General features: G+C 47.9%; 15 protein-coding genes and 1 non-coding gene across 16 annotated transcripts; 9 read left to right on the forward strand and 7 right to left on the reverse strand.

Annotated features, from left to right (window-relative positions):
* Positions 1–10,273: 10,273 nt before the first annotated feature.
* Positions 10,274–11,604, forward strand: MYCFIDRAFT_191153 (uncharacterized protein; the record flags this gene model as incomplete). The annotated part of the gene is made up of 2 exons (XM_007933345.1): positions 10,274–11,526; positions 11,583–11,604. The coding sequence occupies 2 exons, from the start codon at positions 10,274–10,276 to the stop codon at positions 11,602–11,604; spliced, it is 1,275 nt and encodes a 424-aa protein (XP_007931536.1).
* A 51-nt stretch (positions 11,605–11,655) lies between these two features.
* On the reverse strand, positions 11,656–15,614 carry MYCFIDRAFT_179253 (uncharacterized protein; the record flags this gene model as incomplete). Its single annotated transcript, XM_007933346.1, has 12 exons — positions 11,656–11,714; positions 11,755–12,442; positions 12,468–12,580; positions 12,612–12,821; positions 12,857–13,053; positions 13,081–13,722; positions 13,778–13,955; positions 13,987–14,006; positions 14,039–14,420; positions 14,444–14,562; positions 14,619–14,684; positions 14,719–15,614. The coding sequence occupies 12 exons, from the start codon at positions 15,612–15,614 to the stop codon at positions 11,656–11,658; spliced, it is 3,570 nt and encodes a 1,189-aa protein (XP_007931537.1).
* Positions 15,615–15,869: 255 nt separating this feature from the next.
* On the forward strand, positions 15,870–17,768 carry MYCFIDRAFT_216867 (uncharacterized protein). Its single transcript, XM_007933347.1, has 2 exons — positions 15,870–16,269; positions 16,324–17,768. Exons 1-2 carry the CDS (start codon positions 15,948–15,950, stop codon positions 17,601–17,603), a joined length of 1,602 nt encoding a protein of 533 aa, XP_007931538.1. The 5' UTR covers positions 15,870–15,947; the 3' UTR covers positions 17,604–17,768.
* Positions 17,769–19,251: 1,483 nt separating this feature from the next.
* Positions 19,252–20,031, forward strand: MYCFIDRAFT_205283 (uncharacterized protein). Its single transcript, XM_007933348.1, has one exon. The coding sequence runs from the start codon at positions 19,302–19,304 to the stop codon at positions 19,488–19,490; it is 189 nt and encodes a 62-aa protein (XP_007931539.1). The 5' UTR covers positions 19,252–19,301; the 3' UTR covers positions 19,491–20,031.
* Positions 20,032–20,677: 646 nt separating this feature from the next.
* Positions 20,678–21,209, forward strand: MYCFIDRAFT_17459 (uncharacterized protein; the record flags this gene model as incomplete). Its single annotated transcript, XM_007933009.1, has 2 exons — positions 20,678–21,124; positions 21,177–21,209. Coding segments are annotated over 2 exons (480 nt in total), but the record flags the coding sequence as incomplete, so codon positions are not given.
* Positions 21,210–21,294: 85 nt separating this feature from the next.
* Positions 21,295–22,378, forward strand: MYCFIDRAFT_184060 (uncharacterized protein). The gene has a single exon (XM_007933349.1). The coding sequence runs from the start codon at positions 21,775–21,777 to the stop codon at positions 21,982–21,984; it is 210 nt and encodes a 69-aa protein (XP_007931540.1). The 5' UTR covers positions 21,295–21,774; the 3' UTR covers positions 21,985–22,378.
* On the forward strand, positions 21,295–22,385 carry MYCFIDRAFT_212549 (uncharacterized protein). Its single transcript, XM_007933350.1, has one exon. It carries the CDS (start codon positions 21,340–21,342, stop codon positions 21,634–21,636), a length of 297 nt encoding a protein of 98 aa, XP_007931541.1. The 5' UTR covers positions 21,295–21,339; the 3' UTR covers positions 21,637–22,385.
* Positions 22,386–24,579: 2,194 nt separating this feature from the next.
* MYCFIDRAFT_t73 lies at positions 24,580–24,774 on the forward strand. Its single transcript has one exon. It is a non-coding gene; the product is annotated as a tRNA-Lys (tRNA).
* A 51-nt stretch (positions 24,775–24,825) lies between these two features.
* On the reverse strand, positions 24,826–26,041 carry MYCFIDRAFT_50510 (uncharacterized protein). Its single transcript, XM_007933108.1, has 2 exons — positions 25,973–26,041; positions 24,826–25,913 (listed from the first exon to the last, which is right to left on the reverse strand). The coding sequence occupies exons 1-2, from the start codon at positions 25,993–25,995 to the stop codon at positions 25,028–25,030; spliced, it is 909 nt and encodes a 302-aa protein (XP_007931299.1). The 5' UTR covers positions 25,996–26,041; the 3' UTR covers positions 24,826–25,027.
* A 355-nt stretch (positions 26,042–26,396) lies between these two features.
* MYCFIDRAFT_79031 (uncharacterized protein) lies at positions 26,397–27,850 on the reverse strand (the record flags this gene model as incomplete). The annotated part of the gene is made up of 4 exons (XM_007933351.1): positions 26,397–26,500; positions 26,556–26,747; positions 26,804–26,995; positions 27,046–27,850. 4 exons carry the CDS (start codon positions 27,848–27,850, stop codon positions 26,397–26,399), a joined length of 1,293 nt encoding a protein of 430 aa, XP_007931542.1.
* Positions 27,851–27,923: 73 nt separating this feature from the next.
* On the forward strand, positions 27,924–28,321 carry MYCFIDRAFT_179258 (uncharacterized protein; the record flags this gene model as incomplete). Its single annotated transcript, XM_007933352.1, has 5 exons — positions 27,924–27,934; positions 27,981–28,004; positions 28,042–28,075; positions 28,132–28,235; positions 28,267–28,321. 5 exons carry the CDS (start codon positions 27,924–27,926, stop codon positions 28,319–28,321), a joined length of 228 nt encoding a protein of 75 aa, XP_007931543.1.
* Positions 28,322–28,675: 354 nt separating this feature from the next.
* Positions 28,676–33,217, reverse strand: MYCFIDRAFT_145779 (uncharacterized protein; the record flags this gene model as incomplete). Its single annotated transcript, XM_007933706.1, has 2 exons — positions 28,676–28,753; positions 28,820–33,217. The coding sequence occupies 2 exons, from the start codon at positions 33,215–33,217 to the stop codon at positions 28,676–28,678; spliced, it is 4,476 nt and encodes a 1,491-aa protein (XP_007931897.1).
* A 1,852-nt stretch (positions 33,218–35,069) lies between these two features.
* On the reverse strand, positions 35,070–38,859 carry MYCFIDRAFT_216871 (uncharacterized protein). The gene has a single exon (XM_007933353.1). It carries the CDS (start codon positions 38,700–38,702, stop codon positions 35,334–35,336), a length of 3,369 nt encoding a protein of 1,122 aa, XP_007931544.1. The 5' UTR covers positions 38,703–38,859; the 3' UTR covers positions 35,070–35,333.
* A 9,918-nt stretch (positions 38,860–48,777) lies between these two features.
* MYCFIDRAFT_209177 (uncharacterized protein) lies at positions 48,778–50,026 on the forward strand (the record flags this gene model as incomplete). The annotated part of the gene is given in 6 exon segments (XM_007933354.1): positions 48,778–48,801; positions 48,848–48,903; positions 48,929–49,130; positions 49,162–49,291; positions 49,311–49,377; positions 49,401–50,026. 6 exon segments carry the CDS (start codon positions 48,778–48,780, stop codon positions 49,408–49,410), a joined length of 489 nt encoding a protein of 162 aa, XP_007931545.1. The 3' UTR covers positions 49,411–50,026.
* On the reverse strand, positions 49,251–50,026 carry MYCFIDRAFT_205288 (uncharacterized protein). Its single transcript, XM_007933355.1, has one exon. It carries the CDS (start codon positions 49,910–49,912, stop codon positions 49,703–49,705), a length of 210 nt encoding a protein of 69 aa, XP_007931546.1. The 5' UTR covers positions 49,913–50,026; the 3' UTR covers positions 49,251–49,702.
* A 2,016-nt stretch (positions 50,027–52,042) lies between these two features.
* On the reverse strand, positions 52,043–54,460 carry MYCFIDRAFT_33481 (uncharacterized protein; the record flags this gene model as incomplete). The annotated part of the gene is made up of 1 exon (XM_007933040.1): positions 52,043–54,460. One exon carries the CDS (start codon positions 54,458–54,460, stop codon positions 52,043–52,045), a length of 2,418 nt encoding a protein of 805 aa, XP_007931231.1.
* Positions 54,461–54,728: the final 268 nt, after the last annotated feature.

Raw genomic sequence — 54,728 nt, forward strand, 5'->3', positions numbered from 1 at the left:
AGATAAGGACAAGCGATACAATGCCTTTAAGGAGCGCGACTCTATATATCGAATTATAATCGGTACTCTAGCAACCGTAATCGGTACTAATGTCCTAGACATTGCTATATTAATCCTATAGGGATTTCCGATTACTAAGGATGTCGATAATATAGTATAGAAGATCGGCCGCGCTAGGCGCTCGTTATTTTTTAGCGCGCGTACGAAGGCTATTATCTTCTTGCTATACTAGGTCGATAATATAAAGAAGAGCGTGCCTCTTAACTCGAATTATAGGTCGATAGTGCCTATAAAGGCGAGTAATAGCGATTCTACTACCCCTAGGACTAGTATAGATATCTATAAGAACGCCTTACTATATACGCCTATACGCTATAGCGGACTTAGTTAAAGCTAGGTGCCCGGAGAGATTGTGCCTAGAGAGGTCTACGGCGTTAACGAGTTTCCTAATAATATCGATCTCGATACTAATAAGGAGTAAAGAGAGGAAACCGATAAAGAGGGCCTATCCGATAATATAGATGTCTGCCTATATATAGCTACTAGATCTAAAGCTACTAGATCTAGCACTAAGAAGGCTAAGAAAAGCAAGGACGGCATTTAGACGAAGGAAGAAATAACTAAGCGCGACAAACTTAGCGATAACTAGCGACTCCTTTAGAATTAGCGGTACTATAAGACTAATCCTCGATGCTTCCGCTAGGTCCTATTATATATCTATAGCGACGAGGAGAACGACTATCTAGTGCCCTATAAAGAGCAAGTCCTTCGTACCGAGAATTGCTATAGTTACTACAATCCTACTTTACTCGAGTTCTTAGATCCGAAGCGCGATTGTCTAGCCGTCCCGAAGCTACTAAAGGCACCTACTCGTAATACCCGCCTAGGTATTACAGTGCTATATATTAAGGAGTAGTTTACGGTCTAAGCTACCGCTTTGTTCCCGGATCTAGATAGCAATCTCCTCGGTCGCATTCTATATAGCGTCCTCGTCTACGATTAGATAGTATAGGTACTAAGCTAAGTATTTAAGGACCTAAAGACCTTAGACGACTTTAAGAACATCGCTATTAGCGATATACCTTAGCAATTTAAAGACTAGTATAGAGCAGGTAGTAAGTAGCGGAGCTAGGAGATTAACTTCTCGAAGATATAGAAGGAGATCTCGAAGAACATCGCCCCGAAAGTATATAAGGAATACTAGGAGAAACACTCTACGAAGAAGAATAAAAAGACCGGAGAGGACGTCGCGCTATAGCTAGATCTAGGCGCATTAATATAGCCTACGATAGCGAACAAGCGTCGCGCCGCAAAGAAAGCGTAGCGTAAGACTAATACGCGTGCTACTATATTATTACGTATATAAGCGACTTATCGAGTATAGTCGTAGTCGTATGCTTAAGGTGCTAGTGCTAGTACTAGTGCTAGTACTAGTACTAGTGCTAGTACTAGTACTAGTGCTAGTGCTAGTGCTAGTACTAGTGTTAGTACTAGCACTAGCACTAGCACTAGCTCTAGTACTAAGGGCGGAGCTAGTTTTTCTAGTAGCAGTAGTCGTAAAGACCGTAGTAATAACGGAGATATTACGATAACTAATATAAACCTAAATAAGCGTAGTACGAGTTAGCTATTAGATACTCTACGTACCCCTCGTACTGCTACTCGTATTAGTGCTATCCGCCGCACTAGACTATCCGACAATATACTAACGCCGTAGCTACGTCGCTAGCTAGTCTAGGATATAGAAGAGGATAACTAGGAGGAGGTCGATACTATTATAACTGCTATAGAGGCTGAGACTGCTCTGCTCTAGGCTAGTAGGAAAACTATATCTAGCCGTAGCCGTGTCCGAACACTAAGCTAGCGTATAGAAGAGGGTGCCTTCTTATTTAGCACTCGCTCGCATAATAGTAGTCTAGTACGTATACCGACGCGGAGGGTTAAAGGTAAAGGCAAGGGTAGAGCTAAAGACTAATAGTATATTAAGTGGCGAGAGTTAATACGTAGATAGACAGATCTAGTATTACTTTTCTAGTATCGTATAAGCTCGCTATACTAGCTCTTTACTACTCTTCTACTATATCTTTAAAAGTACGCGTATATATATTCTAACTTCCTCGTATAGATAACTAATATACGAGCTAGGTTTGCCTTCGTAGTCGAGTATATTGCCTTAGCTGTTAACGCGCCTACGGAGCCTATCTAGTATCTGTCTTATCTTATATAGCCGATAGTCGTAGGTATCGATAATCAAATCGTATATTATTACTATTACTATAAGAGGAAGCGTGAATTCGAGGAAGCGATAAGGATACCGAGTCCCGCTAAGACCCCGGATTTAGTATAGTAGAGCGCTTAATTAGTAGGATTAAACGTTATAGCTGCTTCCTTCCTCGCGTTAATAATACCTTTATAACTTTTATAATACTAATATAGCGAGATACGTCGATTGCGCGCATTTCTAGCAAATAGCGCTAACAAAGGTGTCTAATACGATAACGACGGCCGCCTTAGGCACCTATAGCGTACCGAAGTCGAATCGAGAAGCTAATAATACTAACACTAACACTAACACTAATACTATACTTATTGCACCGCGTACTCTTATAGGTACTATAATATATATAGTAAGGATAGATACGCGAGGCGATAATATATATCGAGCGTAAGCACTCTTCGAGAAGCTACGATAGCCCTCTTACGTTAACGCCCTCCTTTGCTTAAATCCTATAGTTACGATCTATTAGAAGGACTAGCTACTATATAAGATAGTACAGATAAGTATAGTTGCGTCTAGGGATCTATTTAACTAGCGGCACTAAGCGGCTATAGAAGCATACGCCCCGAAGCATACTAGAATTATATATTGCCTATATACTACGGGTACGCATAACGAGTACGCGTATGCGTAGCAATTAGCGTATTCTATTACTAACTATAGTATGTATAACCGAAGGACAAGGTATATAGGGAGGGACTTATTAAGCGAAACGACGATAGCTTATTCGCTAAAGCGACACTTATTAGTACCTAGACAATAATAGAGTGTAACCGCGCCCTTAGTATTAGAGACACTTAGTATTAGAGACACTGCGGAAAAGGTTGTCGAGCGCGTTATAGTCGTATAGCAATGTTAATACGCTTTCGGTTCGGTACGTACTATAGTCGGATAATAGTCTTAATACGCTTTCGGTTCGGTACGCACTATAGTCGGATAATAGTCTTAATACGCTAAGCGGCGTACTTAAAGGGCTGTAGTTGTATAGCAGTAAAGATTAAGACTAAGCGCCTTCGGGCTTAAGTATATAGTATACTAGAGGCCCTTACGTAACGACTAAGGTTATTATATCTAACAGTCCTAACGAAGGCGTTACGCCGACTCGACTAGATATATGCTCTAAGCGAGCTATTATCCTATAAAGAATCCGAACGTAGGAAGCCTATAGCAATACTACGAACCTATCTACTTAGTAGGAGAGTGCTCTATTAGGTCGCTACTTTGTCGGTATACCTCGCTAAAGAGTTTCTACTTTCTAAAGTTAAACCCTTAGCTACTTTATAGGTATACCTTACTAAAGAGTTTTTACCTCCGCTAATCTACCCGAGACCCGCAGTTTGTTATACTAAGACAAGACTGCGATAATCTAACAATAACAATAACTATACTCTTTCGGTTAAATGCGTAGTCGACGCCCGCTAGAGCTATAGTATACCTACTCGCTAGGAGAGTCGCCTTCGTAACGTCTTACGTCGGCAAAGCCTATCGGAGACCTCGAAAGAAGGACTAAATAAACCACCTACCGAGGAACCTTAACTATTAGACAAGCGGCTCTATCGGTAGCAAGCCGCAGAACTAGCAAGGAATAGTGTTAATCGCTATAGAGCTACCTATATACGATAAAGAGGTATCGATACTATTATATACGCCGATAGCTAGTATATTGCTAGGGGTGTTAGTGTATTAGTATATATATGTATAGAAGAAGAAGAAGAATAAGAAGAAGTTAAGGTTAGAAAGCGGATGTCTATATAGGCGGTATAGGTAAGGTTTGCCTCTACTAATAGTATTGCGCTATTTATCGCGACAATAGTAGGCAATAATAACGGCTATACATTACCGCGCTTACTTTTAAGGTAATAGCCGCCGCCGACTGCTAGTTGAATGCCTAAGGCTATATACTAGTTAGCAGCAGCTATACTAGCACTAGAAGCTAGTACGATAGAGTCTATATATATAAGCCTAGAATCTAATAAGCCTTCGACCTCTTAAGCCTAGCTTTTAATCTCACTATAGAAGAGCGCCGCTTATAAGAGCCTCGCTATCCCTATCGACATCGGCTCCTCTAGTTATATCTAGCATATTAACGATATTAGCTAGCTCTTTAATATACATCCCGTAGATATCTTTATCTCCCTCTATATTAATCGTAGTAGTACTAGTAGCACCTCTACGATCCCCGCTAGACTCGATACGCTTAGTAGTATTAGTAGCATTAATCTTATTAATGCCCTCGATCGTAGTATTATTAGCTATACGTGTTAACTTCTTCGATCGCCGCTAGTTAGTAGTGTTCTCTCTCTCGATAGTATTAGGTATTATCTCTAAACCCTTCTCCTAGATATTATTAGAGAGAGTAGCAGCCTTTGCGAGCTTTCTACGCTCCGAGCGCGCTCCTAGCGCTCCTAGCGCTCCTAGCGCTACCTAATTCTGCTTAATTATAAGACCTTTAGCAACTATCTTATCTATATATATACGGACCTTAACTATAGTATTCTTCGTAGTATAGTAATTAGTTCCTTAGACACCGATAGACTAGAAGGCCTTACGTATCTAGAATGCCGCTTCGCGATTAAGGGATACCTTCTCGATAGTCTTCTCGATATCGTAAGTTAAGTTGCTAAAGTGCTTAATATCTAGAGACAAGTCTATATTAAACAACTCGACCTACTCGTTAGATACTACACCTTTACCGGGCTTGCTAGATATATTAATAACACCGGTACTTAGTAGTGCCTACTAGAGAACCTCGTCGCAACTAGGGCTAAGCAACTAACGTAGATAAACTATTTCCTCGCTATAGTTACGCTATCTAGCGCTAAAGAATAGGGCGATAAGCTACTAGTAGTTAACTATTCGGCGTATCTAACTAAGGTCTATCTTACGGATAGCTATTTATATAGTTATTATATTCTCGATCTCCTTTAGTATCCGATATATAGTAGTAAATCTAGGATCTTCGACAATGCTATCTGCGTTCTTGCCCTACTAGGCCTCCTTCGTAAACGCCTTCTAATAGATCTTATCGACGATCTCGAGGTACTATAATAGACGGAGTCTCTTTACTATATCCTATAGGAGTTAATCGCGAGTTTTACTACTATCGGAAGCGATAGCGATAGCGCTAGAATAATCGAGTAGCTTCCGGTCTAACATTTCCTATATAAATAGGCCGACTATACGCGACCGATAGCTCCGCTATATTAAGCTCTTCATTTAGTAGAACTTCGGCTTACTTAGGTTTAAATTAGCTATATTAAAGTACGTAGCATCCTCTTCTAGCGTGTAGGCTAGCTATTCGCTATCTTTGTTAGTATTCTAGTAAGTTCTCGTTAAGGTATAGCAATAGTTTATTAGGATATAGAACTACGCCGGGGATGCTAGAATCTAATCGCGCTTGTCGAATAGCTAGGAGGCTTTAACGCTCTCGCTCTAGGTACTTAGGATACGCTTAATTGTAAGCTAATCGCTAACTACGATCTATAAGCGCTTTGCGAAGTCTCGTATCTCGTTAAGCTTAAGGAAGTCTAGAAAGATATCCTTCGTAACTTAGTATATATCTGCAATAGACACTTCGTTATAGAATAAGACTAGCAATAAACGAATACTAGCCTCCTTACTAAGCATCTTACTCGCGATTCGAATGCTAGACTATAGTATACGAGCTTTGTTCGTACCGCCTCGAGGATAGGTAGTAAGTACCTTATCCGCTCTAGCCGACTAATAGAGACTAGTCTTATAATTATTAAAGTTAAACTCTACGAATATAGTCTCTAATTCGCTCTTAAAGGCTAGTCCGAGGGTTTAGTCGATATAGTATATCGACGTCTACTTCCGGTATAGATCTTCTTATATTAAGTTAATTATATCTCGCGTATCTAGTAGTCGATCGAGATATAGCATATCCTAGGTTAGACCGGTCTCTAGAATAAGCGGATTCTCGGCAATGTATAAAGTAGTTATATTAATCTGCTTTATAGCGTTACCGGTTATCTATTCGTTCTTCTTCTACTAGCGATTGAAGTTATTATAGTATATATAGGTGCGGAGATTCCTCGCTATCTTTCTAGAGTCCTTAATCTAAACCTACGTAGTCTTACGTATTAGAATCTGCAAAGTACGACCGGAAGGATAGAGGCCTATATTGTTTAGTACACTTAGTACCCGATGCTTAATACTACTAGTTACTAAGAAGATACTAAAGGACTTAGAGAAGGCAGAAGCCTTATATAATGCTATCGAGCGTACTACTATCTATATAATTAAATTAATACGCTTTTGTATACGACTAGATTTGTCTTTAACAACCTAACCTTTCTCTAGCTTAATACGCTAGTTTAGCAACAGCTCGCGTAGTATACGGTCCTAACTTAGACAGTTGTTCTTAATAATAGCCGACATTTTATCTAAGTCGATAGGCTAAAGGCTCTTCTCGGGTTTATATTCCTTAAAGAACTTAACCTACTTAGTAACTAGCCGCTTTAACTCGGACCGCAACCGGCGAGCACTATAGAAGCGCTCCTTAGCTAAAGGACTATCTAGCATCTTGTCTATTCGCCGACGATACGTACGAGTACTAGTCTTGCCGAGCTAGTACGCGATAAATGCGGAAGGAGGTATACGGGCGTTCTTATAGGCGTTTATAATATTAGTATACTTCTATTCTAGTGTGCGGCGTTAAGCGCGACTAGTAGGCTAATTATTATTACTATCGAGCTATTATTGTCTACGTCTAGTACTATATCTAATACTAGTCTAACGCCTAGTACGACTACCTCTACGACCGCCGCCTCTACTACCTCGAGTACTACTAGAACTACGAGTAGCCGCGCTACGAGTTCGATGCTCGAAGTCTCTAGTAAGTGTATCTTCGACGCTACTATCGAATTCGTTAGATAGATCGTAGTCGCTAGTATCGTCGGCATTTATCTCTTCCTCGATTTTATTATTACTAAGTTCCTATAGATAGTCGTCGATGTCTTCTTCTGCCTCGTCTTCTGTATATAAGTCGAGTCCTTCCTCTTCCTCTTCCTCTTCCCCTTCCTCTTCTTTATCTTCTTCCTCGAATTGCTTCTCCTTATTATCGTCTTCCTCGGTATCTATATATAGCGCGTTTCTAGCCTATAAAGCAGCTACCTCGATATCGAGCTTACTAGTTAAAGGCGCCTAACTAATATCGCTACTAGAATAAGCTATATATATAGCGTAGTTAGCCTATAGTATACTATTAATCTCGGTAAAGACATTAAGGTATACGCGGTTGCGGGTAGAGTTAACTAGCAATATTAGATTATTAAAGCTAAGCTTAGATAGCACCGCTATTTTAAATAGTTTTACTATCGAAGGTGTTTAGCGCTATCGAGGGCGTTTAGCGATCTAGTATCGGAAGTATTTAAGAGTTAGAGATATTAAGAAGTAGGAGCTTTCTTCTACCTTCTACTATATTAAATGTAACGTATACTAGTCGCGTTACGTCGTATATAATTCACGCACGGACCGGCAATACGTAGAAGTGCCTAACCGCTTCTTATATATATCGTTTATTCGAGAACTTTAACCTTAACTTTAAATTTAACCTTAACCTTAACCTTAACCCTAACCGTAACCTCGACCTTAGTCTTATCTAAACGTCGACTGCTTAAGCCGCTCGTATATTAATCTAATAAGTATAGCCCGTAAGGAACTCGACCTTACGGCAATATAAGACCGTATCTTGTATATTAACCTATTCGATAAGAAGTGCGACTTTATCGTATATAACTTATTCGAACGTATATCGGATAAGCGGAAAGAGCTAGTTAAGACACCTCTTACGTACGCAGAGCTATATAAGCTAGTCGTCGATGCTAAAGTATATTCGAATAATATTAAGTATACTATCGCTAGCGAGGGCCTTTAGCGTATATTAAAGGATACTATAGGCTATAACGTACTTCTATATATCGGACAGGTCGATATCCTCTACGAGCTAGTATTTAAGAATGCCGCTATTCTAACTAACGTTACTAAATCTAAGAAGTCTATTCTTATATTAGTATATACGATAATAACTAGTATAAGTGCCGCTTTATATAGATCTTATATAAATGCTAACCGATTAGGCCTGCTAGCTATCGAAGTTATCGCCCTTAATCGAACCGAAGGAGCTAGTAGAAATAAGGATAAGAAGAAGGACGAGAATAAGGACGAGAATAAGAGTAAGAATAAGGGCGAGAACGAGTATATTATCGACTATAATTAAGCATAGCAAGTTTAATATCTTCTATATAGAGGCCGACCTCTAGAAGATTAGTTACAATGTAGTGCGATATAGTATAGTTAGCGCTAGTAAAGGCTTAGCGCGGATTTTAGCCTAAGGCGGCTACTAGGATAGGTACTTTCTCTAACTACTTATTTCTTAATAACCCTACGTCGCTAGAAGGTTAGATAGTCGACAAATAAAGCAAATACATTGTCTCTATAAGCTCGATGTATTTAATTAATATATTAGCAAAATAGTTTTTACGCTTAGTAAGCGGGCGGCTAGCTACATACCTAGCTATAGCTAAACTATCTAACCTAGCTTGCGGTATCGCTAGTTTCTGAATATCTATACGTCGTATAGATAAGATTTTTAGACATTTAAATTCGTAATTACTTGCTTTATAACCTCCTATTTTAATATTTGTATATTTCGTACTATATACTAACCTAGTATTTCTATAGTGTAGAAATAGCCGCTTTTATACCACTTATCCTCAGACCCTTGCTTCGCAAGGGGTTTATAAATAAACCACAACGTCATTCCGCTAGCTGCAAGGGTCTGAATGGAGATAGACCAGGTCAAGTGTATATGTTGACGTGACGAAAGAAACGGAGCCGACTCCGCGATCTTGGCAAAACTTCGTTCACTCACGCACGTTACGTCTCCGGAGTACTTAAGTCCATCGACATCGCCCGTCAAGACAAACGAGTCCATCAAAGGGCGGGACAACACAACGAGACATCGCTCTCTGGCTTACATGTATCATCATGGCGACAAATCCCTAGACTGACACGCTACCGCGACTTGCCGGAGTTCGTGTCGATTTCCCCTCTCTGGCTGGCTCCCAATGCTACATCATATGCCGCATCTTGCGTTGGTAGGCTCTCCGCGCCAGAATGTAACATACTTGTTACTTCCATTCGCGAGCTTAGGGAGAACAAGCTTCGCCTTACTCCGATGCAGGATGAGTCTGCCGTGCAGCCCAAAATCCATCAGCCGTGTCGTGCACTGGCCAGCCTCCTCAACGCTTGTTCGCCGGGCAAGGCTGCCGCAAAAGAGCCTACAAGACGCCGTTTGAACAGATTTATCTTTCGTCTCACACATGCGAGCGGTCTTCAGATGCTGTTCGGACCTTGGTGATGCTGCTCTCAGCACGAGGCACCAATGAGCAGGTAGTATGGCAGACAATTGACAACTTTCTTTGCAAGAACCATATCCCGAGGTTCCCAGCCTTGTATAACTTTTATGAAAAAGATCTGGCGTGGAGCCTGCTATCCACAAGCCAACACTTCTCGCCGCATGGCACTGCAGATCGCTATGCCTCGGATAGACTTCTGCGGAGCCATCATGCTCAGATATGAGAATACATCTCTATATAAATTGAGTGGTACTCACACTGAGGGTTTCAATCTTATAGCAGGTATTATTTGCTCCACTGTCCAATCTGGACCTCCCGCGAAAAAAAAAATTGAAACATCCATCGTCTTCTTCGGAGACATTTCAACCGACCCAGATGCCCGGCGGAGAATTGTTCCCACGACATAGCCATATAGAGCACGGCTAAAGGCTTCATAAAGCGTCTTAGGACGTAGACAAGGTTTCCCCACTTCTTTCTCTACCTGGACTTGCTAGTGCGGAGCTATCCGCTCCCTTCCCAAACAGGCAGGACGCCTATATACTCTGGCGCAGCTTGGCTTCCATTGAACGTCGACTTTCTTGTCCGGTCTACATTCGACAAAACATTGGACAGCATGCTGCTCAAGACGTCGTTGAGTCTGCTTTGGCTACCTCTGCTTGCTTCAGCAACAATCTGGCAGAATGGTCAGATCAGGCCAAATGACTATCCCGATACCACCATTTCGCTAGACTCATATGGCAATGAGATTGAGTGGCATCGATATGGCCCGGACTCACCAGAGCTCTCCTACAAAGGGCGCTGGGACGACCGGTACATCTCCTGGTGGTCGGCTCCCGGCCTAAAATTCGGCTTCAAAGCAGACAACGTAGCCATCACCTTCGGCAATTACACTTCCCACGGAGTCCTCATCGCATATCGACTTGACGGTCAAGACTGGATGCTGACGAACGTCACCGCAAACTCCACACATCTCCTCATAACCCCTTCCACCACCGGCTGGAATCTCACAACATCGAAAGAAGGTCTCCGAACATTCGAGCTGCGCGTCACAAATTGGGCATACGGCGTTCAAATTGATTGCATCCACCTATCCGGCCCGCAAAACACTCTAGTCAAACTCCCCGACTACACCCGTCGCATCGAAGTGATCGGCGACTCCCTCTCCGCAGGCTCCGGCACCACACTCGAAGGAATCAGCAGCTGGTCCTGGGGCGTAGCCTACGGCCTCGGCGACACAGAATTCAGCCTGACCGCCTACCCAGGGATCTGCGTCACCGACACCAACTGCTGGGGAAACCCACGCGGCCAAGTGCATCAGTGGAGAAAAACCTGCGACACCAGTGGCCGGGCGGTAGAAATGTATGGACCGAACCTCACCCACGCTCCGGATTGGGATTTCTCCAAACACCCCCACCCGGATCTCACGATCATAAATATCGGGACGAATGATAATAACACGCATAATAATGTCACGAGCGAACAGTACACATCGTCGTATATAAAACTACTCACCGACATCCACGCCACTTACCCCCATACAAAAATCATCATCTTGTCCCTCTGGTCCGGATGGGGACCGGTTGGCAGCACATGGATTCAGGGATCCGGGTTCTACAACGAAATCCAAGAGGTTGTCAAACACTTCAATAATGGGAGTCTCAATAAGATGGGAGAGGTTGAGGGGGCTTTTCTGTTTTATTATAATACTACGGGTATTATGCAGCATAATGATAACTCGCCGATTTATCATCCGACTGATGTGGGAGCGATCAAGGTGGCGAGTCATTTGATGGAGTATATTAGACTTGTGTTTGGGTGGGAGTTCAGGGCGACGGGGCCGGAGGTGCAGAGTGGAACTTTGTATTGGTGAGTATTTGATTTGATTTGATGTTGTTCGGTGCGGTTGCTGACGTGCGCGATAGGAATGATATGACTCAGTACTGAAAATGCATTCGCTGTAGCTGTGGTGGTTTCTTCCGCCTCGGCTCTTGCATGTTAAGTCTGGCCTGGCGAGCATGTCTGTGCCAGTCCAACGCGGCCCTTGATTTGACTGTCTCGTCGACGCAATCCACTTCGTGATTGCTTACTCCTCACTCTCGCTGCGCTTCCGCTTCTTACTTCCGCACTGCTGACCATCTTCGAGCTGATGGTAGTCACAGCAAGTCGCAGTATCAGCGCCCTTCAGATGACTCTCGCCTCTTCTCCACCTCTCGAAAGCCGTCCTCATGACCTCATTTGCAAGCTCCTGAGGCAGATCCAGATCCTGAGCCTGCGGATCTGCGCACCACACGCATAGATCGACCATCATTCTGCACAATGGTGAATCCGTGTCGGTGGCGTCGTGAGCAAGCTGTAGCGGCAAGTTTTCGGGCCAAGCGTCCGACGATCCAGTGGCCCGACGAACTTTGAAGACTCTGAGAAGTGCTCGCATTGCAGCGTGCATGGCAACCCCATCGCCAAGCTTCTCCGCTAGTACATAGAAGTCGACAAGTGCTTCATTTTGCTCCTCCCACCCATAGACACCGGCCTCTTTGCACTGGATCTCGCCGGTGTAGAGATAGTGCACGTATACCTCAAATACTTCGGATTGGTCGACAAGGGTCAGATCGTAGGTTAGGGACTTTTTTCTGAAATAGTTCTTGATCTTGGGTGCACGTCGCTCTAGCAGCGATTTGTGCACAAAACACGTTCCTCCGGTGGCAACGTGGACAGCGACAGTGGCACCATCTATGCTTCGAGATGTCAGCGAACAGTACTCTGATAGCTTGGCAGAGAAAGCTGTCTCACAAGTTTCCGCTTCTGATGACAAGTGGATCCTGCTGTTCAGGCATTGTGTTGTTCTCTGTGGTGGAATTGGAGGCGATGCAGTGTGGGTGGTGGAATGTGGTATGGATTGAAAAGGCCAAGACTGTCATCCGTCCTTCCCGACGCTCCGTGTGAGCCTTCCTCACTGTTGACACCAGCCAGGCTCCAGCGCTGTCTCCTTCCCGACGCTTCGTGTGTGCCTTCCTTGCGGAGGCAGCTGCCAAGCCAGCCCTTCCTGCCTTCCGCAGATAAGCATGTGACAAAATTTACTGTGTGGAAACGTGAGGCACAAGCTGCGTAAGTGAAGTGAAGTCCAGTTCTGACAGTAAGCGACAAGCAATGTGATCTGACGATCTCTCAAATGTCCCCTATCTCCCGCCTTTTGTCGAACCATTGAAGCGGCAGCCTGATCCGCCATACGGCAATGTTGAGTCGTGGATCTGGGTAGTGCCAAAGCGTTCAAGAATGACGGGAACTTGTACTGGGGATGTATCCCAACGCTTTCGTAGCGCCATTGTCAACCATAGGAGATTCATAGCCTTGTTGCAATTGCTGCTGAGCCGAAAGACGGTTGTTCCTCTTCGCAGACTTCACATCGCTCTGACGCAAACCTACTCTTCGGCCTCGCTTCGCTTGCGCTTCTTGCTGCCGCACTGCTGGTTATCCTTCAGCGCACGATAGTCGCAGCAGGTCTTGTCGATGACGCTCTTGGTGTCGCCTTTCTGCAGCTTCTCGCAAGCCCTCTTCAACACCTCAATGGTGAACTCTGCCGGTATGCCCTCGTATAAGCCCGCGTCGAATTCCTTCTCCCACACACACAGGTCGATGAGCAAGTGGCATAACGGCTCATCGAAGCTAAGTGAGCGATTGACCTTATTCAAAGTAGATTGGCTTGGTGCGATATCCCTGCCCAGACTGCGCGACCTCTTCGCCTCTTCGAGGAAGGCCTTCAGCACAGCGTGCTTGGTAATGTCATCTCCAAGATCATGCGCCAAATTGTACAAGTCCACGAGGATTTCTTCTTGTATCTCGGTGTCCCAGTTCTTAGACGGAATTCTACATTGGATCTCGCCAGTGTAGAGATGATGTACGTATAGCTCGAATGTAGGGACTCCGGTGCGCGGATAGAGATACTCGCCGAAAGCTGGGGTCTTGAACTTATTGAGGTTCAGAGCGCGACGCTGTATGAGCCGCTTGTGTACGAAACACCGCTCTTTCTCGTCGCCGACTAGCACGGCGACAAAAGTGCCTCTGATGCTGCAACGTGTCAGATGCGCCATTTGAAGATACCAAGCGAAACCTCTTAGCTTACAAGTCCTTGTTCTTGGCCACCAGTATATTATCCATTCCCGCCATGTCGTTCTGGATGCTTCTTGTTTTTGTGTCTATTGTCGATGATGGTTGATTGAAAGTCGAGCTAGGATCGAGAAGAGCATGGAAGAGATAGAGGGCCTGCGACGCGATGGCATGTGACGTCAACCTTGAAGTTTCTTCAGAAAGTGAAAGTGAGGTTGGTGCCACTGGAGTGAAGCAAACTCAAACTTCGCAGTCGTGTCAAATCCCTATGCTCTACCCTTTCAGCTGGTAGTCTGCGTCGACGAGCCAGTCAGTCGCCGCTGCGGTGGGTCCCTTCTTCGTATGGTTGAAATCCCTATGTGCGCAGCAAGTGACACCCCCTGGCGCCAGCAATAGTACTTCCGCTCGAATTACTTGCTCTGAATCGCCATGATCAGGGGAGTCCGTCATCATCATCGTCATGACAATCGGTCTAGCGTGCGTTTCAATTCTGCTTGAAAAGGCCGCACAAAGGTCGAAACCAAGGATCTTGATCTCGGGACTCTCGCAATACACCGCCTCCACGCATCCGATGCGAAAGCGTTTGATCAGAATCGAATTCGTTGTGTTTGCTCGGGGTTCCAGAGAGGACGATCTGGATATTTTGTACACCCATCGTTCTTGCATCCTGATGATCTTACACGTAAAGCAACCTGATGATTTCCAGCTGATATTATGCTCTTTTTACATGCTTGGACCTCGGACCGACAGTGCTTGATATCCTTGGATCCTCGTTCCAGCTCGTGTTTAGCGCGTACGACCCTATGTCGCTAGGACGCCGGCCTTGATAACTGCCGGTAGGCAGGGTAGCTTTTCACGGTGTAGACGACATGTCAGTCGATGTCGGAGAGCTGAGAAGCCGATAAAACAGAACCTCGTCGTGGCTTCGTGAGCAGCTGTTCGAAGCGCTCTGCCCACTGTCGTCTCAGCAATAATTTGTCTTTCGAGATCGGCTTGATGCCTCCATCACCAACAATGACTTGGACATTTTCAAATTCGCCAATCCAAGTTTCGAGTTCCGCCGGCTCACGGAATTCTTCTGATTCCAGGTTGAAATCAATGATGCGAATGTAGCAATCGAGATGTTGAAGACCAGAAGGTATCCTGCCAGGAAGCGTCGGTTTCGACATGGCCCCGAAGAACGCTTGAATGTGCTGGATGGCATTTCGCTGATAAGATTGCAGAACCTCTTCAAGGAAAACATTAAGATCAAGCGGAACCATGAATGCGAACGTGTTACCACTGTAAGGCAGGAGTGCCGCCTCTTTGTAGAACTGCCGACAGACGAAGAGAAGACTAAGATGTAGTTTGGTGTCGGCATGCATCCTGTGCACACCTTCAGGCGGCTCTCCATATTGCTCGATCAAAGACCTTCTATGAGCGAAGAAGTGGAAGCATGGCCGGAGAGCACATTCGCAGTTGAAGACCGGTCGGCCCATATAGTTTTGCCATCTCAAGTCGTTCATGATACTGTGACATGCCAGATGTTCGGCTGTATAGCTGTGGTCCAGGACGGCCGGTGGAGAGCAACTCTCAGCATACGCATGATCCCAGTGAACACCCACCGACTTGCAGACTGCGTACATGGGCTTGTATCGATCAACGAAGTCATATGCAATCGATGAGTAGGTGATGCCTCCATCTTCATTCGGCTGGCAAGGACGGAGGCCACCATGGATCACCTTGTTGGCCAGTACATGTTCGAATATTTGGATCCTGAGTTCGGGAGGTAGCCTCAGTAAAGGCGAGAATGAGGCGTTGCCCTCGGTCACACTGCTGTAGACTCTTGGCTTGGAATCATTCGCGCCCTCCATGTTGTCCTTTTCGCGCAGCAAATTGCATCGTACAAGAATTCAGGTACAAGACGGTCGATGACGATGGAGGCAGTTTGGTGATTCGGCAGGGATCGCACAGAGAGTTCGCGGCTGGCATTAGCGCCCGTGCCAAGATTTCTGGAGAACCTTGCTAGCGCGATATCAGGGACAACTTTGGAAGTCCGAGATCTGGTTCCGGAGACAGTGACATGAGATTGGCCGACAGTTGCTTGACAACACTCAAGAGGGGGACTCGCGCGATGGGAGGATTGAGATAGAACTTCGTCTCGACGCGGTTCGGCTAATCCGGATACCGACCCAACACTTGGAACAATGTCGTCGGCAACGCCCTCCTCAGTCACCACCGATGCTCCTCCGCCGAAGCTGCTGAAGAAGGGCGACGCCAAACCCACGTCGGCTACGCAAACCACATTTGGCTGCCAGCATATCAAGAACCTGCTGGCGAGTGCGCGGCAACAGGCGACAGATGGCTACAAGAGACTCATTGGTATGCTCCAGAAGGAGGACAATATTAGCTATAGGATATACAAGGGCAACGGCGGGCCAGGAGTCACTACTCAACCGACATATCTGTGCATGCAGTGTCCGAATGTGAGTATATCAAGAGAGAGACATCACACAAAGCATGGATTCTGTGAGTACATCAGTTGCCGAAGCACGTGATGGAGTATGCTGAGTAGTTATTTAGCCGTCGAATCCGAGAATGGCTTCCTATACTGCCATGAATGCCGAGATTTCGTCTACGATCCGACTTTCGAGGAGATCCGAACAGCTCCGACGAGCAAGAAGCGGAAGGCCACGACGGACTCATCGATACCTGACAGCGATAAGAAGGTTGTAGCGGCAAATACCGTGGCCACACCATGCGCTGCGACAGGCCTTCGAGGTCTCTACAATATGGGCCAGACGTGCTTCATGTCGGTCATCCTGCAGTCGCTGATCCACAACCCACTCATCCGCACCTTCTATCTGGCAGAAGGTCATCGATCATCCGAATGCGAACGAGAAGCATGCACGTCATGCGCATTGGACGACATTTTCACCGACTTCTACGCCACCGAGAAGCATGAAGGATATGGTGCTGTACACATGCTTCAGGCATGCTGGAAGAGTGGTGGTGCTCTGGCAGGGTACAGTCAGCAAGACGCGCACGAGTTCTTAGGGTTCATACTGAACAGTTTACACGAGGCGAATACAGAAGATGAAGAGAAGAAAGAAACACGAGACTGCGAATGCGTAATACATCAGACATTTGCCGGCATGTACAGGAGTACAGTAAAATGCACAACATGTCAGAACACGACCAACACGTCAGAAGCTTTCATGGACCTGAGTTTGGACGTGAAGAGCGCTGGGTTCAGCATTAAGAAGAAGAAGCTGGCGATGATCAATGGCACACAAACAGTGAAAGAGGCTTTGCCAGTAGATCTTGTCGAATGTCTCGTCAAGTTCACGACCGAGGAGACCCTGTCAAGCGAGAGCTACCACTGCCCGAAGTGCGATGCTGCACGAGAAGCAAAGAAGAAGCTCATCCTGACGCGACTACCGCCGGTGGTCCCAATTCACCTCAAGCGCTTCTCGCATTCGAAGACAAATGGTCAAAGCACGAAGGTCGACACCAGAGTCCGCTTTCCCTTCAGCATAGATCTCGGGCCATACACAGATTCCAACACTGCAGACGTGGCCGATGGTCACGACGCAGATGACGACGAAGATAACATCAACGTCAAAATGCCTTCCAAGAAAGGCGATCCCGAGACAGCTGGTGAAGCACAGCAGCCAGTCTACGAGCTCTCGTCAGTCATTGTGCACAAGGGCAAGATCGACAATGGCCATTACATTTCGTATTCAAAACAGGGGACTGAGTGGTTTCGATTTGATGACAGCATGGTGGTGCAAGTGGACGAGAAGGAAGTGCTTGGGGCGGAGGCGTACATGCTATTCTATGTGGTTTCGGATCTGTGGTAGACTCGGGCATTACTTGTGGGCATGGCGTTTCTGGATATTATGGTGTGGCATACAGACCAAGCGGGCACGGGATTGTGGAAACTCGACCTGCGGGTCTGAGCATGCATGATATTGGCGTTGAATGTACTCACATAGGCTTGTTTGTACAAGGATTCTTGATACGCGGACTCCGCCCTATCCACCTTGACTCGCCTTCGCCTTCGCACTCACGAGATCCTTACTCAAGGCAATGGCGCCAAGATGGCCAATGTGGTCTGAGATGGGACTGTAGCGCAAGGAATAAAGATGCTCCGAATCCCGCTAGATCCTTGCCGATCACGTGATGTCATTTCGCTCCCTAGTTACGTTCAACTTCCGTCTTTGGCATCCGTCCAAGGACGTCGCAAGCAGGGACAAGCCGATTGCAGTCTTCCATGCCATACAGAGCGTCTGTCTGACTTCAAGGGCAGTTCCAAGGAGCCGGAAGCGCCACCAACACTCCCTCCAAGAGCCTCCCTGCTCGGCCTGCCACCAGAAATCCGCAACCGCATTTACGAATACATATGGCCTGGAGACCTCATACATGTGGTGTATTGAGATCATTTCCAGATCAGATATACTTTTGAGATGAACGTGTAAACATACCAGGTCACGCACCAGGTCTGCTGCGACTTCAATCCATGGTGTGTTCTTTGAAGCGCTTCGAGGGCCTGTTCGAAATGCGATCTATCCACATCCTACCAGTGATGAATCTGCAATGGCGGTTCGATTATGACTCGAGATCTATTGCTCAGCCACTTCCGCAAGAAGCAATTGGGACAAGAGATTGACAGGATGCTGCCATAGCCACTGCGGCGTGCATGCAAGGCTTCCCACCAGTCTAGAGAGTGGCAGTGTTGCAGTGGCTAGTGAGGATGAACTTGTCGTGTTGTAGTAGTGAGGGCTCGCTATGGCACCAACCTCTTTTCTCATGCTAGTGAAGGATCCTGCATGATCTCGTGGTTCAAGTTGGTGCCACGACACTGGAAGCATCGACTAAATTTTAGCTCGGATGCTCCGATTTCCTTGCTCTGTGTTTCGCTAGAAACGTGGCACAGATCCGGTACAAGACTCGCTTCATTGCGTATGCATGAGCCGCGAGATAGATTGAATGCCGGACTCCTGATCATCGGTCATGTCGGCGGAAGCATCGACTAGTTGCTGCTCTCAGATAGCGCTCCCGGGCGGTGAAGCTGTCACGGCCCGAAAGAGGCCGCCACGGCCCACGACTCATTCACAGTGCTCACAGCATCAGTTGCATATGGCACGTTGTTGTCCAAGCAGGGACAGTAGTCCCCGCGAGTTCCCTCACTCAGTTGGACTTCCTTTGAGCGGGCGCCAGCTTCCGGTCCGAGCGCTGCCAAGCTCCGCCCAGCCAAGCTTTCTCCTTTTCCTCTCTCCTTCTTGGAGACATGATCATCGCCCTCCATCGAGCAACACCCGAAACTCCCTCTCTCCCCATAACGTTACCTGTACAAGATCATGCGAAGATTTGTGGCGCATGTCATATCCAGAGCTTATTGTTTGTGCTTTTCACCATCATGTGACCGACTGAGTAAGCGCTCTGAACCTGCCTCTCCGCCAGGGCCCTCAGCCGCACTTGGTTCACCCGCAGCAATGGCTGTACTGTAATGACTGCACTTAGGGCTTCCGTGGTCCGGAAATAACAATGGCCAGATCATGCTCATGACGAGGCGCTATGCAAGCCACATGCGTGCTACAGAAGAAAATTGTTCAGCTTCCCGAAAAGAATGGCTGCAAATGGTCCATGCAACAGCACAGCACAGCACAGCGGCCATCCGATCAGCAATCAATGCTTTGGCGTCATCTGAGCCAACGCACAGAGCTCGGCTTCGGTATGCTGGCTAGGGGATAGCACGCTGTGGACCGCTTCCCGTGCTACAGACCTGTCTCCGGGCCGCCGTATGATCGCTAACTGCTTGGAGTAATACGTGCTTGCTCATCAGCACCGATCTTCGTTGGTGCTATTTCAGAAGAGCAGCATATTCTTGACTATTGCCCTCGGGATCCCTTCACAGTCTCTATAACTACTTACAACCTCAACAGGTTATAACCACGGGAGGCGTGCATACGTTTGAGATGAGTCGACTTTAATGATCCTGATTACTCTCCACCGTCCAGAGGCCCGCTTCGCTGCACCACATTCGCAACACTAAAATCCACAGACGGAACCCTTCATTCGCACCTGCGCCTGACCGGACCTTAGGGCCCCTAACCGATTCGTGAGCTCACGGAGCACCAATCACGCAGAAGTCTCGGTAAAGAGCCAACAACTATTCGAGCATTTCTTTTCCGGCCTCGCTGAAAGCACACAACAAGAATGACCGCAGCACAAGTCATCAACCCCATAATGCTCCATCACTGGCAATGCGATCCTTTTGAATCACTGGTATGTTGTGCTCACTTCTCCTGCATTCTCATTGAATGGTCAAGAGGACTTTTGCTCCTGTGTTGATCTCTCTCCCGCACCCCACGATCCAGAATCTCTCCCTGCTCCTCCAATTCCCAACTTCGGCCCTATAACATTGCACTACTACACGTCAAATCCATTGTGGCCATTGCAGCGTCCTTTGATACCTGAAGAGGAAGTCGTTCCGAGTTCTGTACTAACGACTCGAAAGCATACGCCGCCACGTGCTCGACGCTGTCAAAAGAGAAAGCGAACAGATAGCACAAGTTCCAGTTCTCCCAATATGTCCGGATATTACTATCCACCTTCAACTACATCTGAAGAGCAAAATTTTGACTTCAACACGCTCATGCCGATGCCTCTGACAACGCAATCTCAACATCCATTCCCAGCTTTTGCGCCACAGCAGTTCAGTCCACCTCTGGAACAGCAGGAATTCTACCACGACCCAGCGCAATACTACCAGCATTCGTCGCAGTACCAGCAATACCAGTTCCAAGTGCCGCTACAGCAACAGCAACAGCAACAGCCATGGACTCCTCCACCAGTACCTTCGAGCTTCCAATATGCGCATTCGAGCGCGGCGCCTTTCCCGCAGTACTCAGATTCTGTAGACTACTCGCAAGAATTCATCCATACTGGACCGTCTAGGAGATCAACAGGCTACCTCTCTCCAGATGAAGCTGGTAAAGCTAGCTCTAGGATGTCGCGTTCGACCTCCGTCGCAGAGTCCAACGCGAGTTCGCTGCACAGCGTGTCGGACGTCTCTCGGAGTGTGTCGCCGAATGCCAGCGAAATGGCCAAGTACGGACGCAAGAACGATGACAACACCTGGTCATGCATTTTTCCAGGGTGCTCTTCCAAATCAACGTTCAACCGTGGTTGCGATCTTAGAAAGCATTACAAGCGGCACACGAAAAGCCTCTGGTGCCGACACGAAGGATGTCCGCAAGCAACAGAGGGTGGTTTCTCGAGCAAGAAAGACCGCGCACGACATGAAGCCAAGCACAACCCTAGCATTGTTTGCGAGTGGGAAGGATGTGAACGACTGTTCAGTCGTCAAGACAACATGGTAAGTGAGAATGACTTGCATGGCGGCGACGCGTTCACTGACGTCCGCACAGAAAGATCATGTCAGACGGGTTCACAAACGCAAGGTCCTCTAATCTGACTTGGGAAAACAGGATTGGCATCACTCCACCTGTTGTACAACCGAAGCTAGTCGAGCGAGCTGGAAAGCTCAGCTGATGTGAGCATCGTGTTCGCACGCCAACTCGAAAATGATCGATGAAACACCAATTCTCGCGACGCGTGCACTCTCAGCATCGAATGCAACCGAGGATAGAACGAACTTCTACGCGGCCCCAATCACCGTTGAGAGAGAGAGAAATTGCTCAAGGCGTCGGCCGCCGGCGAGCAGGATTCGCATTTAGTGGAGTTGCCGAGAAGGATGAATGTTTGCTGTTCCGATGCCGGCTAACATGGACCAACGGACGGATTCGAAAACTCGTCTCTCGACAGTCTGCAAAAGTGTGGTCACAAAGACCATTGAGAGCTTGGTGTTTGACCATTCCAGACCAGTGACGTTCTGGCCCCGAAGTCTCGGATTGCCTAATTGGAACAATCGCTTGTCTTTCAGCTCTCGAATCACAGAACAACAGGGATGTTGGTCACGTCGCAGAAAAATAAGCTGGAGAGCGTAATGGCAAAAGAACAATATGAATGACCCGAGAGCGAGAATGTGGAACCACAGCCCAAGACATTCCGACCCATTTGCAGCTCGAGACAACACCGCTTCTGCCTGCGGCCCACGCCAAATGCAGCATGAGATGCACACTCGATCTCGAAGAGCTTGCTGAAACGATCGAGCACAAGATCGCAGAGGTGCAACCAGTAGTCCTCGTAACAGATTTTAGACCGGTGAACAGCTGAGCCAATCGCCGTCCTGTTTGCGCAAGCCACTCTATGATCCCACTTCAGCTGCGACGCCACGCCGAGAATTGAGCATACAGGTCCTGTCAGATCGAAGCATGACGTCTAGAACGCGATCATACTATCAATGGCCGCCGGCAGCTGTCCGCCAGGCCGCCAACATGAAACGCAGACACAGCTTTGAACGAGTCGATGTACAACACTACGGCGCGAAAAGAGCACTTTGCCTACCTTGTCGGCAGGTGGCTTGAGCAATAGCAATACAAGTGATGGACCAAATCAATGCATGTGGCAACAGGGTCTACTTAGGGCTGTCGCACGAGCAGCTCCAGCCTTGGCCAATATCGAGCTTTATTCCCGACTATTCGTCAATGCATCACTCAATACACAACTGAAAACAGTTGCAGACTCACGCAAAATCGTCAAAAATTCGGAATCCTCTCCAACGAGCAGCAACAAGCTGCTTGAAAACGAGCACGTAAATGCTCTTCAACCAAATTATTCGTCGACAGTGAGAACTCATTGGTATCATCAACCTGGTGCTCACTACTTCACGACTCAAGCTTTTTGCCTCTTCCTTCGTCCCTCAAATTGATGCAGCGTCCACATGTCTTTGCAGATAAGTATATCCTTCCTCTGCCGTGGAATGCAGCTCATACTTTCTCCGCGAGGAACATCGTCCCGGGACACATTTTTCGTCCTAAATGCGCAGCCTCCTCAGCTTGCACGACCATGTGAGGCCTCAGGCCTGGTGATTGCTGGATATGGCAAGTCGGCTGCACAGAGACGATCATTTCCTCCCATCCGGGCTCTGAAGGTCTTTGGATATGTTCACTTTCATCCTTCGTTGCAATGGTAGCGAGATCGTCAAGACGGATGCCCTACTTCGCCTATACTATTGATCCGAAGCTGCAGTCTCGAAAGCGGCCAGAGGTGATGTGCTGGCTTGCCCGCGATCTTTAGGGCTGCGCGGAATGTGGGGCGCGACGGATGAGAGAGGAGAGAGGCTATGGCGTTGTGGCAGCGCCGGTTGAAGTCTATGCCATTGCTTCGACTCGGTGGCCGGACTGTCGGGCCAGCAATTCATTCTCTCATTCTCTAAGATCATCGATGTCGTCGACGGCCGTTTAGTAATTATTAACATCACTAACAATACATGCAAGCTGATCACATTGCCCGCCACTGTCTGTGACTAAGACTGCTCCTATGAAAGATTTCTCTTCCCCCAAACTCCAGCATAGTTCTACACCTCTCTTGATTCTTATAGTCCGCGGGACTGGAAAACAAGATTTCCTCGTTGCATCTAGGCGCACCATCTCAACATCTCAAAGAGTCCGAAGAGATGATATGTTTGATCAGAGCATCGGCATTCGTGCAATCCAGCGAAAGGGTCGTGTCCAAGAACGCGAGTGGAAAAGTGCTAGTGGAGAAGCACAGAAAGGAGCCATGTCTGCATCTCAACCTACAAGCAATATTCTTCTCGATCACCCTGCGGCCGACTCGTGAAGCCAGAGAAAATCGAGACTTTTGGAAAGGCCAAATCCTCCTTGCAAGCTGTTTGCCTCCTGCGTCTTGGCCGCTGGTGCCAGACTGTGTTCCTGAGCTCACCCAAGGCACTGGGGTGTTCGGCAGCTTGTACCCAACGAACGAGATGTTTGAAGTGAGTGCTAAGAGGAGAAAGAGCGGGTCTGAATTGAAGTTACAACAGACTTCATTTGACTCACCAATCGCTGTTTCTGGGCAAAATCGTTGTTGCCTCGCCAATCGTCAAACTATTTCATCTTCGCGGACATCAGCGAATTGAACACAGCCGTGTGTATCCGGCCAAGAGAGATTCATCCATCAGCGGCATCACCAGGTGGGGATGAGATGCGGAGTTGCAGCAAGTCACAAGACTGCGTATTGGCTGCCCACTAACATTCCTTCGCAACGTCATGCGATATAATCAGAACTTTCATCCTATCCAACTCCCACCAGGCCTCAAGTTGGATTCTTTTCTCCTCCATCCTTCCCTCAAGAGCTCAAAAATGGGTTGCATATCTTCACGAGAGGCGCGTGAGCAAGGCATAGAGACTGGGCCCGGTCACGGACCTGTTGTTGCAGGACGACACATGTTCACGCCGCCGTCTCGAAGGGGACCTAGAGGCGTGGCAGGGTGAGATACTTGCCTTACTGAGCGGCTCATGAACCATCGCTTAAACTTGGTAGAGGTCAACCTGGTGGCATGAGCATTGGTGCACAATCCGGAGCTGGAATTGGACCGGGGGCTGGGATAGGAGGCGGTGGTGCGGGTCCTCCATAAGTATAAACGGAGTTCAAGGCCTGCAACGTATGGATCTGACAAGATGGGCACGAGGCATGAGTCTGCAAACTTGCTGCGAGGGACTGCGCTACCTGGCAACAGCCTTTTCTTAAGGTTGAACTTACTACACCGAACTCATGCTTGCTGACATTGGCAATTTTTGCGTAGTAGCTTGACTTTCCATCTTCGCCTCAATCCTTACATGTGAAAGCCCCAACGCCCGCAATAGATCGACCCAATTAGCAACCATCAAATACCCCTCCACACCTTCCTCACTCTGTCATTCATAAACCGGCTCTATGGTGCAGCGGCTAGCACATCTGACACTTACACGCTGGGCGGAGTTTATTCGTCAGAATATCAGCTTTGGCTTGGTTTGGTCACGTGTGTCACAGGCCACGTCCTTGACAGTTCTTCGGAGCTGTCGAGCATCTTAACCATTACGCTCGTGAGTTCAGAAGATGTATGTTCGATTCATACTGGGGCCATGCATGGTATCAGAAGATTTTGCTTCTTCGCGGAAAGAGCTTTTTGGGAAGCATGGAGCGAGTGTCTTTGAATTTAACGTCTGATCTATGAGTCTATCAGTCTGTGACAGCTTGACCCCAGTGAAAGTCGTAGTAAAATCTTCAGATCTTAGCTTTAAAACCTCGTTAACAAGAAATATCTACGATCTTATGCTCCGAATATGAGCAATCCATCCAGCCACAACCTCTTTTCGCCACACAAAGTCGAATCCACTCACTCATCATCTTGGAACAGTTCTGCATCCTTGCCGTCATTCGGCAAGAAAGTGCCATCGCAGACCTTGAAACGATCTGGGATGGCGTCAATCGCCTTGGTCTCCTCCGCCGTCAAATCCCATCCGTCAAGTTCAAAGTTAGCTTGAATACGCTTGGGCGTCACGGATTTTGGAATGACGGAGTAGCCTCTATTCAAACCCCATCTCAGCAAGACCTGCTGCACCGTCTTCCCCTTAGCCTCGGCAATCTTGATCAGAGCCTCGTTCTTGTACAGCGGGGAGTCAGTGGATCCGAGACACGAGTAAGCCGTGGTGTGGATGTTCTTCGAGGTATTGTAGGCAAGAAGTTTCCCAGAAGGATAGCAAGGATGAATCTCGACCTGGTTGACAGCCGGGACAATGGAAAAGTCCGGGGCATTGAAGAGCTGCTCGAGATGATTCTTGCCGAAATTCGAGACACCGATGCTTCGGACTTTGCCCGTAGCCGGGAGTTTCTGCATCTCAGTCCACGTCCTCAAAATATCCCAATCGGAGTGAAGTTTCTTTGGATCGTTCTCGCTGACGGGGCAAGGCCAGTGGACGAGGTACAGGTCGACATAGTCCGTGCCGAGCTTCTCGAGCGAGTCATCGAGAGCTGCTGCCGCGCGGTGGAGATGGCTCTCCTTCAGCTTCGTGGTCAAGAAGATCTCGTTTCGAGGAACGCCTGATGCCTTGATGCCAGCGCCGACCTCAGCTTCATTGCCGTAGGCGGCGGCAGTGTCGATGTGACGATAGCCCAGCCTCAACGCCGCCTCCACTGCGGCTGCGACCTCGTTGGGCCCCGACTGCCATGTGCCCAGGCCGATGGCAGGAATCTCGTGGCCGCTGTTGAGCTGATACTTCTTCCTGCGAAGGTTTGTTAGACGAAACTCTGCTGCCAGAAACGGCTCGGCGCCGACACTGACTCGGTGATCTTTGCTGCAGCCATTTTGTGCTTCAGACGTTCCTGGCGCTTTTGGCTCGTTGTTTCGTGCTTTGAGTCGCCCGCTGATGAGTGACAAAAGAAGAAGTGATGTTGTTGTAGGCTCTGATAAGAATGACACTTGGCCGGGATGTGGGGGTCGATATGAGAAAATGCCGGAATCGGAGAAAGGTGTATTAATAACTTCGGATCGAATTCGCCTGAAAGGGAAGGTCGCCTCGCGGATTTAGCCGACTACGATTACTACATAATGCTCGTCGTCTATACCGGACCTCTACCAGGCGTTTGCCAGGCCGGATGTAGCGTTCTATTGCGCTCTTCGTGGGCGACGCCATGGAAAGGCATCACGCATATGCCATGCCATGATAGACACCGGAAATCTCATACTGCTATAGCCATCGGGCGGCCTAGCTCTTCTCCTCTCTCTCTCGCCAAGCTGCCAAGTGCTTGTCTGTATTCGCCCACTCGTCGTGAACATAGCAGAAATCAAGCACCCCGAAGAGCTCATCCGCTGGGCTCCGTCAGCATGTGATATGATACGCAGAGAACTCCACAAGCGGACTTACGCGTCAATCGACCTTTACCCTCATCCCGACCGTTCATACGGGTCTTCTCCTGTATATAATGGACTCGTTCCCTCCTAATCTGGTCATACAGCTGTACAAGGGGCAAGATTTCGGCAGACTTGGTGCCTTGCTGGAGGAGCACAGCGATGGAAACGCCGTCTTCCATAGCTTGCGCCGCGCCTTGCCCAAGAACTGGATCCAATCGAGTCAACGAGATTCTGGTATGCCTCCAGATGCGGTTTACTTACATGGCAAGAATGGATGAGCTGCATCACCAATCAAAGCCAGTCGTCCACGGACAAAACTCTCGAGAGGCTCCGCATCCATCATTTGCCAGACCTTCAGATCATCGCCGGCATAACTCAACGCCTTCCGAGCGGGTGGCCAGAAACTCTCGAAAGACTTTTCCAGCTTTGCCTTCGAGCCCATCTGATCCCAATCTGATCACCTAAATATCAGCAGCTGCTCTCAAGGATGATTCAACACTCACCATTCCCAGTCCCTTCAATGTCATCCGGACAAAAGCAAGCGAAGTTGACGAACTGATTCTCACGGCAAGGATAGATAACGAACTTGCGATCCGGCGCCGTCACGTCTGCGAAGTACCCATTCTTTTCCACCAACATCCTAGTCTCCGGATCATCAAGGAGTTTCCGACGTTCGACAAGAAACCGATAACAACTCCTGTTACAAGACTTCAACCTCGCACCTGGATCGACAAATCCCCGACTACTCGACGCATTCCCATCGGCACCAATCACAACATCACTGCAAAACCTCCTCCCATCTCCCAACTCCACCATCCCACTCTCAACATCCACCCCCTTCACAAAAACCCCACAACACAAAACCGCCGCATTCCCCGGCACCTCCCCCGTATCATCAGTAACCAACCTCCTCAACTCCCGATGCAAATCAACCCTATGACTCAAAACCCAAGGCCTCACCCTCCCATCATCCCTTCCCCTCCACTTCTCATCCGCAAACCCAAGATCCATCTCCTTCAGCACATCCCCAGTCATCCCGTCGACGGAAAGAAAACCTTCGCATTGATTCGACCCCGAAGTTCGAGGGTGCCACCCTAAACGAAGTAAATGGTCGGAACAGTTGGGTGCGAGGTAGAGGGCTGCGCCCGTCTCTTTGTGCTTTTCGAAAGCGGATTTTTCGAGGAGGAGGATTTTGGCCGAGGGGTTGGTGTGGCGGAGGGCGAGGGCACAGGTTAGGCCGGCGATGCCGGCGCCGAGGATTGTGATTTGGAGGGTGGGATTCTTAGCGGTTTCTGTTGTGAGAGGCATAGGGTGAGTTTGGGTTGGGGGGCTAGGGGTTTTTAAGGGGATTCTTTAATAGGGAAAGCGAAGAGAGAGAGAGATGTTTTTTTTGTAGGAATAGTAGAGGAAGAATATTCGTGCGGTCGACTTGTGCAAGCTACGGAATCATAAGGTTTCAGGCGTGAGTGCTACGAGTGTTACTTGCGGTGTGACTGGAGGTACAGCTCGGCATTGGATACACACTACTCTAGCGTGAGATGCGAGACCGAGCCCTATATTATAGTCCGATCGTGCTAGCAGATTAAGAGCTGAATGAAGAGCCAGATGAAACGATTGCTATTGCGATTGATTCCCTTAGCCTTATAAAGTACAGGTACAACTACATGTACTACGAATACGAAGACTCGTCCATGTGGCAAGAAAATGGGCCAGCCCTACTACAGGAGAGAAAATCCTCCCGACGGGCTAGCACCTAATAATAAAATCAGGCTCAAGTGAAGTCATTATGCTATTTGTAGCCTTCGACCGTATAAGTTATCTTCTATAATACACGTCTAAGGTTAACAACTCGGTTTTACAATCTTTATAACAATCACATCCCTTAATGCTTTAATGCTTCAATCTTTGAGAGCGGACCAAAATTAAGAGATAGTGAGTAGCAGATCCTATCTGAATCCTTCAAAACTCTAGCATTTACCTAGCATAGCTATAGCTCGCTTAAGAAAATACGAAAAACACCACTTCCCTCCCCCATAGTGGATTGAAGTCCTCCTACTCAATCAACCATCGCTTCATAAAACTCCAACATATACAAATCCCTCCCAACACCACTCGATCAAACGCAGAAGTAATTTAAGCCGCCGCGGCAGCAGTAGCTTGTGACTGCTGCGGCACAATATAGTCACGATTCTCAACCGTCACACTCTTCGTCTGCAAACAAAAAAAAACGTCAATAAATGTGCATCGTTCGGAATCAGGATCGAGATTTGTACTCACCATATGATTGACCTTATAAACACCCACCAACCGACTCGCAAGTTCAAACATATTATTTCTCAAAGAAATGACGATGAACTGCGCATTCTTCGTTCTTTCCTTAATGTACGCGGCCACGATGCTGACATTCCGGAAATCCAGAGCGGCATCGATTTCGTCCATGACGTATAGTGGTGTAGGCTTGTAGTGGTGAAGGGCAAAGACGAGCGCAAGCGACGAGAGCGTTTTCTCCCCACCCGAAAGGTTTCCGATATTCTTCCAACTCTTTTTGGGGGGCATGACGGAGAAGAGGATGCCTTCGCTGAAAGGGTCAAGGGAATCGACAAGCTCCAGTTCCGCATTACCTCCCATGGTGATCATCTGGTACATCTCCTTCAGGCGCATGGAGATGAGGGAGAAGCCTTCCATGAAACCTTCTAAACGCATGCGGCGGAGGTCGTCGGTACGCTTCTTGGCGGCGTCACGGGCTGAAAGTGCAGCGTTGAGGTCTTCTAGACGGGAAGAGTACTCTTGCACGCGGCGACGGTACTCTGCGAGGACGCTGACATCTGCCTGTGCACCAGAGGTCTTCTCCTCCAGCGAAGCAATCGCTGCCTTCAGAGACTCTTTGTCGAGGTCTTCCAGCTCGTCGCGAGAGAGCTCAGGTACTGGCTCTGGGTCCTTCTCCTCGCCGTCCTCAGCAACATTCTGCAGAGTAAGCTTTGACAGCTTTTCTTGCCAGTACTTCATCTGCTTCTGGTTGGTGACAAGATGCTTCTGATTGTCTTCGAGCTTGTTGCGCATCTCGACTTCAGCACCACGGGTGTTGTTGAGCTCGGTGGTCATTTCGTCGAGCTGTCGCTTCATCCCATCGAGCTCATCTTTCTTCTCCTCAAGTGCAATCTTGGCATCATCGTACTGACGACGAAGCTCAGAGTTGCCAGAGTTCTGCGTTTGAGCACTGTCCTCAACCTTTTCGAGCTCCTTTGCGACCTTCTCCATCTCTGATTCAGCATCTTTCAGAGCCTTTTCGTGCTTCTGACGTGCCTTCTCTGCTTTGGTCTTGGAGACCTCCGCATTATTCAGACGTTCAGCCAGAGCTTCGATCTGCTCTCTGAGGCCATCGACCTTCGCCTTCTGGCCACGTAACTTCACGCCACCGATCTCCATGATCTTGTCCTGCAACTCCTTGATTTCAGCCTCGATACCTTCAGTTTCGGACTGCAGCTTCTCGACCTCCTTCTGCATGCTGGCGATGCTCTTTTCAAGAGTGGCGGTCTTATTCTTGTCTGACTTTGAAGTCTTTTGTTCGGCGCCGAGCTCTTCGATGCGCCTCTGTGAATCGTCAATGTTGCGCTCAATGCTGCCCAATTCCAGTCCCAGCTTCTGCGCTTGTGTTTCGAGCTTGGGAATCTTGCTTTGGAGTTCGCGCAATTGACCTTCAAGCTCTCGTTGCTGTTCCTGGATAGCGGCATACTCTTTCTCGACCGCATCACTGTCAAGCTGCAGCTTCTGTACTTGCTCCTTGGTGGTATCGGATGCCACCTTTGAGGACATCGCACCCTTCTTGACCGTGTTGCCACCACCACTCATGACACCGGACTTGTCGATCAGCTTGCCTTCCAGCGACACTACTCGCCATCGCTTGACACCATAGGCGACGCGATCTGCCTGCTGCGAGTCTGTTGCAACCAGGGTATTCTGAAGCACACTATAGAAGGCAGGTCGGAAACGTTCATGCTTGCTCTTGATGAGGTCAAACAGACGCGGACAGTTCTCTGGCGTATCGATCGGAGACAGATCTCGCTGTGGGAGTCGATCCAGACAGATGAAGTTGGCCCTTCCGAGGTTGTTCTTACGGAGATGCTCAATGCACTGCTGAGCAGCTTCGACGGAGTCAACGACCATGTTCTCGAGCGACGGGCAGGCAGTAGAGATGGCAATGTCGTACTTTGCGTCAATGGCTCCGAGATTGCCAAGACGTCCATGAAAGCCATCGATACGACCAGATTCCTTCAGTCGAGTCAGACCTGCCAAGACGTTACCTTGTGCTTTGCTGGCGGACAAGCTGGATCGCGCTTCCTCAGCCTTCTGTCTTGCGTTGGTCATCTTTTCTTTGGCAGCCGGCTCCTTCGCCTTCACTCCATCGAGTTGCTTCTGGACAACGACGACCTCTTTCTCTGCAGATTTCTGCTCCTTCCTGCAGGCTTCAATCTCAGAGGCTTTGGCATCACGCTGTTCCTGAAGAGCAGCGATCTTCGATTCAACTTCTTCGATGGCCTTGGCACCAGCATTCTCCCGCTCTTGAAGCATGTCAAGTTCACTCTGGGCGACAGCAATGGAAGACTGCTTGTTGTTGATCTTGGCACTCCACGGCTCAAGCTGCTTCTGCTTAACCGCAATCTCATCGCTGATGCCCTGCGTCTTGCCCTTGAGCGAGTCGCGAATCTTTGCCAGCTCCTGCTCCTCGGCCTGCATCGCTTGTTCAAGATGCTCGATTTCACCTGACAGCCGCGCCACATCGTTCTGGGCATGCTTCGCTTGCGCTTCAGAATTGCTAATCTCGAAGGTCGAAGTGTCTCGTGTCTTTTCAAGCTTCTTCTCCTTGTTCTTGAGGTGCTTCTTCTTTTCCTCAATCTTGACGTGTGCTTTATCGAGATCGTCAACCTGCTTCTTGACAGCGGCGGCTTCCTTTTCCATCTTTTCGAATGCCTTGGACTCAGACTTGTGCTGCTTCTCGAGTGCCTTGACTTCTTCTTCCGCACCTCTGTGTCGATCGAGCTCCTGGCTCAGTTGTTCTTGAATCTGAGCAATGGCCTCTTCTGAAACCTGCACGTTGTCACCGCACTCGGCCACGTAGATCTGGTAGAGCGCAGATTGCTTGGAGGCAAGCTCATTCTCATCGCGGATATACGCCAATGCTTTATCCTTCTTGTCTTCCAAGCTGTTCTTCTCCTTCTCGACGTGCTGCACTCGGCCACTCTTTTCCAAACAGACTTCGTTCAAGGTCTCCGTCTCGGTCGCAGCTTCATCGATTGGTGTCTTGTACTTGGACGTGCCGATGATGTCCTCAAGATACTCCAGCAAGCCATCATCGTGCTCGCCGGCCGCCTTTGGCTTCATTTGAGCGATCGATTCGACTTCACCCTGCAAAATCAGGAATCGCTTGTGGTCCAGATCAATCCCTCTGCCCTTCAGCAATGTCGTGACGGTGGTGAAGTCGGAAGTCTTGCCGTCGATGTAGTATTTGCTGCTGTTGTTCTTGAAAGCTCGCCGGGAGATGATCATCTGAGAGTCTGGGAGGGGAGTCGAAGCACCTCCGGGCTGATCCATGACCATCTGAAAATGCACCTCAACTTCGCAATAGTCCAGATCAGGATACTGCGCGCTGTTGTGGATCAGGGCCGAAATCTTGCCTTGTCGCATCTTGCTCGCACGGAACCCAAAGACGAATAGAAGCGAGTCAATGACATTGCTTTTACCAGAACCGTTCGGACCAACAACCGAGGAGAAGGAGGAGTGGAAAGGACCCACTACCTGCTTTCCTGCGTATGACTTGAAATTGGTCAAGGTGAGATATGTGATGGTCATGCGTTCTTTGGGTGCTGCTGGCTCCTGTGATGGCTGAATTCCCAGTGCTCTCTTCTTGACCACGATGTCCATGGGTCGTTCCAGTCTCGTGACATTTGGATCGATCTTCTTGACTTCGATTCTCGTCGTGTCTGCGCGCGGCGTTTGCGCAATTTCTGCAGACCCAAGGACGCCTTCTTCAGCTGGAGAGGGTGGATTTCGATGCGCTGCTTTCGGCGTGGCCGGGTCCTCCTCCATTGTCACATCCGTCATCTCGGCGTCCTCTTCAGGCGGCGTGTGTCGTGACGTCTGCCGCGGCGGTTGCGCATTGATGGCAGATTCGGTGATGTCGGTGAGCGGGGTGGCCGATCGCGAAGCTGCATCTTGTCTCGGTTCGGGCGATATGGTGGGCTGTGGTGTTGGCAGACCAGGCTGTAGCTCGGGCGCATCCGTGGCAATTGATACGCGCGATGCCCTGCTCTGACGCGCGCGCACTGTTCTTCTCTTTGCCGGCGACGTCTTGGTAGGCGAAGGCGGTTCGGTCGTGTCTGCCACGCTCTCGGGAGGAGTGAAGACTTGCGACGGCTCGATGGATGCCTCAGTCGCATCGCCCACCTGCGTCTTTCGCCTGCTCGCGACGGTTCGCCTTCGATTTGTCGCATCGCCGCCCGTCTTTCTCCTTGGCGACGCCTTGGAGCTCTTCGGTGCAGGCGTAAAGTCGTCCTCCTCGTCCTGCTCCTGTTGCCGGCTGACCACGCTGTTTTCGATGTCTGATCCGTCCTCCTCGTCAATTACCACCTTCCGCTTTGCTGCCGCGCGTCGCGACGGTCTCACCGGTGAGTCGGCCATATCTGTACACAAATCGTGCTGCGGTGGTGGTTGGTAGTAAGGGTTTGGGCCTTGGGTTATCTTTGTTTACTTCCATCAAAACAGACGCGGGACAGAGTTCCGACATTCAGCCGACGCGCCGACGCGCCGATCTTGGCATTGATATTCACGTCTCTACAACCTCGCCAATGTCTCTTCACACTCTCCAACGATACAATACAGCGCAGACACTCCCACGCATATTCGATGCTCAGCTACACACTCTGCATGGACTCTCCACCCTCCTCATCCGAGTCCTCGATATGAGCACGTGTATCTCCTCCCAGTCCCAGCGCGCATTCAAATGCCAACGCCATCTTCCCACCCTCCTCATCACCTCTATCTCTCCACCCCCAGCCTTTACATCCCCAAATCTTGAGCCCGACCATCTCAAACGGCATCCTAGTCTTGGCTTGATACTCGAAGTTCAATTTGGAGACCTTGGGCTCGGTGATGATCAAGTTCCTCCACTGCGCCAGCCGCTGATTCCAACGTTTGATTTGCGCGGGTGTAGCCTGCGGTAAGAGGTTCAGGAGACTTCGTCCGCTTGTCTTCTGTGAGCTGTTGACTTGGGAAAAAACCAGCTTGATGGTGATGTGACGTGGTATCGCCGCCTCCCTCCATTGCGCCGTTCCGTGTGTCGGCGTATCCGGAGTTGAGGGCACGACAGCTGTGTCTTGAACTATCTTAGGAGCTGCATCAAGGACATTGACCTGTGCTGATGAAGTAGCAGACTTCTCTCCCGACTTTGCCGCGCTGATCTCTGGAAGATTGGTCAGGTAATCTATGACATGACTGAAGTCCAGATTGCGAACGACAGCCTCGATAGGCGAGCAGGTATCTTCCGCGATGCTGAGGTACTCGCGCCGAACCTGCTTGTTAAGCGCTGCAAAGGGTGATTGTCTGAATGCGCCGATGCCGCCGACGAGATGGATGACGGAGTGGTTCACGGTCACATCGTACTCGTACAGCTTGTTGCGAAGCTCTCCCGGGAGCTGGAGGAACGGGAAGTGTTTGTTGTTTTGGTCCTCACCAGCGGTCTGGGCATTCGACTCGTCTTGTTGTGTTGGCTTCTGGGTACTGCCACCGCCCGGAATGGCTGTCGGAGTGGCCTCGACCCTTTCTGCGGACGACATTGTGCTCTTCATGCTTGCGCTCTACTTGGTCTTGGTCTCTTCTAGTGTAGACTTGTCGTTTTGCTCCTTTTGCGGAGTTGTGCAAAGTTCAATGAAGTTGATGAAGAGATCCAGAAGCGCAAGGCAGAAACGAAGTCAACATTGCTTCCAAGTCTTGTCAATCACGAGCAACAATCAATCACAAGCAAAACTCACAATCGAAGCTCAGCTTTCACTCCACCGACATCATTCACTCGAGCCGATTCACATGCCATTCCAGGTACGTATATACGGCGGACACCGGTGAGTATATGTAGAATAAAGTTTGGGACAGAAAAGAGAAGTCAAGACGGACGAGAAGTCAAATGAGAACGAGAGCACAAAGGGCACGAGAATGTTTGCACAAAGTCTTTGATTGTGTATCGCGAGTTCTTTGAAATCTTTCGCCCGCCCAAGGTAACTCCCGCTTCTCCAAATGCCCTCTCTTCATCTGATCAACCATAGAATTTTCTCTCCCGACTGAATCCCTGCGCGAGTGACTTCGTCCCGGCCTTCCTCCCCTTCCTCTACGCCTTGACTTGAGGTGTCTGTCCAGACCTTGCCATGAGCCTTCTGCAATGCGTAAGATGCTTATGCAACTTGTCTGTTTTCAATTCGTTCCAGGATAGCTCAACATCTCACCAGGAATGCAGTGTACAAAGGAGCTAACACTAAATCCACAAGACAATTAAGATATAATACAACATCTGCCCTGGATATATCTAGCGCAGCCCCAAGAAATCAAAGCCCTATGTTCCCACAAATCAAGGACAAATCTTTGGTCCTGTTGTACCTATATACCCTGCACCCACCATATGACCTTGCCAACGACAACTCTTTCCTTTCCCGAGGGTCTTTTGAACACCGAAACTCCTTCGCTAAAAAGACGGCAAAATAGCATTCAATACAACAACCATGCGCAGATCTCATGATGACTTTCCACATTACGAAGGCTCGACCGGCCTGGATTCTTCATTATTATTATGCTGTGCCGCATCTCCATTCGTCTGGTCGGTGGTTGACGATAAGGCCGGCGCACTCTTCGTCTTATCCAAAGGCTCAGGGCTAGGAGTGCAATATTCCGACAAAACCTTCTTCAACTGCGGTCTCTTGATAGGTTTCGCGAGAAAATAATCCATGCCGCTCTCTAAACAGTCTTCGACGTTGCTCTGCTCGGCGAAAGCGGTCAGCGCCACAATAGGCTTGGTGAAGCCGTGTTGCCTGATGAGCTTTGCCGAGGTGAGACCATCCATCGTGGGCATTTGGATGTCCATGAAGATGAGATCAAATGGAGGGGTGGACGTTCCTGATTCCGGCAAAGAAGTGCGTTTCACAAGGTTTAATGCTTGCTCGCCATTCTCGGCTATTGTCACATCAAGAATGTTCTCCAGCTTCAACATCCGCCGGATGACTTCCTGATTCACTTTGTTGTCCTCTGCCACAAGAACCCGGATGGCGCCAAAGTCTTGTCGTGCCTCTTTCGCGATCTTTGTGTCTTTGGCTGCTTTTTTGATCGCAGCAACCCGTGCCGATGGATCATCACCTGTAACGGAGACCACAGACGGAAGTGGCTTGTGCACAGTCACAGTAGAAATCTCATGCTGCGTCTGGTCCGTGATGAGAGCTTGGCCAGGACTTTTGACAGAGACATTCACAGATCTCTGGGGTTCCTCACGAATGATGGCAATGGAAGATCTTTGCGAAGCTGTGACGTCCCTGGACATCCGATCGCTCTCTTGCGTGAGGCGTCGTAGTGGTAGCTTCACAGTGAATATACTGCCCTGCCCGACGGTGCTCTTCAGCTTAATGCTACCGCGCATCAGATGCACCAGCTGGGTGCATATGCTCAGACCAAGCCCAGTGCCGCTGTGTTTCCTGCTCAATCCAGCATCGCCTTGGACAAAGGGCTCGAAAATCTGCTGTTGCAATTCCTCAGCAATGCCAGGACCAGTATCGGTCACCTCAAATTCGATGAATATCTCTTCCCCAGGTGGAGGTGATCTTGCTCGCTCAGCGAGACGGTCTTGCACTTGAGATGTCTCCCGTGGGTTGATGAAATTGGCAGTCCCTGCTTCGCTTCCATCTTCCATCACCTGGGTATGGCGCCGATTTTGCTCAGAGCCCGCCCGGTCAAGTCGACTGGCGCGAGAGGTACGTCTTGGCGGTAGTTCGGTCAACGCTCTGATTGTGACCGTAACGCTGCCCATTGCGGGCGTAAATTTAAGCGCGTTGGAAGTCAGATTGATGACCACTTGTAACAGTCGATGGATATCCCCCCAGAAAGGGGTATTTCGAAGATTGTTGTCCTTGAGATCCACCATTACTGCTGGCGGCTCTTCAAAGACCACGCCGAGTTGAATGGCACGATCTTTAGCTTGTTCGAGGAAGATTGCGAATACTTGAGATTCAAGGTCGCGCAAGAAGAACTCCTTTTCGTCAAGTTTAAGAACTTGATGTCCGACCTGGTTTGTGCTGAACGTAAGAAGATCGGAAAGAGTTCGTAGCAGTAGGTCGCCGCTCTTGTAAATGATGGCTAGCGACTGTTTCAGTCGGGAAGGATCTTCTTCCTCCATGCAGACGGCGCACATTCCGAGAATTCCATTAAGAGGTGTCTTCAGTTCGTGACTGACATTGGCAACAAATATCGTCTTGCTCTCGTTTGCCGCTTCAGCTGCCTTTTTGCTATGCTCCAGCTCGATGGTCCGCTGACGCACTCTCTCCTCAAGTCTCGTGTACTGGACATAGAGCTCGTCGGACATTTCGTTGAATGTATGAATCAGATCAGTCATTTCGTCTTTAATCCACGGTTTCTTCACAGACACTTTCCCTGGAATGCGGAAACTGTCGCATTCTCGCTCCTCGATGCGTAAGCCGCCGCGGCGTTGGCCTCGCCATCGCGCGATCCTCTCAACAAAGCCGACAGGCGTCTTGCGGTCAGAAGTCTTGCGGTCAGACTTGGCTGATGATGTCGATTTCTCGCAACTGTTCAGTATCGTTACGTCGTCGGAATAGCCTGGGCTATTGTTATCACAACGAGGAGGGTTGACAGTCTGCTCCGTAGCTGCACGCAGACGAGTGATGGGTAGCACTGCCCAGTACGCTATTGGGAAAGAGAGAAGAATCCAGAAGCCAACGACGCCAAATAGACAAGACAAGATAATCGTGCGCAGGGTGTCGATGGGTTTCCACACCTCACTCCGGGCTTGCTCAACCACTACAACCCAATCAACGAGATTCGTAGGAGGTACAGAATAGCCGACAGAGACTCTCTTATCTGCTTCATTGTGAGTCTTCATCATACTGCCAACATCATCCACCCCACGTGTATTCTCCACAATTGCGGCTTCGACCCCAGGGTAGGCTCTCGCAGGAAAGGGCGCATTTGATGTCCCTCTTACATGCCGAGGGTGACGGTTGGCAGCAGTGCTGTTGAGAGGGATGATGTACTGAACTTCGACATCATGAGCAGCCGAGTCGTTTCCTATTATACCAGGAGCAAATTGATTCGTGGTATTCGTAGGCCCGATCAAAAGGGTCAAGCCAGTCGACCCGATGCCGCGCTGGTCTTGCTGGACCACCTGAATGAGGCGGGCATCAGTCACTACAGTAACCCAGCCAAGCACATCCGTGGCCGACGTGTTGTTGACAATTGGTAGGGTAATGGATAGCATAGAGAATGTGGCGTTGACCATCAGCGGGCCGAGGATGAGAGTAGAGTCAATGCCGAGAGACTTTTGGCTGTACTCTGCAGTGAACTCGGTAACTCCATCAACATCGACAGTTGAGATGGTGATGTTTGGATAAAGTGCTGGTGGGTAGCCGGCATAGCCCTTCCCGAGATATGCTTGACTGCCATCGGCGTCCCTCCAGGGTAGTGCAATGGTATTGGCTCCAATACCCGTGCCATTCAGTACCATTCCTGAACCTGCTGGCCCGCTGGTATTTCTCGAGTAGACTCCAGCTTGTAATATCAAGGCACTCGTCAGCGGACCAACGTTTCCCAACGTTGCTTCGAGATCCGCTTTCGCCAGGGTCCAGTTTTCTTCGTCTGTACTCGATCCATTATTGTACCGAGACAGCGCATGCTGAAGCACAGCTCTGGTGGTGATGAAAGTGCCAGCAGTTTGCATCAGCTCCAGGTTAAATGCGATCTGAGCAGCCTTGAGGGACACAGAGGTGCGCAGTCGCGAGGATGCAACACCCAGTACGAAAGAGTGGTTCACCACCCATGTTGCAATGGCGAGAATTGCGAGACCAAGTACGGACGACAGCACAAGGAGCGCTGCAAGCTGCTGGCGTATCGAGATGTGCATTGTGCGGGCCCACCCCACTGCGAGCGCGATACGCCTGCGGGCCGGCTGCCAGCTCGTGAGACGCCACCAGGCAAGACTGCGCCAGACGGAGGTCAATTTGCGAGCATTTTCGCTTCGTCGGCCTTGACATTCGTGGGAATTGTTTCGCTTGGCCCGGCACCTCCGCTCTCACCTGTGAGGCTCTGGCTGCTGAGTCTGAGCGCTTGTCGATGCGTGCGCGCGGAGGCTTTCTCTGCGCTTTCTGTGCCTCCGATGGCCTCGCCTCACCACGCTTACGTATGCTCGACGGGCAGCGCAGGTCGGCGGTGTTGTCTCGCTGATGATGATGAGAGGAGGAGTCGTGAACCGCCCCCGCCACGAGCCTGTTAGGAAACGAGACAAGCTTTCTGCAGACTAAGCCGTGGCGTGTCGTTTTCGGGATGCCTCGGATTGTCCCTGAACGCGGCCAGACCGGCCGTGGCACGAGTGCACAGACCAGGCTTGGCTTGGTGAGTGAATGAGTTGATGCCGATGCAGTACAGTCGGACCTGGCTATAAGCAACCGGCCGGTGGAGCTATAATAATGCTTATAACAAGCCATTGCTTATGGTCAAATTTGCTAAGGGTTGTCGCTCAAAGCGGCAAGGGTTAGAGCGACAGTAAGGTAGACAGAAGACTAAATATAGAGACTAATTATTAACAGTATATAGAGACTACAAAGTAGATAATTATTAAGCTAGTTACAAGAGCTAGCTATCTAAGTTGCGCTACTAAAGGCTATTGAATTGTCGCTAGCGTAATAGCTTCTTATAAGCGTAGAAGACCTATAGAATATTATAGTTTAGGGTATCCGATTAATACTCGTATAGAGTTGTTAGAGCTAAAGAGGCTATACGTAATTAGCATGTAATTAGGCCGAGTAAAGCTAGGGTCTTAGTGCCTTAGGCAGGGCTTAGCGCTTAGCGTTAGGCTAACTCTCCTACCTTCCTCCCTCTCCTCCTAGATCCTTATCGAATACTACTCGTACCTACTACTATCCTATCTACCTACTAATATACCCTTCTTATATAGTATTCGATCTACCCTTTAAGGGTAGTAGCTAGATAGTTCTTATTTTAAGCTTTTAGCGGTATAGCTACAAACAAGACTAATCTAACTATATTACGCCTAAAGAACGGGACCTATACGTACTATTCTATCGAAGCAACTGTACTAATTATTAAGCAAGGCCTTCTATACGGCCTATTATACTAAGTTAATCGTACTAGACTAATATCTACTAATTCCGCTATATCCGCATCTTAGGGGCTAATAATATATTATTAGTATTACCCCTTATTATAATAGCCGGCTTATTACGAAACAATAACCGTACTACCGCTAGTAGCGCTAGCAACGACAATACTAGTAGCATAGTGCCTACTAAAGTGCCTACTAAAGTGCCTACTAGAGCACCTACTAAAGTGCCTCCTACTAAAGAGCCTACCGGATAGCCTACTAAAGAAGAACCTATAATTCTAGGTAACGACCTAGAGTTGCCTGTTAACGACATTCTTAACAATATTGTTAATCGACGATATAGCTAACTAGCCTTTAGCCCTTAACTATTAGGGAGACTTTAAGAAGCTACTTAAAACAGGCTTACTGCCCTACGTTAAGAACAATAGCTAAAGGATAATCTCCTCGAGCTCCGTCGCCTTTAGGAAGCCCCGATAACTAAACTAACAGCGGGACCTTCTTTACTACCCGTTTTAGTCTAAAAGAAGGATGCTAAACTTAAGGACTATACCGTGTTTAATAGCTCTAGTCGGAAGCAATATAATAATCACATTCGTAACTGCGAGCTTAACTAGCGTAATGCACTAAGAGCGCTGCTAGATAACTACTTATTAGTCGTTTACGCTATGCAATATATTAATAGCGACCTAAAACGCACCTAGGATAACCACTTTAACTCCCTTACTAATTAGACCGCTATTTAGTAGCAAACCTATAAGACTATTATACTAGACACCCTTAGAAACCCTATACTAAGGCAACAACATACTTAGGACCTGTATCTTCGAGCTAAACAAAAGACTAATCAATCGGCCCGCTTATTCGAGGCCTATTTAAAAACCCTTAAAGACGACCTTCCGCCTAAGACTAATTCTATATAGATCTCCGAGATACGCCTAAAACTTAGATAGGAGCTTATCCTCGAATTAGACCGCCGCCGTATATTCGAACAAGCTAATCTAATACGCATTCAATTCATAGTCGAAGTAGAGATAGCCGAACGAGCTGTTTAGCTCTAATAACGACTAGAATCGAGGATCCGACTAGCTAGCACTAACCGTAGCAACCGTAGCCGCGGAGGAAACTAAGGTTCCTACTATAACAACAATGCTAACAATAGGAATAGTAACAATAACCGTAGAAGAGGCCGTAGCCGCCGGCTATATAGAGGAGGCCGCGATAGGGGCCGTAGAAGGGGCTCGTATCCCTATAATGCTAACCGCTCGGCTAATAACAGTAATAACAGCTACGGCAGTCTACTAACCGGGTTGAAGTGCTTTAATTGTAACAGTACTAGCTATCTACTAGGCTAATGCGACAAACCTAAGGACTAGGCCCGAATTAACCGTACTTCCGCTAAATACCGAAAGTACCTCTTAGCGGCTAACGCTACCCCTATAGGCCAACCTTCGAAAAAAGAGTAAGCGCCGCACTAACTGTTAGCCTCGTACGGCGTAAGACTATCGACATTGTGCTAGCTATAACACGCTCCTGCCTTGTACAGGATACGAAGGGCACTACCTATTAAACTAAGGTTATACTAGATCTAGGAAATTCAGTTAGTGCCCTTATTAGCTATCGCCTAGCTAAGCAATTAGACCTTCGACAACTGCCGAAGACTAACCTACTAACCCTTACTTAGTTTAATAACGCTCGGCACTTAACCTATAGGGCCTACTATGTTCCTATAGCTCTAAAGGACGACCTCGGAAATAAACGCCTACTAGACTTTACTGCCTACGTAGTAGATATAGACAACCTATATAGGGGAGCTACTATTGTTATTAGCAACCCTGTTCTCAAGTACTACGCTATAGCTATAGACTTAGGCATTTAGAAGTGGCGATTTAGAATCGCTAGGAAAGAGGATATTAAACACATTAATGTTAGCGAGTGCCCTAACGATATTAGGGTCCTGTTTATTAGCAACCTAACACTAGCCTCCGCCTTAGCTAATCCGATAGCTAATCTTCTCGGTAGAGATAACGATGAACCCGTGCCCCCTAATAGTATAGATCCTAAATAACTTAAGCGTATACTAGAACCTATTCGAGAGACCTACATTAATATGTTTAAACACTACCTAGCATCGACATTGCCTATATTTAAAGAGACGGATTATAAGATTGATATTATAGAGGGCAAAGAGGTCCCTTTTAGACCCCTCTACAACCTTAGTAAGCGAGAGCTTGCTATGTTGCGTAAGTACCTAGAGGAAAACCTAGCTAATAGCCGGATACGGTATAGTAACAGCCCTGCTAGTGCCCTTATCCTGTTCGTACTAAAGAAGAATAGTAGCCTACGCCTCTATATCGATTATCGTAGGCTTAATACTATTACTATTAAAGATCGCTGTCTACTTCCCCTTATTAATAAGACCCTCGATCGCCTTTCTAGTGCCTACTACTACACTATATTAGACATTAAGGACGCCTATTACCGCATTCGTATTCGTAAGGGCGATAAATGGAAGACAGCCTTTCGCACTCGCTATAGCTATTTCGAATACTTAGTTATGCTATTTAGGCTAGCTAATGCCCCTACTATATTCTAGTCCTACATTAATCGGGCCCTATTAGGCCTATTAGACCATCTCTGTATAGTTTACCTAGATAACATCCTAGTTTACACACATTTACCTAATATTATAGAACACTAGGCCGTAGTACGCAAGGTCCTCGACCGCCTACAAGCCTATAGACTATATTGCAAACCTTCTAAATGCACCTTTACTACTAAAGAGGTGTTATTCCTTAGCTTCCTCGTATTAACTAAGGGTATTAAGGCTAATCCTAATCGGATTAAAACTATTACTAAATAGCCTGTTCTAACTTCGATTAAGGAACTATAGTCGTTCCTCGGCTTCGCTAATTTCTATCGTCGCTTTATTAAGGGCTATTCGCGGTATGTAATGCCCCTAACTGAGCTTACTAAAACCAAGGCTAACCTAACTAGAGAGTTTAAATAGACTAATAGAGCACAAGCCGCTTTTAACAGTTTAAAGAAGCGCTTTACTAAAGTCCCCTTGTTACACTATTTCGTACTAAGCAAACAGATCCGAATTAAGACTAACGCTTTATAGTTCGCTATATTAGCTATTATATTATAGCAGGCTAATAACACCTACTAGCACCCGATTGCCTTCTTCTCGAGGAAGATAATTAATACTAAGCGTCGCTACGAGACCTACGAGCAAGAGCTCTTAGCTATTATTAAAGCCTTTAAGCACTAGCGCTACTATCTCGATAGTGCCTAGTATACTATTTAGGTCTATACGGACTATAACAACCTCCGTAGAATTACGAAGGTTACTAGGGTTATAGGTCGATAGGCAAGATAGGCCGTCTACCTCGCCGGGTTTGATTTTAATATATTATACCGGCTAGGCGTAAGTAACCCTACCGATAGCCTATCGAGGCGACCTAATTACAACAGCGAGACCTAATACATTAATTCTTTGTTTCTAACCCTATAGTATAAGATTGCTATAGCCCGTATTGTTAATAAGTAAGCGTAGGATAAGCGGACTTCCGGACCCCGCGGTAGCAACAAATACTATAGCGGAGTTGTCGTTCTTCTAGTACGCGTTAGAAAGGACGTAGATCGCTCGAGCTATAATAACTCGATTAAAGACATTGCTATCTACAGTAATAGCCTATATAGCGATAGTACTATAGAAGAGGTTGTAGTAGTTCCGGCTGCTAGTGCTATTAGATGCATATAATACGTATCTCGTTCGATAGTACGGGTGCTATTAAACGACCTTGCAAATAGGGATAGTTAATCGTTTATAGATAAGCTGTTGCGTACTTAGCAGAGGGACGCCTTTACTATCGAGCGTATTAATAAGCTTATAAGTAGACAGGCGACTCGATCTAGCAAGAGTAATAACTAGTCGATTAACGACAAAGGTTACTTAAAGTTTAAGGGCAGATACTATGTCCCCGCTAAACAATCGATTAGACAAGAGCTTTTAAAGAGGCACTATAATAGTGAGCTCGCTAGTTACTATAGTATAGAGAGGTCGCACGAGTTACTATCGCGCATATACTACTAGCTAAATAGTAAGCGGCATATAAAGGAGTATATACAGACCTATGCAGTATGCTAGCGAGTTAAAGCACTAAAGCACTTACTATTTAGCGAGTTGTCTTTACTCCCTGTTCTAAAGAAGCCTTTTGCAGAGCTTATAATAGACTTTATTATAGGTCTTCCCCCTGCTAAGCGAAGAGGAAGCAAAGACGTCTTTAACGCTATACTAGTTATTATAGACCGATTTACTAAGGGTGCTCGCTACATTCCTGCTCGGAAAGACTAGACTACTATTAATATAGTAGAGGCGCTATAGAGTAACATCTTCTATACCTATTAGGGAACCCCTAAGGGGATAGTCTCCGATAGGGGCTCGACATTTATATCTTACTATTAGAGCGAGATTTGCTTATAGCTAAGACTAAAGTATCGGCTGTTAACAGCCTTCTATCTACAGACTAACGGTTAGACAGAGAGGCAGAATGCTACCCTATAGCAGTACCTACGCAGCTATATTAATAAGAACCCCGAGGATTAGGTCAACCTCCTATAGCCTATAGAATTCGTATATAACAATAGTGTACATTTATTAACCAAGATCTCGCCCTATATAGCTATAATAGGCTAGAATGCTGCTATGCTACAAGACCTACTATCGCTCGAGGCCGAGCGTAAGGAAAGGGAAGCGCGTTAAGTACCCGAAACACTAGCGGCTATTAAGAGGGTTTAGAAGATGCGAGAAATCTATACTAAGATAGCCGAGAAGTTAATAAAGGCTTAAGAGTACTAAAAGACCTACTACGATAGGCGCTATATACTAATAACTTTTAAGTAAGGCGATATAGTTATGCTTAGTATAAAGAACCTCCGCATCCGCAAATACCTATTACCTAATAGCAAAACAAGGCCTAAGCTCGCACTAAGATATATTAGCCTATTTCGTATTCGAGAGGCTAAGGGTATATAGGCCTATTAGTTGTAGCTCCTACCTTATTATACTATCTATAACACCTTCTATGTATCCCTCCTTAAGCCGTACTACTTACGCGAAGGGGATGAAGCCCCTATAGAATACGAAGATATACTAGCGGATAGTAAGGAGCTATAGTCTATAGAACGTATCCTATAGCATCGCACTAGGCAAGGCAAGAAGGAGTACCTGCTAAGATAGCAAGGCTATTTACCTAAATAGGACTCGTAGGAAGCTAAAGACTCCTTTAAAGACATAACTAAGTTGTTAGATAAGTATTAGACTAGTATAAAGAACAAGAAGAAGGCTAAGGGCCTATAATATTACCTAGGAATAATACTACCCCTAGGGTGCTATTAGCTAACTAATTAGAGGCAAGCAATTGTTAGCAACAAAGGACAATAAGACTATACTACTATAGAATCTACCTCTTTACTAGCGCACCCTATAAGACCCTCCTCTTAGCGCCCCTCTTGTTTCTACGTCCTATCGAGGCCTAAGGCCTAGGGGTCGATAGAGGCGGCGCGTACGCGTAGGCGAATAGTATTAGTAATAGTAATAATAACGACGGCGCGGCCGGCGCGGCTATATTAGTAACAGTGTTGCGGGGTGTGTTACTATTCGAGAAAGGAAGGATACCGCTATATTAGTAACGGTATTGCTAATATTGTTATTAGTTAAAGAAGGAAACCGGAAGCAAGGTAAAGTTAGCGCTAAGACGGCTAGCGCCGCTATTATTAATATTACCTAGTCGCTACTATTATTAACCTTACCTACGTTAAAACTTTAAGGCATCTTTAATTAAAACTTTAATTAAAGCTTTAAGCCTATTAAAGGTTTAATTAAAACTTTAAGCCGCCTAAAGGATTAAGCGACTAATAGACTAACTAAGGGCAAAACTATAGAGCTAAGCTAGCCGGGGTCGATCTTGCGGACAATAGGTTACTCCTCGATCTATCTAACCCTTTAAGCGAGGCGAACCTCTACTACTACACTTATAATAGCCTTTACCTATAGAAACTAGACGAGCTGTGTTTTTTGAAAAGATAAGATAAGATTAACACTTAAAGGCTGCTAAACCTAGCTAATTAGGGCTAGCGAAACTACGAACAATAAGAATAATAACCCTCGGAAGCGGACAAACCCTCGGAAGCGGACATTGCTAGGTCTTTTAAGAGTAGACGCAAAGAACTCGGTATAACATTACTTAGAGCAGAGGCAGGGCTGCAATACCTCGTACGTCTACCTATTATAGTAGAGAAGACGCGCTTATATTGTAATTAGTCGAAGGCCCTTAATTCTTGTAGATATATATTACTTTATAGTTTATTATATATAGGGATAGCGCAGTTAGAAGTTAGACATTGTATTAGAAGGTAAGGTTTAACATAGTTATATAATTAGGTAGTTAAGTGTTCAATTTAGCGCGGGCTAAATAGCTTATTAGACTTACTAAGTTAGCGGCAATAGAGGTCGTAGAACATAGACAGGCTACGAGGGCGCGGCCTTTAGAAGGGAAGCGTATATTAGAGCTAAAGAGGCTATACGTGATTGGCATGTAATCAGGCCGAGTAAAGCTAGGGTCTTAGTGCCTTAGGCAGGGCTTAGCGCTTAGCGTTAGGCCAACTCTCCTGCCTTCCTCCCTCTCCTTTTAGATTCTTATCGAATACTACTCGTACCTACTACTACCCTATCTACCTGCTAATATACCCTTCTTATAAGAGTTAACTTCTTAAGCGCTTTAATAGCCTCGAGGACCTTAATATAAGGCTCTTCTTCTAGCACTTCTAGGCCCTTATTAGCCTACTTAGGCGCTAGCGCAAACTCGTCGATAACCGCCTAGAATATATCCTTATCTTAGTCCTTAACTACCTCTTCTATAGGGCATAGAAGATGCTGGATATCTATAGCTTCTTTAATGTATTTAAGCTCTTTAAGGCGCTCGAGATCGTTATAAAGTGCGGCTTCGAGTAAGGCTTCTAAGTCGCTTATAAAGTGTCGATTAACCGTTCTATTATTGCCGTAGCGGCGGAGGTGTTTAAGGCGTATAAGAGGGCCGTTCCTTAGTCTAAATAACGTCGAGTAGACGAAGTAGTTATCGATAGTCTCTAGCGTAACCTCGTACTAGGCGCGGATCGTATATTTAATAGTAGTAAGAAGGTTTATAGTTTTAAGCGGATCGCGGTCGTTCTCGACCTCGTTAAGTATAAATACTAACTAGAGCTTCCGATAGTGCGCCTTAAAGGCTTTAATAACGCCTTAGTCGAGAGGTTAAAGTATAGAGGTCGTATTTAGTAGAAAGAATACGTAGGTAGTGCGCCTAAGGAGGTTGCGCTATATTAAGTCGTCGATAGCGGCTTTATAATAGCTAAAGTTGTCTATTAGCAAAACTACTAGTTCTACTATTAGGTTATTAAACTATAGCAGCTACCTAGCAAAGATAATAGTATTTATCTACCCCTTCGCGTTATATCGATATATATACGCTAGGGCCTTAATATTTACGCCTACGGCCTAGAAACAGCGTAGTTTAGCTAATCGACCGATAATCTAAGGTGCTATCTTCTAGGAGCCGTCGGCGTTATAGTAGTAAGCGATTATAACTCGGGCCTTGTTACGCTTAATACTAGGAAGATCTTTAGTCGTTAGGCTCCTATCTAGTACTATTTTCTAGAAGTTAGCGGTCTCGTCGATATTAAATATCTATCGAGACTTGTATAGTTAAAGAATTGCTCGAAGATTAATCTAGAAGGTGCGTTATTAGCGGGGTGTCCCTATATAAGATAAGGGCTTTAGCTAGCTAAATTAATATAATAAGCGCGGTCCGCTTACGGTCCGTCGGCGGACCGCTAGCTTAGCGCGGGGCAATATCTCTTCGATAGACTTACAATCGCTACTTTATAGTCTTTAATAACTATACTGCCTGCCTCGCTATGCTAGCGCCTCTCCTTAATACTATAGCGGTCCTTATATCCTTAGAGCTATCTATTAGAAAACTTAGGCTCCGGACGACTAGCAAACTAAGGCGCTAACCGCTAGAATTCGGACGCTTTAGGGCGTAGTCGGTTACTAGCAATTAGCGCCTGTCGCTCGTGCTTCTTCTAGTACGAATATAATATTACTTCTAGCTCCGGATAATGCTCCTTACGCTTCCTCTTATAGACCTAAGCGCTCTCTAATATTCTAACGTCGAGATAGGTATATTTGTCGCTTAGAAAGCGAGAGAGCGTCGACTTATCGATCGCTTTGCTATACTTCGTATTAGGCTGCCCCTTTAGGTTAGTAAGAGTCTAGAGTTAGTTATTGCGCTTCTTAGCGCGAGCGGCGGCCTTCTTAGCTATTAAATACGACTATCGTAGAGCTATTGTTAGAGACTGTCGTTATTAAGGGTAAATAAGTAACTTTTTAGTTAAAGAAATAGCTTAGAAACGAGTATTAGGTAATAGGTATACGAGGACGATAGATATAGGTTTACTAAGTCTACTTCTACTATAATATATATACTATTTCTCGACCTAGTAGCTATCTAGCTATTATTAGTATATACGCTAAACCTAGCCTCCTACCGGGCGCAATTTGCCCTTCTAACCTCCCTAACTACCCTCCTTAACTACCCTCCCTAGCCTTAGGCACTAACCTCCTCCTAAGCAATCGTATAGATCTCGGCCCTTGCGTATTATTAGCAATTGCTAATTTGCAGTAGATCACTAAGAAACGGTAGAAAATGAGATTACGTTGCTTACAAACCGATATTGCTTATTCGGGACTTGCCTATAGCAGGGTTCGACTGTAGTCGTGGGTCGAATAAGCGTGGCAATGTCTTCTGCAAAATTGGAGCTGGTGGAGTGAGGTTGAAATGTGAAATGAAGCAGTGTGTTGAAAATAGACCCACGCGATCCCCGCTTTGACTTTGGCCCCGGATCGGCCCAGAAATGCGCAAGGGTCTCCCGCAGAAATCCCTCGTCAGACCTTTCGCTTTCTTCAACTTCATCATATTTGCACCATACCATTCACATCCCACACAATTGCATGCTCAGCGGCAGCGGGGAGAAGTCGTGGTTGCGCGCCCATTGACACCGCCCCGCCCCGCACCGCACCGCACCGCACCGCACACGCAGAGCAAGATCCATCCGCCCCTGTCTAGACCTCATATTGTGAGGAAGATGCCAGTGGAGCTATATCTGGAAGTACTGACGGGAGGCTCTGATCTTTTGGGACAGCACTCGACGAGAAATCCGCATCGAGGCAATCCATCAGCGGAATTGGGATTCGCTTGCACGCCGAGGACCCGCAGAGTTCATTGACCGCACGCCCTACCGGGATCAACCCAGTGACCGCGATGATTGAAGTAAACGGCTGGGAGCAAGATCTGGTCGTGCACAGAGATTTGTGGCAGCAATCTGATAAGAAGCAGGAGTGATCGGAAATTCGATCGATAGTGGACATTGAACGCAGTCGACTCGTCAATCGCATTCAGAATTGATAATATACAGCAGCCTCCAGAAGACAGATGAGTACGCTACTCCTTCGGCGACACTGGCGGACTGTCACAGTGATCAGCTTGATCGGTCTTGGCGTTCGACAAGCCGCAAGCGGTACTCAAGGTCACTAGCTACCTCCATCAAGCGACGAATTTCCTGCTCATGCGCTGCAACAATCTGCCACGCCTTCTGCGCGTCTGAAGCTTGTCTATCCTACGGTCAGCATATCAATACATCACATCGAGTGACACGAAAGAGACTTACTCCGGCTTTTGACGTGGCTCGCCCCGAGACGCCATATGCTCCGGCGTATAGTTCTTGAACCGAACGTTCGCGCTCGCTTTCGCTATCGTTGTCGCACGAGTATCGCCATCCACTCCATCAGACCAGTATGCGCAAGGCTTTGGAAGGTCTCCAGCGGCGTTGGAGTGGCCACTGGCATCTGATGCACAAATTCCAGTATGCTTCATTATGCGGGTACTGCCATCTGCTCGACGGTACTGGGCAAATTGGATGTTGACATCGTCCTCGCCATCCCCGGAACCATACGCTGAATCATCAGAAGGACACCGGCTCTGCCTCCGACCACGTGTCTGACTTGTGTGCTGCACTGATGCAGACGGGCGCTTGCCGTTCCCGTTCCACGTTGCTTGTGGTACCTGAGGCATGTTCGCAGAAATCCTTACGGCTCTCTCAATCCATCTGCAAGGTACACTGGTCTAGGCGCCCGGCAGTTGTCAATCCTCAGGACTGAGTCGTTGGAACACAGGGCTGGTATACATATATTGGAACGTGCTGCGGGACCATTTATCAGCCGCTTTCACGCGTACCCTATCAGTGCCAGCTAGCGGATGACGGAACGTATGCGTGATTGCGAACAGATCATCTGCAGCTCGCATTGGCTTTTGTGAATCATCGAACGGAAGCCAATGCAACCAATTGCTGCTGCTTTCCATGCACGCCATGCAGGAAGAACGTCTTCACGACTACATGATTGCAAATCCTGAGTCATGCCAGGGGATAGCTGATCTTGCGATCTCCCTGATGATGATAGGGCGAGAGGCACTTTGCCAATTGGTGGACCTGATGGTGTCTCAAGAATGCCCTCGACTGCTAGTCAGATCCTTGGTCACTTGTCGGCACGTCTTGATCAATACCTCGGTAGCTCGGCCGCGTGGATACTGGACTTGGCATAGAGCGAAACGATCGACCATTTCCGCCCTGAATGGGGATGTCGCGAACTCCGTTGTCCTTCCTACTTCAGTCTAGTGCACCTGTCTAGCTCGGGAGTAAACAGCTTTGTCAGTTTCACGCACTATTATGTTATACAGCACCGTGGTCCGTTAGGAGTCCGAGTGTCTCAAGGCCACGATGATATCGCCTGCCTTCTAGAGGAAGGATCTGCCAAGCCACGCAACTTCTTTGGATTCCAGAGCTCGGTCAGCCTCCGGTAAGTGGTATGCTACAGTAAAAGCAGCTCACGTCGAAACCAGACCTAGTACCGGGCAATCGGGACTGGAACCCTGATTGCAGCCACGCTAGCTCGAGCGAGAATCAGCACTCCTGCGACCACTTTTAGCGTATCAAACTGCCGGAGCGACCGCTCTGTCGTTCGAGCGGTCGCTCCAAGACTCGATTCGGATGCTAATATCGCCTAATAAAGCTAGCGTGGAGCGATGTGTGCCCTGCTAGACCTATAGTAATGCGGCGAAATCCTTCTAATGCTACTGTAGGAAGCAGTAAACCCGTATCGAAAGATCCTCTAAGCGTATGCGAATGGTACTGGCATCTGTCATGACATGTGTAGTAGTCAGGCACGCCTTGGCATGGTGTCTTAATGGACACGTTCGGAGAGATAATGCTCGGTCCCTAACGATGCAAACTAGGTATGCTATTGCCTTCTTATCAAGCCATCTCGCTACTACTAGTAAGTTACGCACTTCCTATCTCAGTGATTACACTAGATTCGATAGTGCTCAATATACTTCTTTCTCTTTGCGACCGCTCGAATTCCGGGCGGCCGCGGGTAGTGACAAATTCGTCCTCCTAGTTCTTGCTAGAGTCGTAGTGTCCAGCCTCGGCAGTAGTAACTACGAAGCAGAGAAATATCAATCTGCGGAGCATCAACTGCTCTCTGCGCTATAGCAATAGCGTAATAGAGCATGCTACCGTCTACATTTGCCATAATTTCAAACGCTTAGGAGACCAAGCAAAGGAAGTACCTTAGCCTGACGCTACATCACGGCCAATATCTAGTAAATCTTTGTGCGAGAAAGCTTGATTTGAAGACGACCTTGCTTGTCGATGAGGATGAGAGACAAGAATCCATTGAGCTCTTTTGGAGTGGGGGGTGCTCTCCGATGTGGCTATGCTTACAGAAGAAAGTGCTGATCAGGCTTGTCAAGATCATTGGTTCTGATGGTGTTGCGAGGCATCAAGCTTACTGCCGAAGGGAAGACTTGCTCGTCTCATCGTAGCATGGCGTTCCTCGTAGTCAGATCATCAAAGGCATGATGACTGTTCATGACCATTCCCTTAGAACGTATGTACACTCTACACCGCTCTTATGGTATCACTGGAAAACAACAAAAAGCCTCCTTTCAGTTGGAATCCGTGACTCCCCATTTCCCGACCTGTTCCATAGCTCCTTTACTACCCTCAGCCAGAACGCCAGTCTGATCTTTGAGCGCACCAGAAATGCAATGCCAGCCATCTCTTCCGCCTCCCCATCTAAGCACTTCCTCGCGGAACAAATGCCCTTGCTCAGGATTCACAGCATCTCCAACTTGGCGCTGAAAGACATCCCGCCAGATCTTTCCAGCGATAGCGCGGTCGAAAAGGTAGGAGTAGTACGTCGCACCGTATCCGAAGAGGTGACCGAAGAAACCCTGCCAAGATGTGCCCTGGGGCTCAGGAACTGCTGAGTACCTGTTCCAGACTTCGTGGTAGACCCGTGTGGAATCGCCTTCTTTGTTCCAGCTCAGGGGTAGGGAAGAGTGGTATTGCTGATCAAGTATGCCGAGCAGGATTTGTGATTCAATCTCAGCGCCTTGCATCCTGCGGTCGATTTCGACTCTTTCTTGAATTCGTGATGGGTCCAGAGGTGTATCTGTTTCCCAATGCCGGGCATAGAGAGCGAGCACTTCGGGTGCAGATGCGAAGTTCTCCATCAAGACTGAGGGCAGCTCGGCGAAATCGGTGGCGCAACGTGTTCCAGAGACGTTTTGCAATGCGGTCCTGCCGCAGATTGAATGCAGTGCATGGCCCATCTCGTGAAAGAGTGTCGTAAGCTCACGGAATGTGAGGAGCGTTGGTCGTCGGTGAGAAGAGGTATGATCTGCAGGGAGGGAGAAGTCACAAATCAAGGCAATGGTCGGGAGCTGGTAGAGGGCATTGCCATCACGCGGATTATAATTGGTTGCTAGGCCATCGTTGACTGCTTCCTGCGCGGTCGAGAAGGGTGAGTCTGGTTGAGACGATATGTATGCAGCTTCTTGCATCTCCTCATCACCAATGCGCCGCGAGCAGCGCAATGTAAAGTGAGCGGGATTGGGTGACTTCCCAGCTCGCTCGAAGAGATCGCAGTAGACAACAGCGATGTGGCCTTCATGATCGTCGATCACATCAAGCCTCCTCACATCGTCATTCCAGGTTTCGCCTGGCATAGTCTCGCGTGGCACAAGACGGATACCGTAGAGTCTGTGAAAGAGGCGAGACAGGCCTTGAAAGACCGTGCCTAAAGAGAAATATGCGCTGAGAATGTCCGGCGTGCGTGCTTTCGACCTTACAGATGAGAGTAGCTTCGCCGTGTAGTAATCTCGATCCCAAGCGTTGATTCGGTCTGGGAAGTTTTCCGAATGTGCGTCGCCTTTCTTTAGCTCTAGCAATTCCTGGAGCTCGTCTCTGACCTGTGGTGCATTCACTTGGGCCAAGCCATCCAGGAAGGAAGCCACGGCCTCGGGCGTTTTGGCCATCTTGTCAGTCAAGGTCATGTGTGCAAAACTCTCGTAGTCCGACAACTTTGCCAATTCCGCCCGCTTTTTCAGCAAGCGCTCTAGTCTATTAATGTTCGATTTGGAGGAAGTTCTGTTCGCCAGGTATATCTCTTGTCGGGTGTCCGGATCTTCCACTGATCGTAAGGCTAGTGTTGCTGGCATACCTTCGGTTGGCAGATTGACAAGGCCCCATTTTGTCAATTGTCTTACGAATACTGGGTCCATTCCCTTCATCTTGCTGCTCTCAATGGCCAATAGTGGTTTCTCTGCAGCCATGTTTTCGACAAACTCGTTGCCGACGACCGCGATCTCGTCCGAGATGTCCACGAAGGCCTGTCTATCCTTCTCCGGCAGTTCGATGGCACTTTTCGCGAAGTCCCGAATTAGGATATCGGCCACAGATTTCTCCTCTTCGCTCCATGACTGCCATACTTCTTGAATCGACGCAGCCTTCTTTAACTGTGTATCCAATCCTCTAGTGGTATTTAGGATATTCATGTACTGGAACATCATCGCGTACGCCCTGCTCGCAGCAGCCTGTATCTGCCTGTCCGGATGAACGGATCGAATGAAGTCGCTGAGATCAATGACACGACATAGCAAGTCACTTAGTCGATCCATATCTCGCGTGATGTTTTTATATTGCTCCAAGCTGTCATACTTGAGTACTTGCGCAACAATGCGCTGGCACTTCTGGAGTGTGACATTGGCGAAGTCCTCGAAGCCTTGCGGTCTTGTGAGGAACTTATTCTGTAGAAGACCTGCATTTTTGCCGCCATATTGATGTTGCGTCTTGTTCGAGAAGTCTCTCCAGAAGTTGGGTGAATCGAAAATCTGGCGAAGTGTTCTATCGTCGTGTGTTATGCTCGTTGCCGCTCTCGAGATTGGTGGTGCATATTCGTCCGCTATCGCCGCTGCCGCCGCCGCTCCTTTGGCTGTGGACGATGTGACCAGCGCGCGTCTGGTGTGGTTTCGTATGCATTTCGGACACGTCCATGCCTTCCTCTCCAACTGCTTGAGCATCCTCACGTGCCTGGTGTAGATGAACAGAAGGAAGTTCGACTTTCACATGCGCGATGATGTGAGGCTCTCCCGAAGCCCGAGAGTCCGAGATACTATCGTTTGCCCAAAACCTGTCAGTACGGTCCGCAGAGCCGCCTCCTCTCTTAAGCCGTATAGGGGTAGGCAAAAGGGGCACTTTTACGTAGTTTTTATCGTGTTTCTTCTTAATTGTCGTCGTCGAGTAGAGGATAATCGTATATTCGAGCCCCGTACGTATATTCTAACCGTT

The sequence above is a fragment of the Pseudocercospora fijiensis genome, assembly GCF_000340215.1.
Source record: "Pseudocercospora fijiensis CIRAD86 unplaced genomic scaffold MYCFIscaffold_10, whole genome shotgun sequence".
Lineage (NCBI taxonomy): Eukaryota > Fungi > Ascomycota > Dothideomycetes > Mycosphaerellales > Mycosphaerellaceae > Pseudocercospora > Pseudocercospora fijiensis.

Bases quoted from the DNA above. Each gene is read 5' to 3' on its own strand.
- MYCFIDRAFT_216867 (XM_007933347.1), top strand. From the start codon at position 15,948: ATGTCGTCGGCAACGCCCTCCTCAGTCACCACCGATGCTCCTCCGCCG. The intron at 16,270-16,323 runs GTGAGTACATCA...GTAGTTATTTAG, and splicing joins TCACACAAAGCATGGATTCT to CCGTCGAATCCGAGAATGGC.
- MYCFIDRAFT_205283 (XM_007933348.1), top strand. From the start codon at position 19,302: ATGCTCATGACGAGGCGCTATGCAAGCCACATGCGTGCTACAGAAGAA.
- MYCFIDRAFT_212549 (XM_007933350.1), top strand. From the start codon at position 21,340: ATGAAACACCAATTCTCGCGACGCGTGCACTCTCAGCATCGAATGCAA.
- MYCFIDRAFT_184060 (XM_007933349.1), top strand. From the start codon at position 21,775: ATGACCCGAGAGCGAGAATGTGGAACCACAGCCCAAGACATTCCGACC.
- MYCFIDRAFT_50510 (XM_007933108.1), bottom strand. From the start codon at position 25,995: ATGGCTGCAGCAAAGATCACCGA. The intron at 25,914-25,972 runs GTCAGTGTCGGC...AAACCTTCGCAG, and splicing joins GCTGCAGCAAAGATCACCGA to GAAGAAGTATCAGCTCAACA.
- MYCFIDRAFT_216871 (XM_007933353.1), bottom strand. From the start codon at position 38,702: ATGCACATCTCGATACGCCAGCAGCTTGCAGCGCTCCTTGTGCTGTCG.
- MYCFIDRAFT_205288 (XM_007933355.1), bottom strand. From the start codon at position 49,912: ATGAAGCATACTGGAATTTGTGCATCAGATGCCAGTGGCCACTCCAAC.